The sequence below is a fragment of the Melozone crissalis genome, unplaced genomic scaffold (genome assembly GCF_028551555.1).
Source record: "Melozone crissalis strain CALT ecotype California unplaced genomic scaffold, PUWL_Pcris_2 ptg000035l_1, whole genome shotgun sequence".
NCBI classification, from domain to species: domain Eukaryota; kingdom Metazoa; phylum Chordata; class Aves; order Passeriformes; family Passerellidae; genus Melozone; species Melozone crissalis.
In genome coordinates, this window is record NW_026535813.1 from 2,733,861 (window position 1) to 2,805,949 (window position 72,089).

The window sequence follows — 72,089 nt, forward strand, 5'->3', positions numbered from 1 at the left end:
AAGGGGTGACTTCTGGCAATGAGGGCAGGTGGCTACCACATGTTTGGCGTCCGCCGTCGAGATTCTGCATCTCTTCGCCAGTGCTTTGACTCAGATGTGGAGCGACTCGTGCAGTTGACGGGCTCTTTGCAAGGTCCAAACGCCTTTCGCTGCGGCGTCCGCTTTGTCGTTGCCGATCTGGAAGTAACCTTTGACTGGGTCATGGCTGTTGATGTGGATGACTGACACGGTGCCCTGTCGCGAGGAGAGTGCTTCTTCCAGCATTAGGGCTGCTGCTGATGTTGACACTCCTGGTCCTGCCATGGCTAGGCTGAGCCTTGCCACGAATATGGAGTCCCTTACAATGTTGAGGTGTTCGTCTTGGAAGAGTCCGCACGCCAAAACCACTGCTGCTGCTTCCAGTTGTTGCACTGACAGTGTGGGGTCCCTTGCTTTGACGCAGTGCCATTGCTCTCCTGCCTGCCACACTGCTGCTGCGGTTGAAGTCGTGGAGGAAGCGTCTGTGAAGACCGTTGGTCCCGGCTGCGGTCTGTCCTTGACCTTCGGTGGCATGTCCATGTCGACTATGGTCAGCAGCTTAGTCCAGGGTGGCTTGGAAGAGTAGGAGATTTCTCCTCCGAAGCCGGAGAGAGCAAGGGCCAGGTACTCCGATATTGCGGCTGACTCTGTGGTTGGTTGCTTGCGAAACGGAAGGTGGATGCTTGTCGGCTCTGTCCCTAAGTGTTTCAAGGCAAGTCTCCTGCCTTTCATGATGAGGTTGGCAATGCACTCGATTCCTGGGGAAAATGCACGAGCGGGTCTTCCGAGGACCACCCATTGGATCGGTCGGGCCTTTTCTGCAAGTCCTTGGGCCAGTGCTCCCACTCCGCCCTTCGGTGTAAAGTGGACGTACAGGTCCAGTGGCATGGCTGGGTTCCACCTGGCAAGTGTGCCAGTGGCCATTTGGTTTTCGATGAAGTCGAGGGAGCTCGTTGCTTGCGGTGTCAGCTCCTTGGGATCCCAGGGGTTCTTTCCTTTCAGGAGGTCGTACAGAGGGTCCATGACCTCGGGAGAAATCAGGACGATGTTGCGAAGCCACTGCAGCGATCCCACCAGGCGTTGCACGTCGTGGAGCGTCTCGATGTCTCGGTTGATCTTTATCTCGGGGGGTGTTACGTAGGAGCTCGTGATGCCTACTCCCAGGAAGGTCACGCAGGGTCCTCTCTTGATCTTTGCGCTCGCGATCTCGAAGCCGTTGGCTTGAAGGGTTTCCGTGACTGTGGTCACCAGGTGATCCACTTGGCTTGTCGATGGTGCTGCGACCAGGATGTCGTCCATGTACTGGATGATGGTTGCGGTGGGGTAGGAGTGTTGGACTGGCATCAGTGCTTTGTCCACGGTGATTTGGAATATGGTGGGACTGTCGACCAGGCCTTGCGGAAGTACTCTCCATTGGAAGCGAAGGTTGGGCCGCTCGCCGTTCCGAAATGCCACGGAAAAGGCGAATCGCTCTCTGTCCTCAGGGTGCAGGGGTATTGAAAAGAAGCAGTCCTTGATGTCCAGTACTGCACACGGCTGCCCTGTGGGGATGGCTGAGTTTGCGGGAAGCAGTGTCTGGACTGGACCCATGGGTCTGATCGTCTTGTTCACTTCCCTCAGGTCGTGAACGAGACGATAGCCTTGTCCGGACCTTTTGGGGACCACGAATACCGGGGTGTTCCAAGGGCTGGTGGAGGGTTCTATGTGACCCTTTTGCAGTTCTCGATCGACCAGTTCCAGCAAGGCTGCCATTCGAGGCTCTGTCAGGGGCCACTGCTCAACCCATACAGGGTCTGATGATTTCCAAGTCAATTTTATTGGCAGCGGAGGTTGTACGGCAGTGGCCCTCAGGATAAATTTGTGATCCGAAATCCTAGCAAGGAGAGAACATCCCTTCCTAACAGGGGTGGAGAATTCTGCAAAATGTAGGGGTAGATTGCTACTGTCTGTTCTGGTCCCTTTTTTGTGTGAAGTGTTATAGCCACCAGCTGGGTGCTTTTCCATGCCCGGGACTGCCCCCCCACTCCGTTCACTGGGGGGACTTCTTTGAATTGCCAATGTCCGGGCCAATGCGTTTGGGGAATAATCGTGCAGTCTGATCCCGTGTCTGCCCAAAACTGAAGCCCTATGGTGTGAGCATCTTGGCTGCCGTAAAGGCGGCATGTCCCCCACACCATCAAGGGTTCCTTCCCTATTTTCATGACCAAGGCCACCCAGGGATCCCGCTCTGGGGTGTCCCCTGCTGGTCCTGTGACTCCGGCGCGGGTTGTGGTGTTGGGGGTTGCGAAGGTATTGAGGGTGCTGCGCAGCTCTGCCATTGTATTGCTGGGGGGGATGCAAAGGTGACTGCTCCCTGTGGGGGCATAGGGTATGAGAGTCCCCTGCCCCACTGGGGGTTGCTGTAGCTGGGCCACTGCATATTCCAGGTGGGAGGGGGCTGAACATGGCCCGGCCACCCCCTCCCTCTCCCGTTTCCCTGGGGCCTGGATCTGCATTCCTTAGCTAAGTGCCCCTTCCTTCCACACCCCCAGCACAGTCCCCTGCCTCCCGCTTGGCATGGTGGAGCAGCTGCTGATAGGCGCCTTAGCTGGGGGCAGTTTACTGCCAAGTGGCCTGCCTGGCCGCACTTAAGGCATGCCATCACGCTGGTTATTGCAGTTTGAACTGCTGCTTGGATGGGAGCTAGGTGTTCCTCCTTTGCAACGTGTCTGATCATGGCAGCTATATTAGACCCCTGTGGCAGTGATCTTAAAATGTCCTTAGTGGCTGAGTTGCATTGCTGGCGTAAGCACTCTGCCAGCACGGGACCCTTTGCCTCTGAAGGTAACGCAGAGGAATCTAATGCGGCCTGGAGTTTGTCCACGAATTGAGTGAAGCTCTCACTCTCACCCTGTTTTATGGAAGACCATGGAGAGGGTTTGGCTACCACTTTAGAAGCGTCACGGATGGCTTCTCGGGCAGCTCGGGTCGTTGTCATGACCTCATGGGCTCGCAGGCCCTCAGCCTGTTGCTGGGGGGTGATCATAGTGGGGTCTGTGCCCATAAGCCTCTGTATGCTGGAGCCGTGCAGTGGATGGTCTGCCCCTGTTACCAAGGCTAGCTGTTTCATGCAATTATCCTCCCATTCTTGTTTGAAAACGATCATCCCTGCACCATCGAATATCATTCTACATGTCTGCTTAATATCGAAGGGAAGCATATCGTCCCCACCAAAAAGGCCGTCAATAAGTGTGCAAACCATGGCAGAATTAATTCCCTTATCCGCAATCGCTTTAACAATTGCCTGCACATCTTTCGGATTGACTGGTGAATAAGTCCTTTGGTTTCCGCCTGCCCCCCCCACGCGGACCGGGAACACTAAAGTGGCAGACGGAGCCCATTCCCCGCAAGCCATTTTTATTTTCCGCCAGTTTGTGAGCGCGGTTTGGTTTTTCTCTGGTAACCCCTTCACCCAAGCGGGAGCACTGTGGCTAGTGACCTTACATGCCGCTGCTCCCTCTCTGTTAAAGCCGTAATCCAGATCAGAATCCTCCGATATTATCTCGGGCTCGGAGCTCGAGCCCGAGTCCGAGCTGGAAGTTGAATAAAGAGACGCTTCCGGGCTGCTCTGCCTTTTCCCTGGACTCCGACCCCGCCCCCTCCTGCCGGGGTCGGGCCGTTCCCTCTCCCTGGGGTCCCCCCGCCTCCTGCTGGGCGAGGTCCTTGCCCTATAAGGACCTAATTTGAACTGAGGGCTCTGATTGGTCTTCCGCGCCTCCGCGGGGGCCGCCCCGTCTCCCCGCCCGCCCGCGCATGCGTTGTTGAGCGGGCTGACCGCGCTTCCGCCCCCCGCCTCCTCCTTTCCGCCCGGACCACGCGGTTCGGCGCCATTTTCAAACGCATATGGTGGAGGGGCGTTTTTATCGGTCCCTACGGGGTCCTCCGATTCGGCCGCGTTCCGCGCCTCCTCCGCGAGCCCCCGCCAGAACGTCCGCGGGTGTTCCCCCCCCCTCTGATGGTGAATTCGCTCGCTGAGGGGGGTCTGGCGTTCGCGCCTCCGCGCGCCCGCCCGGGTCAGGCCCCTCCGCGGTTTGTGTCGCCGCGCCCACCCCCAACTGCGGCACGGCTAATAAACAAGTTCGCGCGGCTATCCAGGTTTCTTGCTCTTGTCGAGCCTTTTGCAGAGCCTGGACAACCCTGCCCCACGATTTTAGGGCTTTCCCTGAGCCCGAGGACATGGTGTCCTCCGCCAGGGCTTTTGTACAATTATCCCACAACTCCGAATGTAGGACGTCCACGGGGCTTTCAATAGCCCCAAGCTTAATCAGTCTCGGCAATGCGAGAGATAAATCCCTAAGTTTACATTCTATACCCCATTGTGCATGCATCTCTGTTACGACCTTCGCAATGGCTTCCATGGTCCACGCTGGTCTGGAGGCGTCCCTCCCACTGTGGTCAGACCTGCTGCCAGCAGCCGCTGATCTCTGGCCAGGAGAGTTCCCGAACCTCGGGGGCTGCAGCAGTCCCGGGTTCGGCACCAGTTTGTTGCCTTCTGGAGCAAGGCAGGCGACCTGGTTCAGACGAACAGCACGGCGGCCCACTCACCAGGGCCACTCGGGCCAATGACACACGCAGACATCAATGTGATGGACGGTCAAAAGGCATTTATTATCTCATCTCTTGGGTTTTTATAGTCTAAGGGGTCTCTACGTCAGCATGGGTCTGTCTTTACCATCTATGGTTAGTAAGAGGTGGACTGTTACTGGGTAGGGGATGGAAAGTTACTGGAATTTGGTTAAGGGAGGCTACCTTCCTATGTTAGTTTCTTATCTACGGGAAGCAGATGGTCTTATCTAAGGGGATCTGAGGGTCCTGGCTTTCCGTGACATCGCGAGATCTTCCGCAGTGCCTTTCCCTGTCTACCACACTTTTGTCACTGATTAACTGCTTATATGCTTAACATGGAATCAAACACCTCTTTACATTGTGCTTTTTTATGCAATTACATTTAATCTATGTATACTTAATGCAAGAAATTTGACTCCCATTACATTGCTGGCCATTCTGTTCTACCTCCAACAAATCCGTGGATGCCACTCCACCTCATTTAACAAAATGTCACTTGACACCCATCGCCAATATATGGCATTTGGAACAGACATCATGTGTCACAGACATGTTTTATGAAAAATCCTTTCCTTAGGATTTTTTCTGCTGAGAAGCCGAGAGGCCTCAGAAACAAAATGTAAACAATAATTATCTGCTGCTGTGGAATGCAACAGGGGGATCTGTGATTGGTCTCGTGGTTGTTTCTAATTAATGGCAAATCACAGTCCAGCTGTCTTGGACTGTCTTGGTCAGTCACAAGCCTTTGTTATCATTCTTTTTCTATTCTTAGCTAGCCTTCTGGTGAGATACTTTCTTCTATTCTTTTAGTATAGATTTAATAATATATATTTTATAAAATAATAAATTAAGTCTTCTGAAACATGGAGTCAGATCCTCGTCTCTTCTCTCGTCATGGGACCCCTGCGAACACCACCACAATCATGTATAGGACAATGGCCACAACAACAATTCTTACAGTATGGGAGGGTAATTGATTGGGACCACAGGGTATCTTTAAAGAAAGTGGGACCAATGCAACCATTCTTCCATCCCAAAAGGAAAAGTGCAGTATTGTTTGGCATGATGGTGGGATGGCCAGATCATTAATTCAATATCATTTAGGTAATAATCAATCCTGTGTGCACAAACAGTTTTGGAAAATGTTGTTACCTGCTTTTGGCAACAGGATATACCAAGTAAAACTGGATGAGAATGCTACAATTGCTAATTTAACACTGCAAGAGGAACAACTACTAATGACTTGTACTTCACACCCCCATGTTTTTGCTTTAGATAATGATTTTTCTATAGATTATAGAACTTCCTTGAATTTTTTATCCGCTGATTCTTTTGTTTTCAAATAATGTATAACCTATGAAGATATGCGTAACTATTCTGTCCTTCCATTTAAAAGAAGATCTGAAATTTGGGTACCTGTAAATCTGACTCAGACTTGGGAAGGACAAGATGGTCTCTAGCAATTGGCTCGACTAGTCCAAGAGGAAATACAAATTAGTAAGTTTGGGTTAATCTTTGTAGTTGTTTCTGCCATAATAATATTAACCACAGCCTCTGTGGCTGTCGCTGCCTTAACTCATTCCATTCAAACTGTCCATACTGTGGGACAGGCTTTAACTAATACCACAAAAGAATTGCAAACACAAGAAAACATTGATTGTTGCCTTCTCAAGGCTGGCGACCTGGTTCTTAGTCCAGCACGGTGGCCCTGACCCCAGGGTCACTCGGTCCATATGCTCCTGACACCAACGTGGTGGAGAGCAAATGGCGTTTATTGAGGGGTCTCAAGGGTTTTTATAGCTTGGGCAGTCAGTGTCATTTCCTTCTGCTCACGTCCGGCTGGGTGCGGCCAGATACGGAGCAAAGGTCTGACTGCAGGGGGGGGGGATGTCCTGACTGACCGTACAGCCCGATTTCTTCTGCACGCATATCCCTAACTCTCCACATTTCCCCCCTACCTCATGATTAGTAAGAATCGTATAAAATTATAAAATGTAGAGGTTACAAAATTTCATGGGTTAGTAAAATTAGTATAAAATTGTAAGTGTGTTAGTAACTGGCACGCCTTAAAGTAATTGTTGGCACTCGACAAGCATAATGTTAACCGTTTCTAAACACTTTTTAATGAATAGCACCAGTTTATTTAATATGCAAGGCCCGAAGATTAGCGTTAGTAAGATTATAGTGAGTGGGCCTATTAGGGTAGAAATCAGGGTGGTGAGCCATAGGGACCGGTTGAACCACGACTCGAACCAGCCCTGTTGAGCTTCTCTGTCCATTTTTCTTAGGTTTAGTCAGTTTCTCAGTTCGGCCATGGAGTCTCTAACGACTCCCGTGTGGTCCGCATAAAAGCAGCATTCCTCTTTCAAGGCGGCACACAGGCCTCCTTGCTGCATGAACAAAAGGTCCAGTCCTTGCCTGTTTTGGAGGACAACCTCTGAGAGTGAGGAAAGGTGTGGGATCTCAGTCTCTCAGAACTGGGGTGCAGGGTGAACCAGACTACCCCTGGGGGGCTTGGGAGTCCTGGAATGTTGCCAGAAATGTCTGGTGGCTGGACTTTGATCCCACATGGGAGATGACATCAGTATGAGGATGGGAGGATTTCACTGGGGTGAATGGTGAAGGGACAAGTTAATTGGAGTGTGAGATACAGGGTTTAAGATCCCTGTACAGGGGGGTCTAGAGAGGCAAGATGGAGGTACTGGGGCGTGCCCTTCTCCTTCTTCTTCTCCCTCTAGGCCTCCATCTTCTGTGGTGGAGTTGGCACTCCAGGATTGGACCTTACTAGGGGAACACTGGTTAATAAGGATAGAGGGTATTGGAGAAAAATGATAAATATTGTATACGTAACTCCGGGTATAAAGATAGGTGACCGCCCCAGGGGCTTTCAGTGTGTGCCCATGGCTGACTGCTGAGCAGAACTCTGTCAGGCCAAGAGAAAATCTTTTAGATAAGCAATTAATAAACACCGAGACCGAGAACAAATCTGAAGCTTCCTCTCGTCCTTTCGAACCCGGGGGCCCAAGGCCATCTTTGGGCTTTTTCCCAGACCATCTAAACAGCCCAAAAATCCAACAGAAAGGGATTTTTCTAGGGAAGAAATGGATTTCTCGATCCTCTGCAAGTCCTCGTCGACAGTCATCTGCAGTTGTGCCAGTCCTTGATGTTGTGTTGCAAGGGCCGAGATGCCTGTGGCAGCACCGGTAGCTCCTAAACTGAGGAGCATTGCGATGGTGATGCCTGTTATCACTTCTCGTTTGTGGAGCCAGCCGGGTTCCTCGAACAAGCGGTACACCTCTTCTTCCTGGCGATACAGGACTCTGGGGACAATTAAAACTTGGACACAAAAGTCAGTAGAATGATCGAATTTGTCAAGGAGTACACATGGGCTTACCCCGGATCGTTGACAGACCCACATTCCCAATGCAGCTGGGATCACCCACTGGAACTTCCATCCCTTCAGTTTGACGAATTCCCGGCAGACGTCGCCCATCTGCTTTGCCAAGGTTGCATTCCCAAAGCATTTGCCTTGGCCCGTAACCTGACTTAGGGTAATGCCTCTCCGGGGGGTGTCCCATCTGCATTGGCGTGGATTGTCTGACTTTGAGAAGATGAATGGGAAATCGAGGGCAACACCTTCGTAAAAAGGGGGTTGTGCATCATAGCATAACCAGCATGACTCTGTGAGGTTCAGGTTGGATTGGTTTAACGATAAGAAGGTAGCATTTAAGACGCTTAAGAATGGATTGGAGAGGGTTGGTTTGGCTAAGAGATCGGATGGGGAGGAGGTAAGTTTTAGCATCTGTGTTTTGTGGCTAGAACTACCATTAGCTGCGATCCCCTCCCTGGGTCTACTCATTGCAAGAATAGGATTGGGTCCGACTGATTGGGATATTGGAGGTGGGAATCTGATAATTTGTATGTTCGCCCAGATGTGGCGAGAGAGATAAACAAACGCTGTCCACACTTTGCCCGTGGCCCAGCCGTCATGGGTTGGCTGCAGGATTGTCATTATATAGCCTGTGCAGGTGTGCTGTTTCCTGCCTTGGGGCATAATCACATACCCATCCATATCAAATTTTGGTTCAAGACAGCCGTGGGGAGTATACTTAATTTGCAGGAACTTATCAGGCTGTTGTGGTTTCCATCTATTGCTTGTCACAATAGTTTCACACCCCCAATATCCACAATATCCATACCCTGGGTAATTACAGTAACTTTTTCCTGGGTTGGAAGCAGGGCACCCATAGGTCTGAAATAATGTTGTCTCCTCAAATTTGGGGTGCCCTGTATGCGAGGGAAAAATGTCTTTTAGCCTGAACTCGAAAGATGGGGTGTCGGCTGTAACAATTTCTTTGATGACCCCCTCACATGAGAGATGGCTTAGAACCCACCTGAATGGCTGGTGAGGGTAATGTTTTGTGTCTGCCTGTCCTCTGCCTGCTAATCCTAGAAACAAGATCACACAGAGATACCGTTGCTGCTTTGATTTTGATGGTGTGAGCTTCTCAGGTGATGTCGGGTTGCTCGGTGGTCTCTCTCTCTTTCCTGGTAGTGGGGAGTATGGGTTACGGGGGCGTCCGATGATCCAGTCCTGCAAACAAAGTCTCACAATTCTCATGAGTTTCACTCTGAAGGTCTGGTTTAATAGATTTGAGTGGACACCATTCAATGTCCCCATCTTTTTTAACGGCCGCATACCCCTGCCCCGTGAGCACTAGTCTCCAACCTTGTTCCCACTCCCCTAGTTCATTTTTGATCACAACCCGTGGGCCTTTCTCTAGTGCTCGAGTGGCCCAGTGTCTCTGGGCAGGACTGTTTGTTTCATCCCCCCTAGGGAATTGCTTTCATGCTAGCAGCGCAGTTGCTAGTATGCGCGCCTGGTGACTCGGGGGAATGGTATTGGTGAAGCCTTCTGTCTTTGCTAGTTCTTCCAGTTTAGTTTTCAGAGTCTGGTTTGCTCTTTCGACGATGGCTTGTGCGGTGCTGTTGTATGGGATGCCATGTACCAAGGCGATGTTCCATTTCGAGAGGAATGCTTGGACCGTCTTTGAGATGAAGTTTGTGCCGTTGTCTGTTTTGATTTGTTTTGGAACTCCAAGCCATGCCATGGCTGTTAGCCGATGTTGGATGGTCGCTTTGGAATCGGTCTTGAGATGCTGTGTGGCCACAATCATACCGCTGTACGTATCTACGGTAACTGCAAGCCATGCTCGGGGTCTCAACAGCTGGCATTGTGTAAAGTCTGTTTGCCGTATTTCTGAGGCTTTGAGGCCTCTGGGGTTGACGCCACTTGACCACAGCGGTGACTTCTGGCAGTGGGGGCACGTGGAGACTACGTGCTTTGCGTCCCCGGTAGAAATCCCGCACTTTTTTGCAAGTCCTTTAGCTCTGATGTGAAGGGATTCGTGCAACTGACGAGCTTCTTTCAGTGTCCATATGCCTTTTGTGGCGGCGTCAGCCTTGTCACTGCCAATTTGGTAGAATCCTTTGATCGGGTCATGGCTGTTGACGTGGATGACTGATATGGTGCCTTTCTGTGAATAGAGTGCTTCCTCCAGCATCGTTGCCACTGTGGACACTGACACACCTGGTCCGGACATGGCTAGGCAGAGCTTGGCCACAAATATGGAGTCAGTCACAATGTTAAGGCGTTCTTCTGGGAACAGTCCGCACGCTAGCACTACAGCTGCTGCTTCAAGCTGTTGGACTGAAAGCGTGGGGTTGGTTGTCTTGACACATTGCCACTGTTCTCCTGACTGCCATACTGCCGCTGCGGTGGAGGTCAGCGATGATGCGTCCGTGAAGATGGTTGGTCCTGCCTGCGGTTGGTCGATTATCTTTGGTGGGAGGTCGATGTCGATGACCATGAGCAGCCGAGTCAAGGGGGTTTTGCCGCGTAGCGAATCTCTCCTCCAAAGCCTGCAAGGGCCATGCCTAGATATCCAGATGTTATTGTTGATGAACTGCAAAGGCAGACTAGGCTCGTAGCGATGGGCTTTGCGTGAAGACAGGGCTTCCTGGACTTTGATGATGGCACCTCTGGCTTCCTCTGTGAGAGTGCAGGGAGAGTCCAGTTCCTTGGGTCCACGAAGAAGATTGAACAAGGGAGCAAGGTCCTCTGATGTAATTCCTAGCAGTGGACGCACCCAGTTGATGGATCCGCACAGGCTGTGTAAGTCCCTGAGGGTTTTTGGGTTGTTGTTGATGACGATCTGCTGAGGTAGGATAGTTCTTTCCCGGATCTGGACTCCATGGTAAGTCCATGGCTCGGTGTACTGAATTTTGTCCTCACGAATTTCCATTCCTGCCTTTTCAATGGCTTCAATAGTCTTTTTGACCGTTTTGTCCAAGTAAGCTTTGTCTGAAGCACACACCAGAATGTCATCCATATAGTGATAGATGATGGCGTCTGGAAATGATTTCCGAATGGGAGACAGGATGTGAGACACGTACCACTGGCAGATAGTCGGCGAGTTTTTTAATCCCTGAGGAAGATAACGCCAATGATATCTTTTGAGCGGAGCTTCCTTGTTAATAGAGGGAACGGAAAAAGCAAACCATGGAGCATCCTCAGGATGTAGTGGTATGCTGAAGAAACAGTCCTTAATGTCTATGATAGCAAGTGTCCAGTCTCTAGGCAGCACTGATGGGTAGGGCAGGCCAGGCTGAAGAGGGCCCATGTCCTTGATGACTTCGTTGATTCTGCGAAGGTCATGGAGAAGCCTCCACTTGTTTGTACCTGGCTTTGGTAGAACGAAGACTGGAGAGTTCCAAGGGCTGTCGGACTCCACTATGTGGCCTTTTTTGATCTGTTCTTCCACGAGGGCGTTTAGGGCGCGCAGCTTGGCTTTCTTTAGGGGCCACTGCTCAGTCCAGATAGGCTTGTGGCTTTTCCAGATGAGACGGGGTATTTCAGGCAGCGCGCTCAACTCAGTGGCCCCAGTCAGAAATCCTGAATGGGAATACGTAGAGAAGCACCCCACTGGGATAAAACGTCTCTGCCCCAAAGGGTGATGGGGGCCCTTACCACGAATGGATGGATGGTTGCCAGCTTGCCTTCTGGCCCTTCAACCAGGATGTTGTTCTTGCTCCTCATGGATACTGTAGTTCCACCAATCCCGGAAATCATGCCTGCAACAGGTTGTAGATCCCAGTGTGCTGGCCAATCTGAACGGGCGATGATGGTTGCATCTGCACCGGTGTCCAGCATCCCTGGCAGGTGGGTCTTCTCTCCTTTGTGGGAGAGGCCGCACTCGATGGTAGGCTTGGATGGTCCCATGACTTGTGCCCACATAGCTGTAGGGTTGAGAGGAATCTGTTCCCTGTGATCCTTTGGGAGTAAGAAGGCCTGAGCTATTGGAGTTCCCTTAGAAAGAAAAAATGGTAAGTCTATGCAGTATACCTGCACGAGGATCTCTTGTCCCGGCTGCACTGTCAGCACTTCCGGAACAACGAAGATTTCCTTCGGAGTATTAACAGAATCACCTGTATTAAAATGTCTGAAGGACTCCCTTTAGGTCCATATTTTCCTGTAGGAACACGGTGAACATTCTTATCATTAAAGTCAATGGACAAAGCAGTTACCAGTTGCCGGCGGGTACCTCTCTGGGTTGTCCCGTGGGTTGGGGCTTCTTCTTTGGGTCTGGAGCAGCCTGGGTTTGTGCGTGATTGGGTCTTGGTAGCCTTTGATTTGTATTCTGCGCCCGAAGGTCGAACGGGCGCCTCAAGGAGTTTAAAGGACGCGATTGATAGCGTTGCTGATGTTGGGGTCTTTGATAATAATTACGATGGTATCGGGGAGGTGTTCTCTCCGGGCAGTCCTTTATATAATGTCCTAGCTCTCCACAGTGATAGCATTTAGCTTGTTCCTTAGAGGTTATGACTGCATATGCACCCGAAACTCCTTCAGCAATACCCTTAGCAACTGTTTGGGCCACTGTATTTTCAGTGGACATGTGATGTGTACAGCATTCCAGCATTTGCTCTATAGTAGGGTCTGGATCCACGGGTAAAGACCTCAAAATGGCCTTACATTTCTCATTTGAGTTGCTGAAAGCAAGCTTACATAAGAGTTCCTTTCTTGCCTCAGTACTCTCTATTTGTTTCTCCAAAGCATCTCTAAGTCTGTCCACAAATTTTATAAAGCTTTCTTCAATGCCTTGTTTTATAGTAGAAAAATGCATTGTTGGCGTTGACTCATCCTGCATAAGAAGCAAGGAGGTTTTAGCTGCGATTGCTACATCTTGCAGCATTTCTTTATTCAGAGTTTCCATTTGTACTGCTGGCTTTTGAAAGTCTCCTTCACCGGCCAATTGTTCTACTGTGAAGTTGGTCTTAGTAGCATCGGCAGTATATGAATCTGATAATGTTTTTAAGTGTTTCTTCCAATGCCTATCCCATAACAAATATTCTGCCGGTGACAGAAAGCATTGTGAAATATTTTTTACATTGTGAGGAAGCAAGACATGCAGAGAACATGGCTTCTAGGAAATTTCTAAAGATATGTGAACTACGTCCATGTTCCTTGTCTATATTTCTCAATTGTACCAGTTCCTTATTAGAAATTGGTTTCCATGCCTTGATATTAGATTCCCCACCATTCCTTCCTTGCCTGTACTCGACCGGAAAGGCTGTGATTTTCTGTGCTAGGTCCCAGTTCCCAGACTTTGTAGCTTCTGTCTTAATAAGAGCCCATGGGTCTATATTAATTGCATCAAAATCAGATTCATCAGAAGAGCTCTCATTGTCTGAGGAACACTGTGAGGGATATGCTACCCGTGAATTCCTTTTTTTTTTGTTTAGAAACATTTTTCATGGTTTTCAGTGACTGGTTAGAAGTTAGCGCTATTGGATGAGGGGTAGCAAGACAGCAGGGACCGGATTGGGTTGGAGGGGGACACCACAGGTGGTCTCTGATCCGTTCGGGTGGCAGGAGGGTTGGGTCAGGGGTTGGAGGGACGGGTGGAGGCAGGGGGGGGTATGGGGGCTGTGGATGCACCCCTGGGGGGTTTGGGGGTACGCAAGCAATGCCGCTGGTTTGGGGTACTACAGGTATAGGGTGAGTTGGTGTTACTGCACATGTGTGCGGCTCGGCGCAGGAGGACAGGGTGTGGGCATGGCTCGGGAAAGTGGCGGGAGGGGCCGGGAGGGCCGAGGCGGTGGCGGGGGGGGCGGGAACGGGGGCAGTGACGGCGGGGAGGGCGGTCGCGGGGGTGGGGGATAGCAGCGCAGGGTTGGGTGGGGTGGCGGCGATAACGGGACCGGGGAACGCGACGGCCGCGGCGGGGGGAGCGGGGGGCAGGGCGGGTACAGCAGCGGGAGCGGGGGATACCGCGACGGAACAAGCAGGGGCGGGGAACGGCGGCGCCGGGGTAGGGGGGACCGGAATCGCGGCGACGGGAGGCGGCAACGGCAGCACGGGCGCGGGGGAAGGGAGGAGGGGGTAGAGCGGCGCACGGGGAGGGGTGGTCGCAGCGGAGGGTACGGCGGCAGGGACAGGGAACGGGGCCCCCGAGGCCGGACGCGGGAAGGAAGCGGAGCCGGGGAGATGGGGGGCTGCAGGAAGCGGGGAGTTGGGCAGCGAGGGTCCCGCGAGGGGGGGGAATGTGGGGGGGGGGGCTGCTTGGCCTCTTTCTGCGAGGTGGTATGGGCAGGAAGCACTGCAGCGCCCAGTGGCTCTCTAGCCTGCAAAGCACATTCCTCTGTTATCTTATCAGCACAATTAGCATATGAAGAGGAAAGATCTGTTCGTTTGGAACTTTTTCCAGAGTTCGATTTTTCAATCGTTTTTGTTATTATATGAAATAAAGGTAAGAAGTTAGTAACAGAAAAGTCCTGTTTTGTTTGAGACATATAAATGGTGTTTCCAACTGTATCCCAAAAGGAGTTTTCAGTGATTGTGGTCTTATCAGTTTCGGGGAAATTCAGCACAATCCAAGATACAAATTTTTTAAGAGTCTTTTTTGACAGACTACCTTTAGAAAAAGTGAAATTGTTAACAGATAAGGTTTCTACAATGGTTAAATATAACTCTCTCTCACGTGTTGTTAGTCTTAGGGTGCTTAAACAAGTACCCATGATTTTTCAAGCCCTTTCCACAGAAAAACGAGAAAAAAAGAAAAAAAAAACGAAAAAGGTTTTTAGAGCACCCAAAGGTATGCGCGCAATCTTAATACTTACTTCCTTTGGGGTCAGGGGTCTGTGGAAGTGTGTCTGCTCCTCAATTCTCCTCAGACTTTATCTCGTCCAGATGTATTGTTGAGGGTAGAATTGAGCCTTCCGCAGAGAGGATTTTCTAAAACGAAAAGTCCTTTCACAGAAGGAGAGGCTTCCCGAACAGGCAATAACAGGAGGCCCTGAAAGGCTCCGATGCTCCGGTGACGCTTCGCTCCTGGGGGCCAGGGTCCGACGCCACATTTGGGCCGCCACTTAAATGAGCCTTGCTTGGTCTTATCCTATGCAAGCTGTTACAGCTCCAGAGCTCAGTCCCCAAGGGGACTGGGTGCCAGAAGCCAGCTCGCTCTCAGACCAAGGCCGCGGGACAGCCCTAGCAAGCAGGGAATATTCAGCTCTTAGTGATTATGCAGCTCTTATGATTTCAAGCTCTTTGCTTGCTAGGTAGCTTTTCCCTTGGCCTAAGGCTCCAGCAGATGGTAGAGAGAGGAGAAGCAGAAGACGCTGGCTGTTCCACGAGTATGGCTTTATTGCAGGGTCCGTGAAGGGTCTCAGCTCTTCTTCTTCCGAGTTAGTAGGGGTACAGTATGCTACTTTTATACCCTTGGCCCGGATCCAATCCTGACCAATGGCAAAGGTGTTAGAGTGACCATAAGTGACCAATAGTAGGGTTAACACAATATTGCCTTACATGGCTATAGGGATAAGGTACAAGGCGGATGTCCCTGGAGACAGGAAACTGCTGCTGTGTCAGCATTCTATTCTCCAAGGGGCCCTGCCTAAACCTGAGGGGTTTACTACAGTAGAGGCCAGTGTATGTCTGGGATGACGGTGACATCTGATCCTGTGTCCACCCAAAAGGGAAGACAGATGGCCGAGTCGTCGGAGCTGTTGTGGAGACGACACACTGCCCACACGATCAGTGGGTGCTTGCCCACCTTTGCGGCGAAGGCCACCCATGGGTCTCGTTCCCATGCTTTCATGGCCAAAGCCACACAGGGGCCTCGCCCCCAGGGAGCTGTTCTTGATATTCCTGAGGTGCAGATGGGTTTGATTGAGCCATTGGTTGGGCGACGAAGTTGGTCATTTCTTGAGGGGATAGTGGGCATGGAAGCCCTGTGCCCCATTGAGGGTTGCTGTAGCTGGGCCGCTTCATGTTACAGGTTGGAGGAGGCTGGGTACGGCCCGGCTGCCCCCTCCCCTTCCCGTTTCCCTGAGGCTTGGATCTGCATTCCTTAGCTAAATGCCCCTTCTTTCCACATGGCCAGCATGGTCCCCTAAGTTTCCCCTGGCGTGATGGAGCAGCTGCTGGTGGGCGTCCTGACTGGGGGCAGTTTACTGCCACGTGGCCTGCCTGGCCACACTTAAAGCATGCCATCACACTGGTTTTTGCAGTGCGAACTGCTGCTTGGATGGGAGCTAGGTGTTCTTCCTTTGCAACATGTCTGATCATGGCAGCAACATTGGACCCAGGTGGCAGTGATCTTAAAATGTCCTTGGTGGCTGAGTTGCATTGCAGGCATAGGCAGTCTGCTAGCACAGGACCCTTTGCCTCTGAGGGTAATGCAGAGGAATCTAATGCTGCCTGAAGGCAGTCCACAAACTGAGTGAAGCTCTCACTCTCACTCTGCTTTATAGTGGACCATGGCGATGGTCTGGCTATTACTTTGGAAGCAACACGGATGGCTTCTCGGGCAGCACGGGTTGTTGTCATAACCTCATGGGCCCGCAGGCCCTCAGCCTGCGCCTGGGGGGTGATCATAGTGGGATCTGTGCCCATTAGCCTCTGTATGCTGGAGCTGTACAGTGGATGGTCTACCCCTGTTACTAAGGCTAGCTGCTTTACACAATTGTCCTCCCATTCCTGTTTAAAAACAATCATCCCCGCCCCATCGAAAATCAGCCTGCAAGTCTGTTTGATATCAAAGGGAAGCATATCATCACCTCCAAAAACGCTGTCAATGAATGTGGAAACCATGGACGAATTAATCCCCCTGTCTGCAACCGCTTTAACAATTGCCTGCACGTCTTTCGGATTTACCGGGGAGTAGGTTCTTTGATTTCCGCCTGCCCCCCCCCACATGGACTGGGAACACCAGCGTGGCAGACAGAGCCCGCTCTGCGCAAGCCATTTTTATTTTCCGCCAGTCTGTAAGCGGGGTTCGATCTTTCTCTGATATCCCCTTAACCCACGCAGGAGCGCTGCAGCTAGTGATCTTGTATGCCGCTGCTCCCTTTTTGTTAAAGCCCGAGTCGGTGTCGTAATTGTCCTCTGACCACCTTTCAAGCCCGTCCCAGCTCGAGTCAGAGTCCGAGCCAGAAGTCGACTGGCTGGACATTTCCGGGCTGCTCAGCCGTTTTCTGGGGCTCAGACCCTGCCCCTTCTTTTGGGGGTCGGGCCGTTCCCTCCCCCTGGGCTCCCCCCGCCTCCTGCTGGGGGAGGTTCTTGCCCTATAAGGACCTAATTTGAAATGAGCGCTTTGAATTGTCTTAAGTTCCTTCTCGAGGGCCGCCCCTCCTCCCCGCTAGCCCATGCTTGCGCTGTTAAGCGAGCCTTCTGCATTTCCACCCCCTGTGTCATCATTCCAGCCCTGGTCACGCGCTCCGGCGCCATTTTCAAATGCATATGGCGGGAGTGCCTTTTTATCAACTGCTTCGGGGTCCGATATTATAGCAGCATTCCGCACCTCCTCTGCTAGCCCCTGCCAAAATGTCCGCGCGCGCTACCCCCCCTCCGATGGTGAGTCCGGTCGCTGAGGGGGTTCCGGCGTTCGCACCTCCGCGCGCCTGACCAGGTCAAAGTCCTCCGCGGTTTGCATCACTGCCCCTACCCCCAACTGCAGCGTGGCTAATAAACAAGTTCACGTGGCTTTCCAGGTTTCTTGCTCTTGCTGAGCTTTTTGCAGAGCCTGGATAACTCTGCCCCACGATTTGAGGGTTTTCCCTGAGCCTGAGGACATGGTTTCCTCGGCCAGAGCCTTCGTGCAATTTACCCATATCTCCGGCTGGAGAATTTCTACCGGGCTTTCTATAGCCCCTAGCTTTATCAGTCACGGCACTGCGAGAATAAAATCTTTAAGCTTACACTCGATACCCCACTGCGTGTGGATCTGACTTACGACCTTCGCGATAGCGTCCATGCTCCTCACTGGTCCGGGAGCGTCCCCCCCGCTGCACTAGGCCAGCTGTGCAGCCGCCAGTCCCTTGTCCAGGCGATCCCCGAACCCCGGGCGGTGATCATGTCCCGGGTTTTTGGCACCAGACGTTGCCTTCTCAAGGCGTGCCGACCTGGATCTTAGTCCAGCACGGTGGCCCTAACCCCAGGGTCACTTGGTCCATATGCTCCTGACACCAACGTGGTGGACAGCAAATGGCGTTTATTGAGGGGTCACAAGGGTTTTTATAGCTTGGGCAGTCAGTGTCATTTCCTTCTGCTCACGTCTAGCTGGGTACGGCCAGGTACGGAGCAAAGGTCTGACTGCGGGGGGGGGGGAGGGGCATGTCCTGACTGACCGTACAGCCCGATTTTTTCTGCACGCATATCCCTAACTCTCCACAATTGATAGAAATAATGGCTAGATTAGATGCCTTGGAAAGTGCTCTTATATGGGCAGGCAGGAGAGTTGAGGCCCAAAAAGCTCATCTACCCCAGCACTGTGACTTGGAACATATCTATAATTCCTTATGTGTCACTCCTCTTCCATAGAATGACATGGAACAGAATTGGAAGACAGTTAAAAAACCCCTTCAAGGGGCCTTTGATAAATCCTTACAACAGAATATACAATCACTTCACACTGTGAGAAATGACTGCTCACTTTAAAAAAATTTAAAAGGTTAATGAAATCATAACAAAAATTTCAACAAAAGCACTAAATAAAGAAAACCAGGCCTGGGACACCCCCCCCCCCCCCCGCCCCCCCAGTGGCTGCCTGCCACATAGCTGGCTCATCTTCAAGGTGGATGCTTTGCCTTTTATACCCCTGGGGGTTGCATCAGCCAACCCTGGTCCTTCCCAAAGTCTGTCAGTCAACTCTTCTGTACCATTTATTGGTGGAAACTGCTTTCTTGCAACTTGATTGGAGGGTCAGGTGTTGTCATGCGACACCTCCCTAGCAACAAGCTTTTCCATTCCTAATTGCTCCACTCAAGGGGTATATGTACATGCCTTCTTTCTACCTGTCCTAGACAACTTAGGCTGTCTAGTGGCAACAATACAGAGGGGGAGAAAAGGGGACGATGGGGAGAACAGAGGACATCTAAACAACAAATCACAATAACATAACTATACATCAATAAAGCCTCTCTTAATATACACACAATATTCCTCCCTTAATTACGAGAGCAAATAATCTCATTACCTATCTATAACAAAACTCAATTAAAAGATTACAAGTTTGGGTTTTCATTGGACTGAGTTGTCTGGCAATTATATCCTTTTCTATCTTCTGTCTTGTCCTTTTTAATATAATCAGAACTGTTAAAAGCATGCAAAACCAAGTCATGGTTACCTTGGCCTTATCTGTAACCCCAATAAAAAGAAAAAAGGGGAAGATGTAAGGAAACAGCAATGCCTGACACTGCAGAAAATTCCTGGGAAGCAGGAAAGAAAGATTACATGCTATCTGAGAACAGGAAAGGCATCCTGTTTCTTCTAAAGCCTGCAAACTTTGAGGAAATTAACAAACTTTTGGGCCAACAGATTTATTACAGGCCTGCAACCGGGTTGCACATGTGAAAGAGTGAACAAAGATTCTCACACTAAGTATATAAGTACTATCTTAACTCTGCAATAAACAGATTAATTTTGTTCTCAGCTTGTGAGTCTCACATTCATATGCCAACAGCTTGGGAGTGGTACATGAAATGCATCAGAAACTTGGCAACTGTATCTGGAACTGCAGAGCGTCAGGGCAGGGCTGGAACAGTGGGCCACCCTGGCAGGGTGAGGGCTGCAGAGCTTCAATGTAGTGAAAAATCAGAACAGTGGCAAAAGAACTGGGGAGGCGGGGCTATGGTAGCCCAGCTCCCAAGTAGATGCTGAAAGTTTGGTTTTTAGTCATGAAAGGAATGAAAGGAATTTGTCTTTACAGACAAACTGTATGTACACTGGTAGGTAAAGCTAGATACTGAGAGATAAAAGTGGCAATGAGAAGGATTCCACTAATTGATGAAAGGAATGAGAGATTTGTCTTTACAAACTGTTGGTTTCCTGATAAATAAAGTTAGATTCTGAGAGATGAAAGAAACAATGGGAAGAGCCATAAATTCCATAAGAATTCTACTGATGGACACAAGGAAAAGAAAAGGGGGAAGTATGCAGTAGGAAGAGGTCTTAGGTATAAGGCGATTCAGGAAGTCTGTACCTCTCATGTACCTCAGCCAATGGGGAAAGAGAATAAAATGTGGCTGGTATATTAGGATAAAAAAGAGGCTGTGTCTTCTAAAAATTTGAAAGACCCCAGGGGAAATGTTGATGATCTCTTCTTTTATTCAAATAAAGTTACAGGACTCTGCCTCCTTTTTGGACATAAACCTCTGGTTTTTGTGGATTACTTTCAATTTTGTGGATTTAATATTTCCACTGTCCAGGGCTGGTGGGCAGCAAGCAGAGCTGAAGGTGCACTTCACCCAGTTTTGGGGATCACACCCCTTGTAGGCAGCCAACACCAGGCGATTGATTGGGTTTCCGAGACTGTCCAAGAGACAGATGAGCGGCAGATCAGGAGTGTTGCAGTGCATGTTTTTGATTGTAATTCGGTCCTAGTAGTCAGTTTTATAAACCTCCCCCCCATTTTGTATTGTTATAGCATATTTTATTATCAATGGATTGTTCCTTTCCCCCCGTGTTGTTGGTTTTTGCCCGAGTTGTCCATCTCCTCAATGACCTGCCCTTTTGTTCCCTGTTCCTCCTCCCACTGAATGTCAATCCCTCCCCAAGCCTGCCCCTTTCTCTAGAAACTTCCCTGTCAATTTTTCTATCCTTCAAAACCCCATTGGTCTGTTTAAATTATTCTCCTCCCCTGTAGTCCCGTATTGGTTTAAACATTGTATTCCCCGCCTTGTGGTCCACCCCCAGTTTCTCCCGGTTAGTTAAAGATTGTATCCTCCCCTGGGAACTCTCCCCATTTATAAGTTGATGTATGCCCTTGAGTCAGTGTCTTTCTGTCCCTGACCCTCCAGGGAACAAAACTCCTTTGGAAAACATACAGAAGACCTCTCCCTGTTCCTTGTCCCTGCCCTTGGCACAGTCCTATCCTCAACGCAGTCCACCTGTGCTGTAGAGCAGGTGTGCCCTACAGCAGCACCCCGGATTTGACAGCTTTCTGTGGGCAGCCCACTCTCACTGTTGGTGTCAGGACCTGGTCAGGCTGAAGAAATCCAGCACCGCAGTAAGACTCCAAGTCAGAAATACAATTTCTTAGGAAAAGGGGAAAAACCCAAATACATGCAATAATACAAAAGAAAAAACACTGACAGAATACAACTTGACACCCGGCTAGTTAGGGAGGTGGTAGCAGTATGGATGAAATGGTCTTGTTGAAGTCGTGATCCTGTAGAAACCATCTGGTAGCTCTTGTCCTCTGGAAAACCAGTGGGTAAGGGTGGTGGTTCCTCTGTGAATCCAGTGGAAAGACTGCTTGTGGTGTCCCAAACCCCAGATTATTTCCAGGTGGGGATGCTTAGCTCCTCCCCCCCGGGCAGAGCATCTCGCACTGGTGGTGTTGGGAGCTAGTCAGGCTGAAGAAATCCAGCACCGCAGCCCAGGAGGGTCCATGAAGAGTCCACAGGGAGCGACCACTGAAAATCTCATCAGTGAGTAAAAGGGGATCTTCATGGAGTAAACCTGAGAGGGCACCCATGGAGGCTAGCACAGGTAAAACAGGGCACCAATAATGCACGCCTCAGCCAGGTTTTGGGGTATCCCTGGCTGGCTGTCGCTGCTCTGGATAGTACAGTCTTGTTCAGCACAGCCTGCCTGGGCTCCCAGGCAGTTTCCAGCCGCAGGCTGCTTTAGCAAGCTCAGCTCTTAGGTGATATCAGCTCTTTAGTGATTATCAGCTCATTTGGGATTTCAGCTCTTTAGCTTTCCAAGTGCCTTAGGCAGATGCAGGGAGAGAGAGGAGAAGCACTGTGTGAGGTTCCACAGGGATGTCTCTATTGAAGTCTTCTGCAAAGGTCTCAGGGGCAGCTTTTCTGCCAAACTGGGCAAAAGTAGCTCTTTATATAGGGTACAGGAGTTTTAGAAATTGCCCAATGGTAAGGGTCGAGGTGAATGTGACCTATAGTCTTACAGAGAGACAAGCAAGGGTCCGAAGGCAGAAGAGGAGCTTCTTAGGTCCAGTCATCATGACTAGGCATTTCCTGTCTTAGGCTGATGACCACCAGGGAGGCCTTGCAGGCCCTGTGCCTGCTACACACCAATGGGGGGGAGCAAAGTTAAGGCCAGGAAGGGGCCCTGTCAAAAGGGATGATGATCCAAAAATATTTTTGAAGAATCCCTTGGAAGAATGTGGAGTTGGTTTACACATTCTCCCAGAAATAATTAAAGACATGAATGCTCAAAGGGGGCAATAAGGGAAAGTCAAGAAAGGGTCTCAACATTCTATGCCCGGGGAGGCAAAAAAGGGAGTCAAGAAGGAGTCCAAACAACAGGAGATGAACAGATAGTGTTGGTGTGTTGGAAAAGGATTGGTTGAAGGGGAGTATGGAGAGATATGGCTGAGACAAGGAGCAGCAGGACTGGGCGCAAAGGTGTGAGAATGGGAGCATGGGCTGGGGGCCTGTGGGGGCTATGGGGCAGCCAGGGCTCAGCACTGGTCAGTGCCTGACCCCATGACCCCCCAGGGCAGGGGCAGCAGTGGCCGCTGGTCCTCATGAGGCTGTGGGATGCCCTGGCCACCTGTGATGCTGCCAGCCGTGCCTGCTGGGAATGCCCTGTTTGGACACTGGAGAAGGACAGGGACCAGCTCTGGCATACAGTGTTTAGTGAGGCGAGTAAGCACAGGGAGGAGGAAGAAGGAATATTTGGAAAATGCAAATTATATGTGGAAGGATTAAGATTTTCTTTAAAATTATTTTTTTTTTTTTTTGTTAACTGGAAAAACAAATTGTTTTGAAATGTGGGAAAATTAGTACCTACAGGCAGTAGCTGGGGGGACTAGAGGAAGGACAGATTAAGTCTCTTGGATGAACTGGTCAGAAAGATACAGAAAGTGTATGTAAAAAGGGATGAGGAAAAGGCAAAGGCAAAGATGATGACAGAGTTTTACAACCCTGGAGGAATAAACCACAGGGTCCAAGGGGTCCCCTGGGACAGAGGGGATGGGGTCAGCCAAGAGGAAGTGGCAAAAGCATTGCCTCCTGTGAGAAATAACTGCTCACTTTTAAAATTTTAAAGATTTCTTAAACTTTAATTTAAAAAAACACAACAAAAAGACTAAACAAGGAAAAATTACAGTTCTGGGAGCCCCCATGACTACAGCCATATGCTCATCTACAAAATGGATGCTCTGCCTTTTATACCCTTAGCCCCTCCCAAAGTTTTGTCAGTCAACTTCTTCTCTGCCATCCATTTGATTTGTAGAAAAAAACTCAACAACTCATAAGAGTCATATAGTAGGTATGTAATTTGGTCCCAGGCGCATGTGGGATAGCTCCTCAAAGAACATGAGTGCTCCTTGAGAGTTCAGACATCCCCCCCCTTCTTCCCCCCCCCCCATAGCATATACATTAAGTTTCACAATAGATCCATGCATATTCATTTACTAGCCCCACTTCACATTAAAATTAGTCCTTATCAGTCCTTCTGATCCTGCTGCAGAGAGCTCTCTGGTCATCCCAGTCTGCTTCTAATTTCAAGGCCCTGCTTCTAATTTCAAGGCCCAAGGGGCCCCTCTTATCTTCCTCCAGCTTGGAAGTTCACATTCCTTCCACCTTGTTTGGGAAAACTGTTCTTATCAGAGTCTTTCATTCTTTTGTCGATCTTTGCAGACCTCTACCAGCACAGCAAGTTACAGACTAAACAAAACTGCACACTTCATCTAAATCAACAAATTTATTTCTACTCTAAGTTAGTTTTCTGAACTGCCCATGTCTCATTCCCTCCTTTTCTAGAAAATTAGTAAATTCTTTTACTTATCACAAATCTCTACGATAATATGTATTCCTTAATGCTTTACTCTGTGTATTTAACAAGGTTAATATTGCTACTCATTGTAGTATTCTCTAAATCTAAATAAGTACTACAAAAGATAACTCTAAACTTACACTGACTAATATAAATAAAATTATAATGGGATTATATCACCGTTGAGTCAGAGATGACATGAACTCCAAAGGCAATCAGAAGGTGTATCACAACTTTATTAAGAACCCATTCCTTTTTATACTCTAGTTTGTAACAGGTGGACCTGATTAGTCCGTTAATCAAAACACTGTCACCATTGGCTAATTAAGAAACCACCCTTTGTAAACAATCTTATGGTCAAAACAGCTTATTACAAACAACACCTGCAGCTTGTTTACAATTCTTGCTCTCTCAGGCCAATTCATGGGAAAGCTTATCTAGCTTTCTCTCTCTGACCAGACTGATACATCCACAGGGTGACATAGTGTATTAAAAATCTTAGTTGTAGTTGGTGACTATCTAAAGATTACATCTCATTAGTGATGATCTGCATCTTGTTTTATTCTTTGCAGAACCCTGCCTATTTCTTTTGTATCATGATGGACAGTAATTAGAGTTTTCTCTCGATTTTTTTGGGATTTTCTTTAAAATTTCAATTAGGTCTTGGTGCTTCAATAATTGTCTTACTAACGCAAGGTTTATTCTAATCTAGGAGTAGGTGATAACTTGTGGTACATTGTGTAATTGGATTTGATCAGCTGGTGAAATGTCACTGGTGTCAAATATGAAAAATCACACTTGATCTTAACAAAATTGCAAATACAAAAATGAGAATGATTTTTATTAGGTAAAGTTACATTTTCATTATCGATTTCTATAAAAGCATAAGTAGTTCTTAAGCATATACAGCTTCTACTAAGATATACAAGCACAGTTCTTTGATTAGTGACTGGATGAATCTCAAAGTGGCAAATACTTTGTTCAGTGTTAAGGCACACATCTTGAGCATCAATAGTATTACTTTTACAAATGAACTCTAGTTGTTCTCAGGTAACACAAGATTTTAAATTTACCGTTAGCTACTTCTTATTCACTACTCATGTTCACACTCTATGTTCTGAAGGATAGAGTACTGTTCTCTCATGGTTTAGTCCTAGTGGGATGATGGGGTGGATAACATAAACAGTGGCATTACAGACAGTAAGAATAAAGTCAGTGGCTACATTAGAAGCAGGATCATAGGTAAAATTTACTATAGTTCACTAAGATTGAAATTTTCTTTCAAAATTAATTGCACTGCCTCAAACAGCTTTTCAAATCTCAACTGGGAAATCACTTTCATCTCTTTCTCATACAATCAAAGCTGCTGTTGCTTGCATCTATAACTGTGCTTGTATACAGCTAAAAGCTAAAGACATTATCTTGATCCATACTAAGTACATCTATTATTAATTTGTGGTCTTGGTCTTCAGCCTTTTCTTATTTTGGTAACACTTTTTAAACTTGCTACTGGTTAGTTCTTAATGCCAATAGAGATGACTGTAAGGGTTGTTTTAGTTTTGTTAAATCACTTGTCGTAGCAACTACTTTTTTCATTAATACTTCTGAATCAATGCTATTTAAAACTCCTAATTTTGTCTTTAACATTCTAGTTAAATCTCTCCTCTTTTTGTCTCTAAGGTGGGTTTGTCTTTGTAGCTATTTTGTCTAGCCTTCGGAGGATGTCTTCAAGAAAGAGGAGCAAGCTGGTTGAATTTCTGAAGTGTTGATTTGCATTAGCAATTCAACACATTTGAGAGACTACTCTGGATTAAACAACAGTTGTTGGCTTGTATTTTTTACTACATATGAGCTTATTTAATAATTTTTTGTTTCAAGTTTAGGTGATATGGTTGGGGCTCAGGTGCTTGTGGCTAATTTGGTTGTGATTGTTGTTGTGGTAGGTATGGCATCTATTTTAAATTTGAATGGGAGTCTTATAATGCTCTGGCCCTAAATGCACACTACTGTAACATTTCACGTTAGTGTGAAATTAATCTAACACTCTAATTAATTTGGATAATTATTACATATTCTGCCTGCTGTAGCAGGTGAAACATAAATTTCCTTTGTTTTTTCCTGGATACTCTTACTGATAATTCGGAATCTTATTTTGATGACTTCTCTTATAACTTCTTGAAATGTCAATCTTACTACTTTGACCTTTCATGTTTTTCATGCTTTTCATATACTTGGTCTTCGTGCATAACTACAGTTGATAGATTCAGATGGTTTTTATAACAGAATAGTCTCTTATATAGCAAGTGACTTGATTAAAGACTTTGGACTAAGGTCATTTTCTGCTATCTTAGAGGTACTTTCTTGGATTATGATTGTAACTGTAAACAAAATTATTGTCTTGGCTAAACTTCTACAAGCTAAATTACTCAAAATTTTTGACCGCAATATACTCATTTTGCTTGAGTAAGTTTAAGTTTTAGTTTATTGTTACTTGGTGTTACTTTCTAGGAGGCTTCTGCTTCTGGGGCTTTCTTCACTCAAGAGTGGTGGATCTAAGCACTCTGCTCTTTGATCTTAATTGCGGTGAAAGTTGTGAGAAGTGCTTTGAATGGTCTTTCTCACTGTGTTTCTAAAGTCTTTTCTGTAAGACATTTAACATATACATAATCTCTAGGTTCACTATTATGTACTGGCCCATCTAACTCTTTGCTCCAAGTTCTAGCTACATGTTTTTCAATTTTCTTGAGTAGTTTACTTAAAGCTACCATGTATATGGCTAATGTCATGTGTCTAATGTGGGTAGACATTCCCTTTTGCACTCTATATGATCTCTCATAAAGCATTTCAAAGGGACTCAACTTTTCTTTGGCTCTAGGTTTAGTCCGAATCTGTAACGATGCTAGTAGAAGAGCTTGGGGTTAGGGTAAATTTGCTTCTTGCCTCAGCTTTACAATTCGCCGCTTCATCAAATTATTTATTTTCTCTACCTGGCTACTCAATTGGGGGTTGTATGGGGTATGAAGCTCCCAATCTATGCCTTGGTGGTTGCTAATCTGCTGCACTATTTTTGAAATAAAATGTGATCTTCTGTCTGAAGATATTGTGGCTGGAACTCTGAAGTGTGGTGCTATTTCTTGCAATAATACCTTGGTTACCTTCCAAGCTTTGGCAGTCTTGGTGATAAAGGCTGCTGGCCACTCTGAAAATGTATCTGTCAATATTAATAAATAGCAATAACCCCCTTTTCTTGGGATTTTTGTAAAATCAATTTGCTATTGTTGCTTGGGTCTAGGGCCCCTCCCAATTTGGCTAAGTTTTGGTTTGGGGATTGTCATGGTTTGACGCCGGCATAATGCCAGTGCCCCCATGAAAATATATTCTCCCCAGTGTCTGCTGTGAGGTGTGACCAGAAATAGAGCAAAGCAGGCTCCAGCTTAGGAATAAAGGAAAGAACTTTGTTAACCTACAATATGTAAAAAAGAACACACATAGAATGAAAGCTTTCCAAAACATTCCTCCTCCTCCCCCCAATTTCCCCCACAGCACGAAATAAAACCTTAGATTCTCAATCCAGTTACCACCCCTCAGATAATCAACTCCCAGTTCATCAAGGAGAGAGGAGTCCCTCTTGTACCATAGGCTTCCCCAGGAAACACAGTTGAAACCTCTTGTGTTTCCATGTCACATGTGGCACTGCCCGGAGAACATTTGCCCTTGTGACATCTTCCTTCCATGTACAGTGCTCTCACCACTGTTCATGGATCAAAACTGCTTATAGGGTTCCCTTTAAGGATGCTTTGCCAAGTACCAAAAAATAAGTTTCTTATTTTGGGACAACAGCTCCCCCCATTTTCACCTCCCCTGGGGCCAAGGGTCTTCAGAACAGAGAACTTCTTCCCTGAAGACAGAGGGCACCACCACACCCTCCTCATCTTCCTCTGCTCCCTTCACTCCTGCACTCGGTGTCACTGCAGCAGGTCACTCTCTTGGCTCAAGCCAGCACAAGATATCAAATTTCAAAGTGGCACAGGGGCACAGGCTCTCTCTCTATCTCTCTCTCCCGGAGGATGGGGGGGGGGGGGGGCTGCCCGGTGCCTCTCAGTGTTCCTCCACCCTTCCATCCTGCAGGGGCCTTCATCCCCCCTTCTCTGTCCAAGGCTCCGGCCTACCTCAACCCTGGCCACATGGCTTCCCTTCCCCTGCCCAGCCCGCAGCTGGGCAGGGGAAGCCTGACCTCTTTCACAGACCTGAACCAAGAGAGAGTTCCCCTGGGAGTTCTCTGCTTTTTAACCCCCTGTGTTCTCAGAGGCGTATCCATGTCTTCAGTGGCCACACCAGGTGCCAATATTCAAATCTGAGCACTGATTGGTTTGACCACAACTTCCCGAAAAACTCACTTCCTTATCAAACCAGAACAGGATATTCTTAGGGTTAGTCTTGAGGTAAAAGTCACACTGCCGGGTCACTTGGGTGATGGTGGCATATAAATTCTTGCTTACAATTCTTTTAGTTAAATAGGTTTTTAGGGCACCAATTCTTTCGTGGATTTTCTGGTGTTCCTCCCTCACTAATGACCACAACAAATGAGAAGGAATAACTAGCTTCTTATTAAGAGTAGCTCACCCTTCTTTGTCATATGTCCCTTCTTGATCTTGGATTACATTTCTGTCTTTCCTATTATATTCCAGCTTACCTTCAAAGGAAATTTGTCTATCTGGAATTAGAGCTTCTTCAATGATAATCTTACTTTTTGCTGCTTCTTTTGTCTCTGTCTGCCAGCTCATTTCTTTCTTGTAATTCTGAGCTCACTTTCTGGTGTGCCTTAATGTGTATAATTGTTACTTTTTCAGGCAGCCGAACTTCTTCTAATAGTCGGATTATCTCTTGTGCATGTTTAATGTTTTTCCCTCCTGAGGTTAGCAGTCCTCTCTCTAAATGGCTCTATGTGTATGCACAACCTCAAATGCATATCTCAAGTTTGTGCATATGCTTATTTTCTTCCTTTCTGTCATTTCTAAGGCATGAGTCAGGGCAATTATCTTGGCTTTTTGGGCAGAAGTCCCTGTTGGCAAGGGTCTAGATTCTATTACTTCTCTGCAGGTAGTGACCACATACCCAGCATGTAATTTTCTGCTGACAATGTAGCTGCTTCTATTAGTAAACTAGGTCTCTACATCGTCTAAAGGAGTGTCCTTTAAATCTGGGTGGCTGGAGTAAATAGCTTCAATAGTCTCTAGGCAGTCGCGGTGTACTGCTTCTCCCTGGTTTCTGCTGAGAAAAGAAGTCGGATTGATAATATTAGTTACTATCTTGATATCATCTTGTTCTATGATAGCCTGATAGTTTAAAAACCTCTGTGGTGACAGCTAGTGCTCACTCTTTACTTTTAGTACTGTGGACACTGTATGAGACACTAGCACAGTCATTTTCTGTCCCAGAGTGAATTTGTGTGCTTCTTGGATATTTAGCACAACTGCTGCCACAGCTCTGAGGTTACTTGGCTATCCTTTGGCCATTGTATGTAGTTGCTTGGAAAAGTAGGCAACTGCCCTTCCATATGGACTCAAATCCTGGGCTAATATTCTTAAGGCAATCCCCTGTTTCTCATGGGAAAATAAAAAGAATGGTTTACTCACGTTTGGAAGTCCTAAAGCTGGAGCTGACATGAGGGCACTCTTTAGCGGATGAAAGGCTTGCATGGCCTCCTTTGCCCACTGGAGATCTCTATTAGCAATAAGAGCATATAGGGGTTTTATGAGTAGCTCATAGTTATAAATTCATAGCTGGCACCACCTTGCTATTCTTAGAAAGACTCAGAGTTCTTTTATTGTCTGAGGTTTTGGGGTTTGGCATATCGCTTCCTTGTGATATTGCTTTAAAGTCTGTTGTCTAGCACAAATTTCATATCTTAGGTAGATTACTTTCTGTTTCACTATTTGTGCCTTTGTCTTGGTTTGGAAATACAGGTGTCTGTTAAGGAAGGCAGGAGTCTACCCTGAAATGGAAAAAATCAAAACCCTCTCCCTCCAAATTGTTATAAATTTGAAATTAAGGGGGGCTCTCAGGCAAAAATATGGGAACAGGAATAACAGTTCTTTATTAGGGAAGAAAATAAAAAGATAAAATAAACAATGCAGTAAACTAAAACAACACTGACAGAGTCAGAACACAACCTGACACCCTGTTGGCCAGGGTGTTGGTAGCAGTCCAATTGGAATTGTGGCTGCAGTCCTCTTGGAGTGTCAGGTGTGGTTCCGTTGGAGCAGCGATCCTGTAGAAAGGTGTAGCCTTCCTCTGAAGATCCAGTGGAAGAGGCAGCTGTTCTGTTGGAGAATTTTGCTCAGACATGGCTTATAGAGTTTTGTTCAGACATGCCGTAATCATATACAGCTGATTGAAAAGTAAAAGGCACATTCCTGTAAACAGCAAAGTTCTCAGGCTTGTTTTTTAATAACAAGTAAATGCCTTGTCCTTGGATAGTGATGGGAAAGCAGAGTGACAAACATGGAGGCCTTGAGAACCGTTCATAACAGGATGAGAAAAACAAGTCTTTGTCTCAATAACAAACCACAGGTATTGAAAACAAAAGGAGGGGTTGGTGTGTAATCTGTAGCCAATGATGAGCTCGGGTTTTGCAATATGTATGAACTTAATTAACATGGTTATAAAATGTGCATGTTGGATCAATAAATCGGAGTTCGATGCTGATCAAAGGATGGGTCGGCTCCCTTCGCTTCGTCACTGTTCCTCTGGAAAATCCAGTGGAGAAAGAAGTGCTGGTGTTCCAGAATCTCCAGATTATATCTGGGTAGGAATGCTTGGCTCCTCCCTCTGGGCGGAGCATCTCACAATGGGATGCTATAGTTCTTCAACACTTATCAGTCATGTAGTGACGTTCAATAGCCTGTTATCAGCAGATGTCTCCCTGGAAGGAGGAGTGGTTGTGGAAGAGATAAGGAAAACTGCCCACTTAACAGAAGACAACTGCCAGACAGATGGCAAATAGAATACAATTTGCTTGGCAATCCAGGACAGCCTTTTTCTTTGATATTCTGTGTCCTTGGAGTCCTAGGAAATTTAAAAGACTTACTGTCTAGGCCACACATGCCTCCTTTGTCTGAGTTAAAAGATCATCTGTGTACTGCAATAGTCTTCTTTCTTCTGGTGGAGCTTTCTAGGACTCTAGGTCTTTTGCAAGTTGTTCTCTGAACAGAGTGGGAGAATTTTTAAACTTTGAGATAATACGGTCTATGTGAGCTGAGTTTTGCGCCCACTTTTAGGGCTTTCTTATTCGAATGCAAAGATTTTCTGTCTAGTTTCATGGATGGGGAGGCAAAAGAAGGCATCTTTCAGATCTAAAATGGTAAACTAAGTTAGCTAAGGTGTTAAGTGGGTTAGCAAAATATATGGATTCGCTACCACAGGATATCAATTCTCTGTTATCTTGTTGACAGCCCTTAGATCTTGTACTATTCTATATGACTTACTAGGCTTCTGAACAGGTAAAATGGGAGTATTGAAATCAGATTGGCATTCCTTTAACAATATTAATTGCAAAAATTTCTCCATTATCGGGCTGATCCCTTCCCTGTCTTCTTTTTTCAGGGGGTACTGCTTGATCTTAACTGGTGGTTTCCTTTCCTAAATTTTGATTACTATAGAAGGGGCGTTTTTTGCCCTCCTTGGTACATTGGAGGCCCATACTATAGGAGACGCTTGGTTCAATGTTTCCTCACTAATTTCTTCTTCGGGTTCAATAGTTGACAGTATTAAACTTAGCACTTCTATCTACTTTTGATAATTTACTTCTAGAGTAGCCTCCCTATCTTTGAATGTGATGGTTGCTTGTAATTGTTCTAATAAGTTTGTCCCTAAAAGCACCTTTGGTGCATTGGGTATGTATCAATACTTGTGGATGCCATACTCTTTTCCCAGTCTATACTTTAGAGGTTTGTAAAAATATGCTTTTTTAGATTGGCTGGTTGCCCCCTTGCACTAGAACATAATCATTTCCTACAGGCACTAAAGCTTTACAGAATTCACAGAATTCACAGAATGACTAGGTTCGAAGAGACCTTCAAGATCATCAAGTCCAACCCATGCCCTAACACCTCAACTAAACCATGGCACTGAGTGCCACATCCATTCTTTTCTTAAATACATCCAGGGATGGCGACTCCACCACCTCCCAGGCAGACCATTCCAATACTTTATCACCCTTTCTGTAAAAGACTTCTTCCTTATATCCAACCTATATTTGCCTTGATGCAGCGTGAGACTGTGTCCTCTGGTTCTGTCAGTTGCTGTCTGGTGAACGAGACCAACCCCCACCTGACTACAACCACTTTTCAGGAAGTTGTCAAGAGTGATAAGGTCACCTCTGAGTCTCCTTTTCTCCAGGCTAAACAACCCCAGCTCCCTCAGTCATTCCTCATAGGGCTTGTGTTCCAAGCCCCTCACCAGCCTTGTTGCCCTCTTCTGGATGTGCTCAAGTGTCTCAACGTCCTTCCTAAACTGAGGGGCCCAGAACTGGACACAGTACTCAAGGTGCAGCCTCACCAGTGCCGAGTATAGGGGAAGGATAACCTCCCTGGTCCTGCTGGCCACACTATTCCTGATACAGGCCAGGATGCCATTGGCCTTCTTGGCTGCCAGAGCATACTGCTGGCTCATGTTCAGCCAGCTGTCAACCAGTACTCCCAGGTCCCTTTCTTCCTGGGCACTGTCCAGCCACACCATCCCCAGCCTATAATGTTGCAAGGAGTTATTGTGGCTAAAATGCAGGACTTGGCACTTGGATTTATTGAACTTCATCCTGTTAGACTCTGCCCATCCATTTAACCATTCCAAGTCTCTCTGCAGAGCCCTTCTACCCTTCCACAGATCAGCACACGATCCTAGCTTAGTGTCATCTGCAAACTTACTAATTAAAGACTCAATCCCCTCATCCATGTCATCAATAAAAATATTAAACAGAACTGGTCCCAGCACAGACCCCTGAGGGACACCACTGGTAACTGGCCACCAGCTGGATGCAGTACTGTTCACCACCACTCTCTTGGCCTGGCCATCCAGCCAGTTCTTAACCCAGCAAAGAGTGCTCCTGTCCAAGCTGTGGGCTGCCAGCTTTTCCAGGAGTGTGCTGTGGGAGACAGTGTCAAAGGCCTTGCTGAAGTCCAGGTATACAACAACAACAGCCTTTCCTGCATCCACCAGGTGGGTCACTTGGTCAGAAAAGGAGATCAGGTTGGTCAAACACAACCTACTCCTCCTAAACCCATACTGGCTGGGTCTGATACCCTGGCCATCCTGTAAGTTCTATGTGACGACACTCAATATTAACTGTTTCATAACCTTACCTGGTACAGAGGTCAGGCTAACCAGGCTATAATTGCCAGGATCTTCCCCTCCACCCTTTTTTGTGAATGGGCATCACATTGGCCAGTTTCCAGTCATCTGGAACCTCACCAGTGAGCCAGGACTACTGGTAAATGATGGAGAGTGGTTTTGCAAGCTCATCTGCCAGCTCCCTCATCACCCTGGGATAAATCCCATCTGGTCCTGTGGATTTATAAATATCCAAGCAGGTCAGCAGTTCTCTGACTGCCTCCTCTTGGATAATGGGGGGACCATTCTATTCCCTGATATCATCGAGCAACCCAAGAGGACAGTTATCCTGAAGGCAAGTCTTCCCAGTGAAAACTGAGATAAAAAAGCCGTTAAGCACCTCTACCTTCTCCTCATCTACAGTTACTAAGTTCCCTTCTGCATCTAATAAAGAACAAAGGTTAGTCTTACTCTTCTTTTTACCATTAATATATTTATAAAACCATTTTTATTATCCTGTGCTGGTTTGACCAGGAAGTGGGAATTCTGGGATGCTGTGGTCAAACAAATGGGTGCTCAGATTTTGATATTGGCACCTGATGTGGCCAGTGGGGTTTGGACACATCTCTGAGAACACACAGGGATTAAAAACCAGAGCTTCGTCCCTGGAAGTTTCTCTTGGGACTTCCGTCAGGAAAGGCTTCGGATCTCTCCCCCTGTCCCAGCTGCTGGCTGGGCGGGGGGAGGGGAAAAGCCATGCGGCCATGAGGTAGGCCCAGCCCAAGGATGGAAGGGTGGAAGAGACCAAGAGACATCAGGCAGCCCCGCCCAGAGAAGAGAGAGAGAGAGAGAGAGCGAGCCAGTGTCTGAATTCGATAGCAGCGCTGGCCCAGGAGGAGAAGGGGGGGGGAGTGCTGCGAGAAGGTGCCGAGGTCGGGGCAGTGTGGGAGTTCTGGAGCTCTGGGACAGGCAGAGACTGAAATTTTTAACCCTTTTCTTGCATGATTGAGGCCTTGCAAAATGCTGATCCTCCTGGAGCAGAATGAGAAGAGAGATAAGAGATAAGATAAGAGGGAATGGGCCATGAGGGAAGTGCAGAAGACTCTTGAGTGGGGGAGAGATGACGGAGTGGCCTTTTGGCTGGACTTTTCTTGTGTGGCCATAGACTGAGCCATTTTTTTTCCTGTGACACAGAGACTGCATTTAGGGGGAGGCAGTGCCTCAGAACCAGGAGGGTTCAGTGTGAGTACCCCTCGGCCCCAGGGGGTGAAAAATTGGGGGGGACAGATGTCCCAAAGGAGAGACTGTGCCTTTTTGGAGTGAGACAAGGCATCCTTGAAAGACAACCCTAAAAGCAGCTCTGGTCCATGCACAGTGGTGAGAGCACTGGGCATGGAAGCAAGATGTCACGATGGCAAAAGGACTTTCCGGGCAGTGCTGAGTGACATGGAAGTACATGAGGTTTCAATGTGTTTCCAGGGAAAGCCTACGGTGCAAGAAAGACTCCTCTCCTCTTCATGAACTGAAGACTGAGTATTCTAAAGGGTGGTGCTGGACTGAGAGTTGGTGATTTGGGGGAATGTATTGCATTGGGAAATTTTGGTGGGGGGGGAGGAGGAAAGTGCTTTTGTAAGGTTTTTTATTTTTTCCCTTATGTTTTTTTTTTCTCTTTCTTCTTTTCTTGTAGTTTAGTTAATGAAGTTTTCTTTATTTCTAAGCAGGAGCCTTCTTTGATTATTCCTGGTCACATCTCACAGCAGACACCAGGAAGAGGGTATTCTCATGGGGGCACTGGCTCTGTGCCAGGGCTAAACCATGACATATCCTTTATAAATGTCGCTCTTCTAAGTTCAAACTGAGCTTTAGCCTCCCTAATTTTTTTCCTACATACTCTAGCAGCCCTCTTAAATGCTACCTGAGAGATCTGACCCTCCTTCTGAAGATAATACATCCTTTTTTTTATTCCTGATTTCCTCCAAAACCTCCTTGCCCATCCAGGCTGGACATTTGCCTCGTTGACTTGTCTTTTGGCACACAGGGACAGTCTGTTCCTGTGCCCTCAGGATCTCCATTTTGACGCACACCCACTCTTCCTGAACTCCTTTCTTTTTAAGGACTGCTTCCCAAGGAACTCTCTGAATAAGTCTCCTGAATAGGCCAAAGTCTGCCCTCCAGAAGTCCAATGTAAAAGTCTTATTAATGTTCCTCCTGGCTTCACCAAATATATTATAATTTCACGATCACTGTGCCCCAAGCGGCCACCAACCACCACATCTCCCACTAACCCATCTCTATTTGCAAATAATAGATCGAACATAGTCCCTCCTCTGGTTTGCTCACCCACCAGCTGCTACAAAAAGTTGTTCTCCACAAACTCTAAAAATTTCCTGGACTGCCTTTTTTCAGCTGTATTAAGTTCCCAGCAAATATCCGGCATGTTGAAATTGCCAACAAGAACAAGGGCCAGAAACATTCTCTAGCTGCTTATAGAATGAGTTGTCCACTACTGCTTCCTGGTTGGGTGGACGATAACAGACTCCCAGTAGGATGTCAACCTTATTGGCCTTCCCCTAATTCTCACCCATAGGCATTCAACTTCGTCGTCATTAGTTTCAATACCTACAGCATCCAAAGTCTCCCTTATATAAAGGGCCACCCCTCCACCTCTTCTCCCTTTCCTATATCTCCTGAAGAGCTTGTAGCCATCCAGTGCAGCACTCCAGCCATGTGAGTCATCCCACCATGTTTCTGTGATGGCAATTACATCATGGCTCTGCTAATGCGCCATGGCCTCCAGCTCTTCTTGTTTGTTACCCATGCTGTGTGCATTAGTATACATGCACCTCAGCTGGGCTGCTGATTTTACCCCTAACTCAGGCCTACCACCCTTGGGCCTGCTTCCAGACAAGCCAACTGCATCCCGTTCCCCATTCAAACCTAGTTTAAAGCCCTCTCAACAAGTTCTGCCAGTTCACAAGCTAAAAACATTCTATCCTTAACAGAGAGATGTATTCCATCTGGTTCCAGTAGCCCAGGTGCCATAAAAGTTGCCCCATGATCAAAAAATCCAAAATTCTGCTGATGGCACCAACCCTTGAGCCACTGATTGATAATGTAAGCTCTCCTATTCCTTTCACCATTTTTCTCAGCCACAATAGGGACTGAGGAAAAGACAGCCTATACCCCTGTCCTATCAACTACCTGACCCAGTGCTTTAAAGTCCTTTTTAATTGCCCTGACACTCCTCTTTTCAATCTCATCACTACCAGCCTGGAGTATCAGCAGTAGGTAATAATCAGAGGGCTGAATCAGCCCAGAAAGTCTCTCAGTAATATCCCATACCCGGGCCCCAGGGAGGCAGCAGACCTCTCTGTGGAGTGGGTCTGGTCGACATATGGGGCCCTCTGTTCCCCTCAGAAGGGAATCACCCACCACAATTATCCTTCTTTTATTTTTGATGTTAGAGGTGGTAATCTCTGTCACAGATGTCATAATTGGGAGGTTCACTGGGCAGACAATTTTCTTCTACATCATCTGGTTGACTCTCTAGATCCAGAGGTTCATACCTATTCTGAAGTGGCACCTTGCTTGGAAGTGGGGGTTGGGAGGAATTTTTATTACTTCCTCCTCAAGTAGGTACCCATTTCCACTCCCCTTCATCTACCAGTGATACCGCACTCTGGTCATGGGAGGAAGGGGTGACGCTGGTCACCAGTGAGCTCCAACCCCCTTTCCGCTCAGCTCGCGTCAGGAGTAGCAACTCCCCGCCTCAGCCACTGGCAGGCAGAGGGTAGTGGTTTGGCCACAAGCTGAGGTCCTGTACTGACAGAAGCGGCCGATAAGTGTGGACCCATGTCGACAGATCGAGGTAAAGGAAAGAAGGAAGGACGAAGGACCCCTTGCTTGCATCTCCGAACTGTCTTTATTCTTCCCCATGACAGGAGTGCCACAGGTGCCGCAGCATCGCAGCTCAAAGGGGAGGCAGAGGCAAAAGGGTGCAAAACAGAGAAAACCGGTGGCTTTTTTGGGGGGGACTGTCTCCCGGGAGGAGACAGCCTAACAAATCAAGGACTAGATAGGAGGGGTATGGGGGGATATATGTAAACATAAAACCAATAGAGAAGGGGAAGGGAAGAGTGTATACCAATGAGTGAAGGGAAATAACTGACAACGAAGCTTCTAGATAAATAGGTGTAGCAAATTATGACAGACAAGCTGCAGAGGCAGGTTTTGGAGGATGGACAGGGAAGGATCTGGAAATACCAGAACTGATATGGGGAAAGGCAGGAAGACAGGTGGTAAACAACTTTAGGGAGAGACTATTAGGAAAGCTGAACAGGGGTGAATAGGAACAAACCATTACAACATTTTAAACAATTTCTTCAACAAATAAACTTCAAAACCCTACTGACACATACCAGGTGTCTTTCTATTGTTTGACAGTGAGAGGTATGGGAGTCCTCTGACACTTGGTCAGCCTCCCTCTAGGATGGAAGGACTGAAATCCACCAATCTATTTCCCTTTCACTTTTCCTGATACTCCTTAGTCTTTCAACTTCCTCTCTAAGCTCGGCCACCAGTGAAAGGAGATCATTCACCTGTTCAAACCGCAGGCAGGTTTCCTCCGCAACGCTCCCTGAAACCAATGATAAGCTCAAACAGTCCACACAGGAATGGGTCTGGACAGATGCATCCTTTTTGGAGGGTTCCATCTGGTTACATGCATTTGTACTAACTACAGGTTTTGATCGCGTACAATCCATTATTACCAGAAATTATAAAACCTACCAGCCAACAGAAACACCATGAACAACACACATTAAACCTTACTAGCAAGAAGCCCTGCAACCCTGCCTGCTTGCTCTGCCTGCACAAACTGCCTCGCAAACTGCCTCGCCACACCCTCAGAGAAGTGCCACGTCCCTGTTTGCCCACTCCTGTTCACTGCAGTCTGGGTCGCTGTGCTCCCTAGAGGCCTTTTTTAATCAGCCTGCTACTCAGCGACGGGGGAAGCCCCACTCCAGTCCTGTGTGGCCCTCAAGCACATGGCGCTCCCTCCTCTGGCACAGGGACTACCCACTGGGTGCCCCGTGGTATCCCCTGAAAAGTTAATAATAGCAGCGGGGGTGGGTACAAATTTTGTGGTTACCACCATCACTGCCTGATTCACCTCTGCCTAGTTGTGAAAAATGCGTATTTTATGATTGGATTTTTGCAAATATTAAAATGAATATTATATGTGTTGCGTTAGAAAGTAATGCTGTATTAATTCTCTTAAATAGTGTGTTAAATATAGTTAGGTTATAACAAAATGTTAAAATAGAAACTATGCTATGTAGGATACTTTTTTTAAAGAAAGGACTCGCAGCAAGATAGCAGCCACAGGACACCTAAATCTTTCAGAGAAAAAGAATTTATTGCTCTCTTATCAGAAGAAACTGACTTCTTCCTGCCTCGAAGGCACTGTTAGGATTCAGAGGAAGAAGTTGACGATGACCAGACAGAATCCTGTATTTGAATGGAATTTATGCATGATATATGAGGTGTACAAATATGCAACAAGCTATTGTTTTTAAGGGTTAATCCTTTGTTAACGAGTGTCCTTTTTCGGCTTGTGCTGCCCAGAAAAAGGTACCCGGACGTCCGTAACTCTTTGTTTCTATTGTCTCATATTGTCCTAATTCAAATTGTCCAAATTATTATTACTCTAATTGTATTACTATTTCTATAACCATTTTATTGCTATTAAACTTTTAAAATTTTAAAAAAAGTGATTGGCGTTTTTCACATAGTCATCGGGGCCGGTATTCAAATGCAGACCGCAGGTATTCAGATGCAAAAAGCTTGTGGGGCTTTGAGGAGGAATGCAGGTGTCAGGAGATAGAGTTAGTTGAACTCAGAAATTTGATAGATTGACAAATAAGGAAAAGAGAAAAGACCAAACTGTTGCTGATGGCAGAAGGAAGAAGGGGAGATGAATCGATTGATCGTGAGATCAGCTTTTCACATTATTGATCCTCTGGACCATAAGGGCAGTAAGGATCACCAAGCCCGGCTCTCCAGAGAAGGTAGCCCTGGTAGAAGGTCTGCTTGCCCTATGATTACTGATGATGAGTAGAAGAGAGTGCAGCGGGACCAAGAGGCAGGTAAGTGCTGGACGACTAGACACCGTTTGAGATGTGTCAGAACAAAGGGATGTTTATACTAAAGACTCTGATAAGATTCAATTCTTTATTCAGAGATTTACTACTCTGGGTAATTAAGAACTTCTCTGAACTCTGGGACTCTGTTGGCATTTGGTTTTTTGATCTTTCTGCTGAGAGAGGGTTGCAGCTGTTTTCCTTCGAATGCACTGTGTAATTAATAAGATATTGTTGAACTGCACAGCTATCAATTTTATCTCTGAAATTTCTCCTGTGCAGCAGCAGGTGCCATCTTTGACCCCCACTGCTGAGCTCACGCCACCTTTGGCCACTTGTAATATTACATCAGAGGAGAGAGGGGGAGCCCTGCCCTAAGGAGGGAGGAAGGCTAGCTCCATCATACTCGTAGCCAGTGATATGGAGCCCACAGATAACTCCCTTGGCCTTATGCGCGGATATAACAGGGTCGGGAATAACAATCCTGCAAAAGACAATAGTGCTACATAATTTTTAATTGAAAAATTAAAGGAGCCTTCCTTGAAATGAAAAATGTAAACCCCCTCCCTCCGAATTATTATAATTTTTAAATTAAGGGGCCCCCAGACAAAGATATGGGAATAGGAGTATCAGTTCTTTACTAGGAAAATGAAAAATAAAAATGCAATAGTACAAACAAAAAAATAAAAACCACTGACAGAGTCAGAATACTACCTGACACCCTGTGGGTCAGGGTTGTGGTGGCAGCTCTCTGGTCACAGAGAGAAACAGACAGCTTTCCCAGGCATCCTTCTGGGAAAGGATGTGAGAAGTTTAGAGAAAAGAATTATAAACAATTCTTATCTAACTTGCTGCACCTGGTGTTTGTGATAGTGTTAACATGTGCTATGTGATGTTTACAGTAAGGTTGTTTACCAAAGGGTGGCTTCTTAACTTGCCAATGGTGACGATGTTTTGATTTAAGGACCAATCAGGTCCACCTGTAGTGAACTAGAATATAAAATGAATGGGTTTCCTAATAAAGTGGAATTAACCTTTTGATCCGGCTACATCTCATCTCTGACTGAACGGTGGCACAGGGTTGCAATAATCCGTGGGTCTCTGAGAATAAACTATTTAGTGCAATACAACACAGGGTGTTGGTAGCAGTCCTATTAAATGGTGGCTGCAGTCCTCCTGCAGTGACAGCTGTGGTTCTGTTGAAGCAGTGATCCTGTAGAAGGGTGTAGTTTTCCTCTGAAGATCCAGTGGTGGTGTAGATGGGCCTGGCCTTCCTCTGGGAATCCAGTAGAAAACGCTGCTGTAGTGTTCCAAATCTCTGATTATATCCAGGTAGGAATGCTTGGCTCCTCCCTCTGGGCGGAGCATCCCACAATAGGATGATGTAATTTTATCAGTGAGACTCAATGGCCCATTAACAGAAGATATCTCCCTGGAGGGAGGATTGGTTGTTGAAGAGATAAACTGCCCAATTAACAGAAGATAACTGCCCTACCTCTAACAGATGATAATAGAATATACACCCGCACCCACATCTTGCAACCCAGGACACCCGACTTCAAAACATGGCAGCTGTGCCAAGATCTCTTATATCACTACTGATCATGCTCCCTTGGAACAAAATGGTGGTGCCTTACAGGGAGTTGCCGTACAACATAATGGTGGCCCCTGGTGCCGAGCATGCGCAGTGCCTCAGACACCATTTTGTAACCTTTAAGACTACTGACATCCTGCTACAGCACCACCTCTGGCCGCTTCTCTTATTGCAAGGAAAAGGGAAGAGAAAAAATAATTACAGTTCTACACAGAAACACAGGCAGAAGAAACAAATATACAAGCTGCAGCTCAACTATATCCAAAGAAAGAACCAAATTTATTTCCTCCAGAGACTTTTTGAATTTTCAATCAAGTGCTCATTCAGAAGTGTAGGAATGTGTTGCGGTTTTCCAGCCTTTTGTCTGGTGCAGGGTAAACTCGGGGCTCAATATGAATCATCAGCAAGTTCCGTTTATTGAAGAGAGCATCAGACACTTATATAGCAAGTAATAAGCTCATGAATATTCTGCAAGCCAAGCGATCTATTGGTTAAACTGTACCATCAACTCTTCCTCATTCTTTTGGGCCTACATTCTCTTTTCCCACGTCTCTCTGTCTACTTGTTATCATACCCAGCTAGGCCCAAGGACACGCTATCTTGCAGGTGCAATAGCTCAAATTAGCCTGAGTCCAGTACTTTTCCAGTCTCTAGTCAGCTAAAATCCCAACAGGAATGTGCCCCCTGTTGATGGAGTGGCCAAATTATCCTTTGTCTCCTTAAAAAGGCAAAAAGCCCAAAGTTTCTCTCCTCGATTTGGTAAAAAGACACCTCATCAGATCTTTGGGACTTCACCTCAAACCTGGAGCTACCCAATTGGACAGAGGCCAAAAGGTCCCACCTAGGTAATTCACTAGAAAAAGAAGAGAACAAAGGAAATAATCGCTTTTGTGGGGTGTTTTAGCAGGAGCAAGAAATCTCTTGCCCCTGGCTCAGTTTTTCTCTGTAGAGGTTTGTTATTTTGCCTTTTATTAAAACCTTTTCTGTTTCCAACACTACCTCAGAAGCCATCCTGCTAATCTTATGCCATTCAAGGTAGCTGAACTATCTCAGGTGTGGTAGCTTCTCTGAGAGCTCATAAAACCTGGCTCAAGGAGAAACCCATCAAAGAAGCAATCCTGCAAACCCAACCAGCAGGAAGCCCAGAGGGCCCTGATACAGAAATAAGAGATGTCTGAGCCATGCATTTAATCCATAGACCACCTCACACAAGCCATTGCCACAATGTGAACAGAAGCCATCAAAACATGCTTCAAATGTCGGAAGTCTGGACATATAAACAAATATTGCTCACAGCCCAGAAAAAAAATAAAGTAACCTAATAGATGTCCTAGATGTAAAAAGGGAAGACACTATGCAAATCAGTGCCATTCTAAATATGACATAGATGGAAATCTACTGGGAAAAGTGTTTCCCAGTGAGTAAAACCACTGTGTGAAGATAGAAGTAATAGTAGTAGCTCAACCATCCAAAATTTCTCCAAAGACAGAAAATTTGAGGAAATCCTATCAGATCCTATTCATAAAATCATCAGCTTTTTCCCTTTTCCGTAATGATTAATAGTTTTAGGGGTTACTAATAGTGAACTTGTAATTTCTGTTATTTCTGTTTTCTATAGGTAACATCGATGAATAGTGACTGTTATTAATATTAAATGAGTGTTTAAAAAATGTTGTCCTAACTTCTTCAAATACTTGCTGCTCATATATTGATTGTATAATGTGAATTCACTGATTTTTGTGATAAGCATTAGTTATAAGGTATTGTTATAGTATTTACAGCTGGCTTTCATATGCTTCACCAACTTTTTGTGTGATCACCTACAAGACACGGATCTCTTTAGGATTCTTTTTTGTTTGTTTGTTTTCTAGCTGCTTACACTTCTCCTTTATCCAGACTGCCTCTCTAGCCTATTGTTTCAACAGAGTTCTAAGAAAATATATTTGAGTTTCATTGAAAGCCTCCTCCAGATTGCTGGTCTTGTGGCTTTCTTCAGTTATTATTACAGAAGCACTCCAGCAGAGTCCACCTGCAACATTAACTTCTTTTTCTGGTTTTTGTACTGGGTAATCAGTCTCTCATTCAGCTGTATTTCCTCCTCCTTCACACTTTCAGTGTCCAGATACAGATTCGCAGTCCTATCTGTGATCACTTTCAGATCTTTGAAGAAGAGGTTTGCTGTGTTTGAAGCATCTCTATCCTGAAGGAAACTTCAGAGGGATGCAATTACTAGATGGTTTGATTAGTCTTTAACCCTAAGGTTTTTACTCATAACTGCTATTCTTCGGAGCTCTGTTTTAAAATGTATGAAGTGACATCCACCAATTAGAGTTTGGGCTGTGGCCAGGCCCTAGCACTACCTGGATGGGAAATTTGCCAACAAACCCAGATGCTTTCTGCATCAAAACTAGATTCAAGTTGTTTTGGCTTGGCAATTTGACTTTACTAATATGACAGCTGAACCTACTTTTAAAGTGAGCTTGGAGAATCGTTATCTGGACATGATTTTCCAATTCTCTACTGATCTGAGGTTTATAAGCTGTTGCAGACTCTGGGATGACAGTTCAGTGTTATAGTGCTTAGGAATTCTATAATTTCACATGTGTTATTGATTGTGTGTATTATCTGATTAATTCTTAATTGCTGTCAGTTTCTTCTTCACTACATGTATTGTTTTGCTTTAATGTTTCCTCATGCTAATAATCAAAGAATGTTAGCAATGAAAACTTATATTGGTATCTTACCTATCTCTATACACTTTTGCAAAACAAAACGAATCAATATTTTGTTTCTCATACCAGGGCCCATTTTTCACTTCTAGGTCTCATTAGCACTCATTTTCCCCCTCATAAGCTTTTCCCTTTGCATTAACAGGTGGAAGAACTACCTTGGCTATTGAGGCAACCTGTAGAAGGCATCACAGTTTCTACTGATGCCAGTCAAAAAACTTTTAAAGCAGGCCTTGCTTGGCAACACAAATGGCTCAGTGAAATCTTTGAGAGTCTAGGAGACTCTTTACAGGTTCTTGAGTTAATGTGCTGTTATCAGGGTGTTTGAAAAACAGCCCAATGATCCCGTTAATATTGTTTCTGATTCTCTCTACGTGGCAGGTGTTGTCAAGTGCATTGAGCGAGCATTACTGAAGGAAATTCAAAACCGGCAGTTGTGGCAACTCTTGTTGCAACTAGAGCAGTTACTTAATTCTCGCAAACAGGATTATTTTATTACCCATATGCGGAGTCACTCTGGATTGACGGGAGGCCTGGCCTTAGGAAACTAGAAGGCTGACCAATTGGGCCTCTGCTTCTCCTAACATCGATACATTTGGCCAGGCCGGAAGGGCTCGTGAGTTTTTTCACCAAAGTGCAAAAGTTTTACACAAACAATTTGGAATATCGCAGCAGGATGCTCAAGGAATTGTCACAACCTGTCCGCAATGCCAGGGTATGATTGGTGGATTGGGTCCTGGGGTCAACCCTTGCAGCCTGGGGCCATTGCAGTTACGGCAAATTGATGTGAGCATCTACGCCTCTTTTGGTTGCTTTAGACACATTCATGTAACCATAGATTCCTTTTCTGCCATGGTTTGGGCCACTCCTATGACAAAGCGTAGTGTCTTGCGAAGTGTCTCATTTTGTCATTCGACACTTGTAAGGCTGCTTTGCCATAATGGACTTGTCTCAGGAAATCAACACAGATAATGGGCCAGGATATATAGCCTGATGGAGTAAAGATTTCTTGGCTTGTTGGGGAGTGAAGCATAGCACAGGTGTTCCAGGGAACTCCATAGGACAAGCTATTATTGAAAGGACACATCAGGTACTGAAAGGACTGCTTGATTTAAAAAAAAATGGCAGAGGATGGGCTGAGCCCGAAGGACTGAGTGCTGAAAGCAGTTTATGTTATGAATCATCTATGGTTAGTAGGCAATCGCAGTGAACCACCAGCAACCAGCGCTACCTGAAAACATCAATTGCCCTCAGATCTGTGAATGCTTTTGCTGTACTTGGGTGAGATTAGAATGTGTGGGGTGTGGATTAGATAGATGGTGTCAGTGTAGAAGAAGGAGCTTCCCAAGGTGTACAGAGTGCAGACATTTGCACTCCCAAGAATTCAACACCTGGGTGGTGTTATCCCAAGTGACAGGAATAACGGTTAATTCCCCTGAAACCTGTCAAGAAATGCTGAATTTATTTGAGTCTCGGAAGCAATTGGGGCAGGCTATTCGGTGGTTTCATAACAAACACCAAAAGCTTGACCAAAAAGAGAGCTAAAATAAGATCAAGGCTATGGAATGGGGGAAAGGAATATTTATCCCTGGGACCTGGGGAGTTGGACCTGATCAGCAGGAACAAATGAAGAAGAGGTGGGAAGAGAAAAAACAGAGAAGACAATAGAAGAAGGGTGCAAAGAGCAAGAGGCACAGTCAGTTTGGATTTTATTCCAGATCTCATAGGGGAAGGGGTTTTTACCAATGATAAGGATGAAGAATAGTCTTAAATTAGATGTGCAGGTTTTTGGGAGTCTCCCTCTGTTACTTGTGATATGTGGCAACATCTGTAGTACAGAAGAAATTTCCCCCCAGGATGGCATCGACAGAATATGTGGCTTACTTGGGCCAATGCTACTGGGGTGGGTCTTTTTGTTTATCCTTAGCCATGCCATGTTTAATTGGTATGCCAATAAGTAATTTTACTGGTTTTACAAAATGGGTAGGAGCCAGAGGAAAGTCATATGTGGGAGCAAATAGATCAAGCGTGGAGAATTGCTGGTGTAACATAACCAGAGGTGGTACAAAATTGGACCTATGCAAAAGGTTGGGAAATAAGCCAAACAGCGAGGGCTTCCAAGCAGATATAATAACACAATCACTGAATGAAAGTGGACTAGAGCCTCAAGAACTAGACTTGTTAGGATCAGTACCTGGGAATTATTGCTTGTGTTTCAACTACTTTTTAAACCCAAAATCAATTGATATGAGCAATGTCCTAGTCCCACATCCCAAAAATAATAGTGTCATCCTTAATCCCAATTCTCCATGGTATAAGAACATGACTAAACATTGCCAAAATTTGACTTATCCTGGAAGTGCTGGTGCAAATGCGACTGTAAGAAAGCTTCCGCCAGGTGTCTTTTGAATCTGTGGGGATAGGGCATGGCCCACAATTCCAAGTAACCTGTTTGGTGGGCCTTGTTACTTAGGAAAACCAACCATGTTTGCCCCTAGCATGTGTGAAATGCTGAATCAGACTATTTGGAGAGTGGGGCATAGCAAGAGAACTAAAAGAGCAATCTCAAGCTTGGGACCTGATTGTGACAATCGCATAGAGTTCTGGGGCACTCCAGCATGAATAATAGTATCATTCCTTACTCCAGGCGTTGCTGCTGCTCAAGCTTTGGCTATGCTTAACAAGCTGGGATGCTGGACAGCCAAACAATTAAACATAACTTCAGCTATTTTAAATCAGATGTTCACTGGTGTAGATATGTGGTGGTGTTTGAAGGTCCCCAGGATGAGGGAAGAGATGAGAATCTTGACTCCAGATTTCAGAAGGCTGATTTATTATTTTATGATATATATTATATTATATTATATTATATTATATTATATTATATTATTATATGAAAAGAAACTGATATACTAAAGCTATACTAAAGAAAGAGAAAGGATACATCAGAAAGCTAGAAAGGAATGATAATAAAATCTCGTGACAGACTCAGAGAGTCCGACACAGCTGGCTGTAATTGGCCATTAAGTAAAAAAAATTTACATACTGGGAAAACATTTCTCCAAATCACATTCCAGAGTAGCAAAACATGGAGAAGCTGAAGCTTCCCAGATTCCCAGGAGAAGAAATCCTGGCAAAAGTATTTTTCAGAAAATTTGTCAGTGACATAGATAGTATTAGACATGGCACACTGCAAAATAGAGCTGCTACAGATTTTTTGTTGTTAGTACATGAGCATGGGTGTGAGGATTTTGAAGTAATGTGTTGTATTAACTTCTCTGACCATTCTGCATCCATTCACAGGAAACTCAACTACAAGATAACATGAAGAAACTGACTGTGAATGACTGGGGTTTGGAAGAATGGTTTGAGGGATGGGGAGTAACTGAATGGTTGAAAGATATAGTAAAGGGAGTTTTATTATTACTATTAGCCATTATCATATTGCTTTTTGTTATTCTATGCATAATAAAATTGGTGACCCGCTTGGTAGAAAATACAGTGAAAAGGGTCTGGCTGGTGCAAGAAGAAGGAGGAATTGTAGCAATGTATTTGCATGGTTTAGGCCACAGTGTGCACCAGCCTGGCTGTTTCTAGTTATTCTTATCAGCACCCTCTGGAATTTGTCAAGGTTACTAAGACATAAATTGTGCTAAATTAAGAAAGAAGAGGTTGAGAAACAGAATACCAAGACCACAAGAGCTAGACAACAGAGGGCAGTGAACCATCTGGACTGTAACCAATCATACTCTGAGAAGTGCATGCAGAATGCGGGGACAAGACAAAGGCACCAATAAGAAATGCGTGACTAGCGTGTGCAGTAGTTTTAAAATGTATAAATAAGTGCATAGGTAAACAATAAACGGCTTCTACTTAATCATATTGGTTAGTTGTACAGGAGTCCTAATTTCCTGTACCCTCGAAACGCGTAGGGCATTTCCCCGAAGTTGGATGCAACTCCAGAGTTACTTCACCAGAAATTGAGGGAAAAGACTTTATGTGTACTCCATCATCAATTTGGTAGTAAGTCACATTGAATTCTAATATATACTATTTCTTCGCTAGCTGTAAAATTGGTACCTTTTATCATGCACTGCACTTTTTAATCTACTAGTAGGTTTTTTTGTGTTATGCTGTGTAGTAAGTAATCTGCTTAAAGTCTTAAGTTTGGTAATTTTGTGTCTATTCAATAAATAATTAATTTTGTAATAGACTTAATCTGCCATTATTAAGGACTTGGGAGTGAGAACCATTTGGGGTGCAGGCCACCTAAACAGAGCTACTGACAGAAATCTGAGTCAAAGGCAGGATTTGTCTAAACTCTCACTCCATTTGTAACAATGCAGCAGTAACCTAACCTGAGTTGTCTTTGGCAAGCAATAACTCAACACTTCATCTCAGCTGTCCCGAACACTCACCATAGAGATGGAACCCAAGTAATGGACTAAATAAACTCAGTCAACATTTGTTGGAGGTGACCTATAAGTCATTCCTATAGGGAATGACATCTGTATATATTCAAAGACAGAAAGGGAATGGTTGGGTAATAAGGATGCATTGGATAGTGTAGGACATGACCATGATGTAAATGGTATGGAAGTGGTAGAGATTATACTGGGTGTGACTGGGATGGAGTTATTTTTCTTTATAGCAGCCCACATGGCACTCTATTTTGGATTTGCAACTAAAATAGTGTTGATACCACACCAGATTGTGGCTATTGCTGAACAGTGCTTGCCCCATCCATGCGATGATTCATGAACTGAAGAGCAAGGGAGTGGTCAGCAAGACTCGCTCACCTTTTAATAGTCCTATATGGCCTATGTGTAAATCCAGTGGAGAGTGGAGACTGACAGTAGACTATCGTGGCCTGAACAAAGTCACACCGGCACTGAGTGCTGCTGTACTGGACATACTGGAACTTCAGTATGAACTGGAGTCCAAAGTAGCAAAGTGGTGCCACAACTGACATTGCTAATGTGTTTTTCTCCATTCCTTTAGCAGCAGAGTGCAGGCCACAGTTTGCGTTTGCCTGGAGGGGAGTCCTGTAAACCTGGATTCAACTGCCCCAGGTGTGGAAACACAGCCTCACTATTTGCCATGGACTGATCCAGACTGCATTGGAAAGGTTGAGGATCCAGAACACTTGCAATAGGTTGCTCTGTGGATATGACAGTGTGGTTAGAGAGAGAGAAAGCTAGATAAACTTTCCCATGAATCAGTCAAGGAAGCTTTAGGGATCTGGAAAGAATGATAATCAAATGGTAACAATCGACAGGTGGTGTTTATAACAAGTTGTTTTTCTCATAAAGTTGTTTACCAATGGGTGTCTTCTTATTTAGCCAATCATGTGAAATACGTTTATTAAATGACCAATCAGGTCCACCTGTAGTGAACCAAGGTATAAAAAAAGAGGATTCAATAAACAGGCTGCTTTTTAGCCTTTCGATTTGAGTCCGTGTCATTTCTGACTCAACGGTGACATCTGGTGACCCCTCCTGGAATTGCATCTAGTAGCCCTTTGTGGATTGCGGGACGGCCGGAGACGTGGCGGACCCTTCGCCGGGATTTCGTGGCGCCCGCGCAGCCCGCTCATGACTGGACACACTCTGTTCCCCCGGAGAGGTAACAGTGACCTTTCCCCGCGTCTTCCTGGAGAAGACTCATCCCTTTGAAACCGCAGTTTTGGCCCTAATAGCTTAAAAGCTAGTGCAGGAATGAGTTCCCCAACAAAGCAGACAGTTGGTACCCGAAGGTAGTCTTGTTGGAGGTTGAGGAGGGTGCATTCAGGATGGGAAATCACCTTTCTACAGAAGAACATGCAATTATTTCTGTGTGGAGAGATATGATTCCTCTTATTGGAATTTCTGTGTCAGATGACTCACTCTGCTCTCTACTTGCCTGGGCTAAATCTCATGATTTTCCAGTAGATGTGGACGCCACTTTTAGTCCACAGACGTGGAACGCAGTAGGCTATGGTTGAAATAGAGATTTTTGGAGTTCACTTGAATTAGCAATATGAATTAAGCATTTAAAGTTTAGCCTGTAGAACTATGTGTTGAATTTTAACCTTTTTACTTAAGAAACCTCTGCCATGGTACAAAGGGCAAAGAAAAATGCAAATTTCTGAAGTTTCTTGCGTAAAGAACAATACCAGAGAAGACCAAGAGATACAAAAAGCCCAGATAAAGGGACTCCTCTGTCTCCAAGCTAATCAAGGCTGACAGACGTACTCAGATAAGCACCAAGGGACCAAAAGCGCATGCGCAAAGGAGAAAAGTTCAAAAGTTCAGTCATGAGGAAGACCACAATCTTCAGCCTCAGAGACCACCAGAGACCCCCGTGCGACCACCACAGCAAACAACACATGCCCAGAAGGGCATGGATCTGATTGCCATACGAGGAGAGAACAGGCGGGGCCAGGAGTTGAATATGCATGGCAAAGTTGTGCAATGCATTGCATGTGGGATACCTTTGTGAATAAAGATGTGGGCCAGACTGAAGCTCGGGGCACAAGTTTTCACGAGAGCTATCTCGCTTGTGCCGAGCGCTGACATACATACCCACTTCATAACTATATCTGGTTGTGGAGTTTATTTATTCTGCGTATTGCTTCATTTTGGCGACCATGAAGGGACAACTCCGCTCACCCACGGGTCCAGTTGGGGGGCAGACGCCCTCAGGCGCCGTGGGGCTTTTTCCCGAGAAGGGTCTCTTCGCCTCGGCTGTACACTTCAGGGAGCAGACCAGAGCCCGTTACGACTGCAGACAGAAGCGGTATGTATTAATTTCCTTTTTTTAAGGTTGGCATCTGGTAAGTCGCATTGAGACGTCTTTGTGTGCAGTTCTGCCCAGGGGGCTTGCAAGCAAACCGCCTGCCGGGGGTGAGGCCGGCGGCGGTGGGGATCCCCAGCTGATAGCGCAGCTCGGGGAGGGAGAAATCCCGATTTCGGTTTCGTGTGCCTCTTACGTCCAGACGTGTGTGCTTGTGTGTGTGTGCGGGTGTGAGTAAAACGGTGGAGTGTGCTGATCGTGATCGCTGCTCAGAGATCTCTGCTTTAAAGAAGAAAGCAGCAGAAGAGCGGCAGCGGCGTTGCTAAGGAGCGTAGACGCGGAGCGGCGTTGCTAGGAAGTGCGGACGTGGTGCGGCAGTGCTAGAGAGAGCAGGCGCGGCAGCAGCGCTAGAGAGTGGCCCCAGGCTGCGACACCGGGCGGCGGCACGAGCGCAGCACGGGGGATGCTTAAATCGCGGGTTAAAGGGCAGGAACCAGCTGGTAGCTGGTAGCACAAGCTGTAGTTTTCCGAAGTTGCTTTGAACTCTGCTAGTTGATAGCACAGCTAGCAGGAGTGTAGTAGAAGCTAGGATTTGCAAGCACCGGTAGTAAAGGACAGGAACCAGCTGGTAGCACAAGCTGCAGTTTTGCGAAGTTGCTTTGAACTCTGCTAGCTGATACCGCAGCTAGCAGGAGCGTAGTACAAGTTAGGATTTGCAAGCTCCGCATCGCTGGTTGGTAAGGGACAGGAACTGGCTAAAGGTAGCCAGTAAGCCCGGCTGCGCTAAGGGTTGTGTTTGTTGTGTGATAACACTGCCCTTCAGTGTTAAAAGTTGTTACTGGGAGATCCTTTGCATTACGGGGTTTGCTGCTTGGTTCTTGCTACAAGCGAGAAGTGATTTCCCACAGCGGCTGCAGAACTTCAAGCCCGGGCCGAGAGAGCCTGACCTCCCAGAGGGGCTTTACACAGATGGTTTCTGTAATGGGTTAAAACTTAAAGTTTGTTCATCAAAACTGACAAAGTTATTCCAGTAAGACTGCTGCATCACCTCAAGTTTGTTTAAGTAAATTTCCAGACTTTAAAGGATAAAGAAGGTGAAACCAAAAAGACAATCGGTTTCACAAACATTTGTTTATCTGTTTAGTAAACTGTTAATATGAGTGGGGGGTTTGCTATGATTGATAACACAGTATCAGCTTATCCGCTCAGTAAACCTAGAATTCCAGGAACTCAGCAAATTGAGCCTAAAAATTCCAGGAATCAGACAAAGGAAAATTACCAACCTTCATCTTCAGACCCCGGGAGGTGGACTATGACCACCTAAACACAAAAGAAGAATACGCAGAGTACTACACATGAACCCGGAAGCAGGACTGTATAAGAACTCCACGGAAAATCAGAAGAGTGTGACAGGGGCGGAGCGGAGACTCCCCTGTCGCCCAGCGCTGATTTGCTTATTGCCTTGCCCGCTGTAATCAATAAATTCTCAATTGGTTTTACTTGGCAAATTGTCGTCTCAATTTATAACAGTTTCAACTTGAACCAAGTCAGTCCATTCATCCAGCAGGGAACTGGGTAGTCATAGAGCAGGAGGACGGAGGGAGAGACAGTGTGTTCTTGGGAGGAATATACCGCAGTTCAGCAAGTTGCTATCTAGCCTTTGACTGGGAGCAACCACCAGTTGAACGGGCACTTAGGAACCCCTTGAGGTGGGGTCTGGAAGGGGTGATTCCCTGTTTCGTGTGCAGATTGACAACCTTTTGCTGGGAGCCAGGCTGGCACACAGCTTGCGTTCTCCTCCAATGTTTAAAGTGTCAGAGGAGGTGGTATTGCATTTCATATAGATGGAGATCCACGTGTCATGCATGCACTCCTGAATTACCAAGATACTATAACCCAGGGGTTGAACAAGCAAGGTGAGAAATAGTCAATTTGATCTGTGGAAAAAGCCACCTAGTCCCGGAAACCCAGGATGTTTTTGAAGAAGATTGGGAAAAGATAAAGGAGTGGCACAGCCTTAGTATTAAAAAGAAGAACTAAAGAATTTTTTTTTCTTTTCTCCCCAGTAGTTCAGATTGAACCCTTAGAAGTTTGTAAATTTGTGTGGGACTGGGCAGACAACAAATGAATAAAAGTTAATGGTTAATTATGATGTATTAATTAATACATTAATATTTTAATATGAAAAGTGATTAAAGTATTGTTGATTCTCAATTTGGCTATTAGTATTTTAATTTGAATATTTGATTGACTATTCAATCTTTTTGTTATTTGATTAACTATAAATTTTTATTAATATTTTATTTCCAATATTTGATTAATTATTAAAATTCTTTATCAAAAAAAGGGGTTTTCTTCTGTTTTAATCTGTGACTCATATTTGAAAACTCAGGACTGAATAGGCGAAGTTTGCCCTAAAAGACATAATGGGAGCGAGACAGAGTAAGGAAGTACCCAAGGCCAGCCCATTAGGGTGTGTCTTAGCACACTGGAAAGAAATAGCAGGCAAAGGGGGCACAGAAAATAAATAAAGTTTAATTAAATATTGCTCTCATTGGTGGCCATTACATTGCCTAGAGGAGGGGGCAAGATGGCCTCCTACAGGTACATTGGAATATAATACCCTGTTACAGCTAATGCTATTTCTACGGAGGGAAGAGAAATGAGAGGAGGCTTCTTATTGTGATATGTTCTTCTCCCTCCGAAATAACCCTGATTGGCAAAGGGACTGTGGTATCAGGGCCCCCTCTGACCCCCTCGTTCTGGCTCTTGAAAAAGAAAACAGAAGCAAAATGGGAGAACTTAAATGGTGCTGCCTGGCCTGTAGCATAAGTATGAGATGCACCAGGACAGATAAAGTTTATCATGCAGCACTAGAGGAACAAGAACAAGATCTAGGCAACCTATTTAGCCCTCACTTGGGACGGCAGGGGGAAAGGGGTGGAGACTTGGGAGGGGCATCAGCACCACCTACAACTCCTGTTCCATCTATTCCATAAATTCCACCTATCCCACCTACACCTCCTATTCCACCTATTCTACCTATCCCACCTATACCTCCTGTTCCATCTATTCCACCTATCCCACCTATTCCTCCTATTCCTCCTACTACTCCCACTCCTACCCCTTCTCCTCCTTTGGAGAAGACACCAGCTCCAACCCCTCCAAGCAGCCCAATTGCATCCTGAAACAGAGGACAAATACTGCAGGCCCCTTTACAGGAGACAGTGATACCAGGCAGAGGAAAGATATTGGTTAAGGTGCCCTTCTCCACCCTTGATTTGGAATCTTGGGAAAGGGTTGCGGGAGATTACTGAAATGACCCAGTAAACACTGCTGAACATCTACGATACATTATGAAGCAGCACAATCCAGACTGGGGTGATATTCAGTTGTTATTAGACGCATTCACTGAAACAGAAAAACAGTTGGTTCTAAAAACAGCAGGGGACCTGGTAGCAGAGCACTTTACACAACAACAAGTGGACCTAAAGGAACATTTTCCACTTCAAGACCCAGGCTGGAACCCAAACCAGCCAGCAGAAAGACAGAGGCTAAAGAACTATCAGGATTGGATTATACTGGGGGTGGAAAGAGCAATACCTAAAACTAGAAATTGGTCAGCTCTATATGCTATTAAGCAGGGACCCTCAGAATCCCCCACAGAGTTCCTGGACCGCCTGAGAAATGCAATGCGACGCTATACACCACTGGACCCTTCATCTGATGTGGGGATACAACAGCTAATTAATATATTTTTGGGACAGTCCATGGGGGATATTCGGTGTAAACTCCAGAAAATCCAAGAAGAAGATGCAGGGAATTTGGTAACTTTATTGGAGGAGGCTTGGAGGGTCTTTAGCAACAGGGAAGAGGGGTATAAATGAGGGATGAAAAACTTAATAGCAATAGCGCAGGAGGAACGAAGAGAAAAACGTGAAAGCGGGCAGAGACCACCCAGGCAAGGCCCTCCTTGATTAGGCAGAAATCAATGTGCAAACTGTAAGAAACAGGGCCATTGGAAGAGGGACTGTCCAGAATGGAAACAGAATGGTCAAGGGAATCAAAGGAGAGGGGTGGTTGCCCATGTGCAGGAGGATTAGGGGGGACTGGAGGAGACTACCCCAGCAGCCCCTCTGGCTGTAAATCTGAAGCTGGGGGAAACGGAAAAAGGAAGTAAAATTTCTAGTCAACACTGGGGCAAGGTACTCTGTTCTAAATACAGCCTTGATGCCCGTAGGGGATGATTATGCTATAGTTACGGGAGTGACTGGCCAAACTGAAAAGGCATTTTTCTTTAGGCCGCTAAAATACAAACTGGGAAAGCAGTGAGGGATCCACAAATTTCTATATATGGCCAACTCCCCTGAGCCACTTTTGGGCAGAGATTTGCTGGGACAATTACAGGCAACTATTACATTTAAAAATGGGGAGATGACTCTGGAGGTAAATTATCAAAAGTATGTAGAAATATTGAGTTTGACATTAACCACTAGTGAAGTCACGAAGGAAACTGAAATTGATGAAGAGATAACGAATCAGGTATTCCCTGAGGTATGGGCCTCTGATGTCCCAGGGAGAGCGAAAAATGCTCCCCCTATACAGATCAGGCTAAAAGAGGGAAAGCAACCTGTCGGGGTTAAACAGTATCCCTTGAGGAGAGAGGATAAGGAAGGAATTAGTCCAGTAATTGAGAACTTTTTACGTCTAGGATTATTGCCATGATTTGAGAGGAAGTGAGTTTTCTGGGATGCTGTGGTCAAACCAATAGGTGCTCAGATTTGAATATTGGCACCTGGTGTGGCCACTGGGGGCATGGATACGCCTCTGTAAACACGGGGGTTAAAAGCAGAGAACTCCCAGGAAAGCAGAGAACTCCCAGGAAATCTTTGTCTTGGGTTCCAGTGGGGAAACAGGTCAGACCTCCCCTGCCCAGCTGCTGTGGCTGGGTGGGGGAGGGGAAGCCATGCGGCCAGGTGAGGTAGGGCCTTGGACAGAGAGGGGAGGTGAAGAGGCCCTTGCAGGATGGAAGGGTAGAGGAACATTGGAGAGGCATCGGGCAGCCACCCGCCCCTCCCCCCAGGAGAGAGAGAGAGTGCAGGTGTCTGTGCTTCAGCCACCTTGAAATTTGATAGAAGGCCGGCTGAGAAGGAGAAGGGAGGGGGGGGTGCTGCGAGAAGGTGCCCGCAGGGCAGCCGTGGGAGTTCTGGACAGGCAGAGACTGAGATTTTTAACCCTTTTCTTGGATGATGGAAACCTTACAAATGCTGATCCTCCTGGAGCTGAATGAGAAGAGAGATAGAGATGAGATAAGGGGAAATGGGCCCCAAGAGAAGTGGAGAAGAATCTTAGGTGGGAGGAGATGATGGAGTGGCCTTTGGCTGGACTTTTCTTGTATAGCCATGGACAGAAAAGTTTTTTCCTGTGACACAGAGACTGCATTTAGGGGGAAGGTAATGGCTCGGAGCCAAGGGAGTGCAGTGATGTTATGTGAAGGAGTGCATGAACAGAGACGACGGATGAGGAGGGTGGTTGGTGTCCTCGATCTTCAGTGGAGGAGATCTTTGTTCTTGAGACCCCTCAGCCCCAGAGGGTGAAATTTGGGGGGGGGGGGGGACGGGGACACGGGGACAGGTGTCCCAAAAGTGAGAGATTGTGCTCTGGTTGGAACTGGACAAAGCACCCTTAAAAGGAAAACCCTAGAAGCAGCTCTGGTCCATGCGCAGTGATGAGAACACTGGGCATGGAAGGAAGATGTCAGGATGGCAAATGATCTCTGGGCGGTGCCACATGTGACAGGAAACAGAAGAGGTCTCAACTGTGTTTCCTGGGGAAGCCTATGGCACAAGAGGGACTCATCTCTCCTTGATGAACTGAGAATTGATTATCTAAAGGGTGATGATGGACTGAGAGTTGGTGATTTGAGGGATGGATGTATTGGAAATTTGGTGGGGGGGAGGAGGAAATGTTTTTGGAAGGTTTTCATTCTTTCTGTGTGTTTCTTTTTACATACAGTTGTAGGTTAATAAAGTTTTCTCTTCTTTATTTCTAAGTGGGAGCCTGTTTTGCTCTATTCCTGGTCGCATCTCACAGCAGACACCAGGGAGAATGTATTTTCATGGGGGCACTGGCATTGCGCCAGCATCAAACCATGACAGAATGTTAAAAAAAAAAAAAAACTAATCTGATTTTAATGCCCCTATCCTACCAGTCCACAAACCTGATAGGTCATACCGGTTATTACAGGATCTGTGAGCTGTGAACAAGATAACTGAAGATCTGTATCCTGTGGTGGCAAATCCCTCTTGGGTAGCTGTTGATAATTGCTGCCCCAAGATGCGTAGGATGTCTCTGCTTCGGCCCATGCAACTGAAGAACAAGTCTGGACTCTTCACTTTTCGGTCTTCAGGTTCTTTATTAATTCTTATCTATAAAATTTTCTTTCTGCCCAGTGGAGATCTGCTCTGCAGGGCAGCCACGAGCACTCTAACTGCCCCTGAGGCGGTGTTGTCCTTTTATACGACAAGCTACGTATATCATATTTACACTTAATTCCCAATACCTATCACCTATGTTAGACAGTGCACTTCTACTCTAGACCAATCCCAAAGTGCCAACATTACTGCAGAAAATGGAGAACCAGAAGAAGGAAGGCTAGACACGCCCAGATTCCTCCATCTTGTCCCCATAACCCCCATACCAGTTCCGACAAATCCCTACACATTATTTACTTGCTTAATACCTGAACTAACTTGGTTTACCATTTTAGATTTAAAAGATGCCTTCTTTTGCCTTCCTATCGATGAAGCCAGCCAGAAAATTTTTGCATTTGAATGGGAAAGTCCTAAAAGCAGGCGAAGAACACAACTTACATGGACCAGACTCCCACAAGGATTTAAAAACTCGCCCACTTTGTTTGGAGAACAACTTGCAAAGGAATTGGAGACCTGGGAAGCCCCTCCAGAGGAAGGAAAGCTGCTACAGTACGTAGATGAAATCCTGATAGCCACACGAACAAGGGAAGCATGTGTGGCCTGGACAGTAAGCCTCTTGAACTTTCTGGGGCTCCAAGGGTACCGGGTATCGAAGAAAAAAGCCCAAGTAGTAAAACAGAAAGTAACTTATCTGGGTTACGAAGTCGGTGCTGGACAGTGTACCCTGGGCCAAAGCCGGAAAGAGGCAATATGCCAGACCCCAAAACCTCGGACTACAAAAGAATTACGAACTTTCCTGGAGATGCTGGGGTGATGCAGGTTATGGATCTATAACTATGGACTGTTTGTTAAGCCCTTATATGAACTTATTGCAACTGAAAGCAGAGACATCCAATGGACAATGGAAGCTACACAGGCTTTCAACCAACTGAAAAAAGCCCTCATGTCAGCTCCAGCTCTGGGATTGACAGACGTGAGTAAGCCTTTCCTTTTGTTCTCCCATGAGAAGCAAAGAATCGCCTTGGGAATTGTTGCGGTGTGTTGTAATAACCTGTCTTAAACTTCCGGGTCCCTTCCCCAGGTGCGCCAATACCCCTCTTCCCCTTCCCCCCTCGCCCCCTGCTGGGCTGTCAATCAGTTTTAACATTCCAGCAAGGCGTGGTGTGGTTCGTCACTTTCAAAGGATGCCCCTCAGGCCTGGGGGTCATTGGCCTGTCTAGGTGTCATCCTCCCCTGAGACCCTCCCCCTCCCACCTGGTTGGTGGCTCACCTGCCCCTTCCCTCCCCCTCCCCCGGGAGCTTAAAAGGTGAATCAAGCCATGCGGTTGGGATTCTGTTGGAGCTGTTGCCAAGATTCAGTCCTCTGTGACCATGGAATAAAGCTCTGGATATCAACCCTCCGGCAGAATCCGTCTCCTTTCTCTTCACCTTCGCCTGAAGCCTTCCCTCCTGAGGTAAACGGAGTTCCTACCAAGCCTGGACTTGTTCAGCTGCCCAGCTGCAACCACCAGCAAGCTAAAGGTGTCTCTGGGGTGATACGCCACAGTTGCCGCCTTTGGCCCATCAGCAAGGGTCAGACTGGCCCAGGCACAATCTACCTGGTAATATTGGGATTCATATTCCAATAGGGAATATTAGCACAGGACCTTGGCCCGTACCGGAGAGCAGTTGCTTACTTCTCTAAGCAATTGGATGCAGCAGCTAAAGGGTGGCCTGCATGCCTCAGAGCAGTTGCAGCAGTTGTACTGAACATCCAAGAGGCACATAAATTCACCCTGGACCAGAAAATTACTGTGCGTGTGTCTCACACAGTGTCTGCAGTCTAGAAGTTAAAGGCGGGCATTGGCTTTCCCCACAATGGTTCCTGAGATACCAAGCTATTATGGTGGAGCAAGATGATGGGGAGATAGTGAGTGGTGACTAACATTGTCAATCCAGCCTCCTTCCTCAGTGGAAACCAAGGGGAACAAGTGGAACATGACTGCCTGGAGACCATCGAGGCCACCTATTTCAGCTGCCCTGACTTGAAGGACACCCCTCTCGAGAATGCAGAAATCTGGTTCACTGATGGAGCAGTTATGTCATCAGTGGAAAACGACACGCGGGGTACGCAATTACTACCTGCAAGAAGGTAATAGAATCTGGGCCCCTGTCAATGAATACCTCTGCACAAAAGGCCGAAATAATTGCTCTAACTTGGGCCTTAGAATTGGCAAAAGGGAAATAAATAAACATATATACGGACTCAAAGTATGCATTTGGAGTAGTGCATGCTCATGGAGCCATTTGGAAAGAGAGAGGACTGCTGAACTCTCAAGGGAAAAACATTAAACATGCATCAGAAATACTGCAATTTCTAGAAGCAGTCCAGTTGCCAAAGAAAGTAGCAATCATGCACATTAAGGCACATCAGAAGATAAACTCAGAATTGGAAGAAGGGAATGAGCTGGCGGATAGGGAAGAAAAAGAAGCAGCAAAAATTGAGGTAATAACTGAGGCGGCCCTGATTCCAGACAGGCAAATTTCCCTCAAAGATAAGCCAAAATACAACAAATTAGACAAAAAATCGATCCATGAGCAAAAAGGAAACTATAACCAGGAGGGATGGGCCACCATAGAGGGAAAAGTAGCTATACCCTCCTATTTATTATGGTTCCCTAATAAGGGAGGAACATCAGAAAACACATTGGGGAATTGATGCCCTATATAAATACCTAAATGGAAGGATCATAGCTAGACATTTACGAGCCACTATCACCCAAGTGACTCGACAGTGTGACCTTTGCCTCCAGACCAACCCCAAGAATATTCCCAAATCAAAACTTGGCCAGATTGGGAAGGATCATAGGCCTGGGCAGCAATGGCAGATTGATTTCACAGAATTGCCAAGAAAAGGGAGGTATAAGTTTTTACTGGTGCTAACAGATACCTTTTCAGGATGGCCAGAAGCATTCCCCACCAGGACTTCTAAAGCCTGGGAGGTAACTAAGGTCTTGGTACAGGAAATCATACCACGCTTTGGAGTCCCAGCCACAGTCTCCTCAGATAGAGGACCACATTTTATTGCAAAATTAGTGCAACAGATTAGCCAATACTTGGGCATAGACTGGGAACTTCACACCCCATATAACCCACAATCAAGGTGTCAGGTGGAGAAAATGAATCATTTGATCAAACAACAAATTGTACAATTGGGACAAGAGGCTAATTTGCCATGGCCTCAATCCCTCCCATTAGCACTACTGCGGATTCGAACCAAACCCAGGACTAAAGAAAAGCTGAGTCCCTTTGAAATGCTTTATGGGAGACCATATGGGGTACAGAAGGGAATGTCTACCCAGGATGTATCGCTAACCTCCTATATGATCGCTCTAAATAAACAACTTAGAGCAATTGAAAAATATGTGTCTGGAACTCGGGGTACGGTGCTCGGTTCACCAGTACATGATGTACAACCTGGAGACTATGTATATGTCAAGTCTCCTACAGAGAAGGCCCTGGAACCACAATGGGGGGGACCGTACCAAGTGTTCCTTACTACCTTCACTGCAATCAAGATTAAAGAACAAAGCGCTTGGATCCACCACAGCTGTGTTAAGAAAACTTCAGAAGCCCCTTGGAGAATAACACCGGGTGATGGTGAACTGAAACTGAAACTTACTCGGACAAAATGAATGTATCATGGTGCGTGGGGATTTTTGCTGAAGTATTGTTTACAATCATAGTTGTAATGCAAAAATTAGAAAGTACTCCTAGCCAGGGCAATGGTGAATGGCCTTGGTCCCAAGCCTTTACTCAATACACCAGTTCCATGGGGAAACCTCCTGATTTAAAAGGTTTAGACCTAACAACTCTGGTCATACACAGTAACCAAATATATAAAAAGCAGGAGTGGCAGAAACAGAGGTTGTGGTCACTTCAAGGGACCATAGGGGAGGCAATTAAGATAGGGTGTTGAATGATTAATGGAACTACCTATAGTAAAGCAACCCAAATCAGTGTGAATAAATGCCAGAAGGTTTGCAATTGTCCAAATGAATTAGACTGTTGGTACAACTTCACATTAAGACAAATTCTTGATGTGGTTTGCCTCTGGGCATGCAAAACTATTGGGCTATCTTTCAAATTTAAAATAAGCACTATAGCCAAGCCCTTACAACCCAACCCAGCACTCAAGCACAAACCCAAAATATGCCACTTAAGCTTGAACCTAAGGTTTATGAAGTCGGCCCATATGTAATAAGGAATATGGGTCAACAACAACTGTTATTTAACCCAGAATGGTCCCTTGAATGTGTTGAACTGTTAATGAAAGCCAATATCTTGATGGTTCAGCCAGCTTGCTCCCCCTTCCTAAGGTCATCCTTCAAGGGATGGACAAAATGGCTACAAAAACAAGTACACTTCAGAGACAGAACACGAAGGGATTTAACCAGGATATTAGGGACCGGGTTAGGGGTTTTGAATGGGATTGACTCCGAAATACTAATGAAAAAATTAGCTGCAGGAACCAGCAATTTGATAAAATTAAAACAGCCTTTAGTCGTCTCTATTGGCATTGGGAAATAGTCAGTGGCAAGTCTCAAGGGTGCTGCCAAGATGGAGAGAAATTGAAGATCAAGATCATAGCTTAATAGTAGACACATTAAAGGTGGCACCGGATAACATATCTTTAGCCCTTAGCTGTATACAAACACAATTATGGATACAGTCAACAGCTGCTTTAATCATAAGAGAAGGAAGTAAAGAGGTGTTTCTAACTGAGGTACGAAAGGTTGTCTGGGACATTGCTACAGACTTCGAGAGAAATTTCCAGTCTTGGTGGACCATGGTAAATTTACACATAATCCCACCACTAACACAGCTACTGCCTTTGTGCTCATTATACGTAATGCCACAGTCCACGCTATTCACCCCATTGTTGCCTTAGGGTTAAATCATGAGAAGTCAGTATTATACCCCTCAGAACATAGGGTATGGGCTTGGAAAATCCAGGAGAAATGGCAAACTGTGAACCTGGAACCTTGCATTGCTCAAGAATAACGGGGATTCATCTGTGAGAGTAATTTGATTAGTGCTCAGGACATATGCCTTGACACTGACCAAGGCATTTGTCACTTTGAGATCCATCCAGATACCAACCAACAAACTCTACTGGTGTATATAGGTGATGGCTGTGTGTACTTAAGGACTGTGTGTGATAGCATAGAAATTGATAAAAACAAGGTATCCTTATCCATTAAGAATCATTCCAATTTTTGTATTTGCAACTTTATTAAGATTACTGGGTGTGGCTTTGTATATTTGGCACCAATCATATCCCACCAGTTAATAAAATCAAACTACACAACATACAATGAGTTACCACCCACACCCATTGGAATGAATTTAACCCTAGTAAATCAATTAATGAAACATCAGGATCTAATCAAAATTGTAGAGGAGATTCAAAAGAATGGGCAGAGAACTCTGGTAACTGTCCATCACGACATAACTGAAATAAACAGAGTCCTGCAAAGAGTAAAACAAGACACAAGTCATAACTGGTGGGATGCACTATTTGGATGGTCACCAACCGCAACTGGGATCTTGAACACTTTATGTCACCCCATTATAGTTTTATTAATTTTAGTTAAAATAAATTTAATGATGTTTATTTTAACACTCATGTGGAATTGGAGAATGTTAAGACGTGTGGCCATTTTGACTTCACTCTCTAGGACTCATGGAATCCTGCTGAAAGGGAGCTGTCATGATAGTAGGTCAAAATTTGGATCAAGACCTCTATAGTAAAAGAATTTACCATATTTTAAGAAAAGGGGGGAATGAAATAGAGATTTTTGGAGTTCACTTGAATTAGCAATATGAATTAAGCATTTAAAGTTTAGCCTGTAGAACTATGTGTTGAATTTTAACCTTTTTACTTAAGAAACCTCTGCCATGGTACAAAGGGCAAAGAAAAATGCAAATTTCTGAAGTTGCTTGCTTAAAGAACAATACCAGAGAAGACCAAGAGATACAAAAAGCCCAGATAAAGGGACTCCTCTGTCTCCAAGCTAATCAAGGCCGACAGACGTACTCAGATAAGCACCAAGGGACCAAAAGCGCATGCGCAAAGGAGAAAAGTTCAAAAGTTCAGTCATGAGGAAGACCACAATCTTCAGCCTCAGAGACCACCAGAGACCCCCGTGCGACCACCACAGCAAACAACACATGCCCAGAAGGGCATGGATCTGATTACCATACGAGGAGAGAACAGGCGGGGCCAGGGGTTGAATATGCATGGCAAAGTTGTGCAATGCATTGCATGTGGGATACCTTTGTGAATAAAGATGTGGGCCAGACTGAAGCTCGGGGCACAAGTTTTCACGAGAGCTATCTTGCTTGTGCCGAGCGCTGACATACATACCCACTTCATAACTATATCTGGTTGTGGAGTTTATTTATTCTGCGTATCGCTTCACTGTCTGTGGGAGGAGGTCGCTAGGGGGGATACGACTATGCCCCAATTAATACCTGTATGGGGAGTCCTGTCCAGAGCCTTGCAAGGCCAAACCCCAAGCTAAAGCGAATTGGAAATGGGGACCTTGGAGGGCGAAGATGCTGTCTCTGTGTCGGATGGGCGGGCCGGGCGGTTGCCGGCTTTTGCCTGCCTCAGCACAGACCTGCGGGAGACATGTGTGCTGTAATACGTTTGTTCATTAATAGCTAGGTAATTTAAATTATAAAACAATAGCTAAACAGCTCTTGTTTAGCAGGATATAATGTATACCTATGTGTAGTCATATATGGTAAAACCTTTAACTTCGTGAGAATTGCTTTGTTTACAAACCCCCCTGTAACTAGATACAGCCACATATGGTAAAACCTTTAACTTCGTGTGAATTGCTTTGTTTACAAACCCCCCCTCATAGGTATAGGAGACCCTCTGTAACTAGATACAGCTACATCTGGTAACAATTATTAACTTTGCTAGAATTGCTTGGTTTGCAAATGCCACCCCATAGGTATAGGAGACCCTCTGTAACTAGATACCATCACATATGGTAACAATTATTAACCTTACAAGAATTGCTTAGCTTGTAGAATTTAGACTTATAGATATGCCTTATAAGGAAAGCGGCCAAAGAGGAAGACTTGGGGCCTTCATCCCACGACCACCAGAAGGCAGAAAAAGACACCCTAGCAACCGGAGGAGCAAGCGCAGAAGACAGACCACGTCATCCAGGAATCCGGAAGAAAGAGACAATAAAAAGCGAACTTTAAAGGGGGAAAGGCACGCGCCTAAGAGGAGCGGGGACTCTTGGCCGCCCAGCGCTGAACCTTGCTTATTCTTGCTTGCATAATAATAAAGATAATTATACGATTCTTAAATTTGGTGAATTCGTTTATTACAGGCCCCTCGTGGAATCTATCTCTTGCCTCGAGATTATGTTCTGCCAAAATATCCTCATCCCTATGATTACGTGAAGCTGACATATCCTTTTCCTGCAAGGCTGCCACCGCAGAATGTGGTAGCCGCCTTCCGGCCGCACCTGGAGGACAGCTCTTCCCCATTCGTGCCGCTTTCGGCCCATCCAGCGCTGCAGGGCAGGCGGCACCGGGAGTGTCGCCACCCCAATCAGCATAATGGGCTTTCCCTGCTTCGCAAAGAGCAGCTAGCAAGCCTCTGTGACAGTTGGCCCTGCTCCAGCCACCGATGAGACCCATCACTGCTCCGTGGGAGCAGCGGACATGTCTTTGTTTCGGCCAGCCTCGCCCCGCCCGTCGAGGCAGCCTTTCGCTGCTCCACAAGCCGCTTGGCCCCGCCTGCCGGCCTCGCTTTCAGCCCCTCTGCGGCGAGCCGGGGACTGACTCTTTCACGGCCAGCAGGAGCCCTTGCCCCCGCCGCTGATCTCCCGCCCCGCACCGTGGGTGAGGGTGGAACCGCCCCCGTCATCAGCAGGTTAGCCAGCTGAACTGATTGCCCTGTCAGGTCCCTTGTCATCAGCTATTGGTCCTGCACAAATGTACTGGCCGCACCCTCCGCCATCGTCAGCGCATTTGTTCCAGCTAATGTCGCATCCCCCGCCGGTTTTTCCCCCCTCTTCTATGGTGCCTGCGCAGATGTCAGCGGCACCGACACCACAGGGGCACAACACGCACACAAGAGGGGCTGTGATCCCTTTCGCCCCCCCCCACATTTAGCTGCGGAACACCTGCCTCCTCCTCCTCTTTCCTGTGCAGCGGGTCACTCAGCTGACTTAATGTTTTTTGCAGTTCTACCACTATGGGCGGGGCTGTGCCGCAGAGGCAGCGGCTGTGCCAACAGTCGCTGCCCTGACGGCGGCTGCACCGCAGCTTGTCACCGCTCCCGTAGCCGCGGCCCTCGTGGCTGGGCCCCCAGCCGCAGCACCGCCAGTGGCCGGATCCCCTGCTCCGGAGCTTGAAACCAACCCCTCTGCTCCACAGATGGCAGCCGGTTCCTTGGCAGCGGCGCCCGCAGCACCTGCCGGGGCTGCTTTCCTGCCTGCTCTGGTTCCTCCAGCCGGCCCGCCTCCCATCCGGGACGTGAACTGTGACACTGAAGAAGATCCCCAGCCCACCTAGCCACTCCCAGCTGGCTCGCCTCCCGCTGCTTCTTCCAGGTTGCTACGGGACACGGACAGGGGCAGCAGTGAACACCAACAGCCTGTCCCTCTGTAGGGGCGTGCCCTCGCAGCTGAGTGCTGGCACAACCGTGCTGCAAAATCTGACGATCAGTGCTTTTCTGGGGACCAACATTCCCTTGGGACCAGCACCTTCCCTGGGACGAGACCCCCCCCTTGCTCTGTGGGGTCCCCGTCGTGCCTCGGAGCGCTCCGTGTGTCCCGCTCACATTCCCGGGGCGGGAGGAGCAGGGTCTGGAAAGGCTGCGGCTAGTCCAATTTCCGGGAGGGGCGGGGGATGGGCGGAACGCCGGGGAGATGGCCGAGACATCGGCGGCGTGGTGGGGGTGGGCGGTGAAGAAGAAAGCGGGACTGACTCGTTCATCCTGGAGCGGGTGCAGGCTGTGCCAGGGACCCCAAATCCTGGGCGAAATTCCATATTCCCTAGAAAGCCCCTCCTTCCCATTTGCCAACACGGAACAGGACCGACCATCTTCACTGACGGCTCAGAGTGCTGGAAGGCCACAAGTCAGGCTCGGGCCAATTTGTTGAATTAAAGGCTGTTGCCATGGCCTTCCAGCGATTTTCTCAGATCCCTCTGAATTTGGTCACAGTTTTACACAGAAACACAGGCAGAAAAGGTAATCCTGCAAACCCAACCAGCAGGGAGCCCAGAGGGCACATATACAGAAATAAGATAAAGGATATCTGAACCATTCATTCACTCATAACTGTTATTCTTAAGAGCCTTGTTTTGAAGTGTGTCAAGTCACACCCACCAATTAGAGCTTGGGCTGTGGCCAGGCCCTGACTCTTCCTGGATGGGATGACTGACAATAAACCCAGATGTTTTCTGCATCAAAAAAGTATTCATGTTGGCTTGGCAATTTGACCCTTTATATATATGACAGCTGAGCCTACTTTCAAAGCGAGTTTGAAGAACTGTTGTGGTGGATGGTTGGGGGTCTGATTGCTCGACATGGATGCTGCAATCTTCCCAGAGAGAGGTCCCCAAGGAGACAACTTTCTAGGGGTCTTGGGCAGTCCTTCAGCCGCTGGGTAGCCTCAGCAAGGGGCAGGCAGCCCGTGGCTGTAAGCAGTCAGCTCTTAGCAGTGATTTCAGCTCTTAGTGATTTCAGCTCTGCCCTGGGAGGTATCCCCAGGCCAACACAGGGACAAAAAGACAGCAGCACCATGTAGCAGTTCCACAGAGGTAGCCTTTATTCCAGCAACCCTGCAAAGGAGTGTGATGTTGGTCACAAGGGTCTTGAGGGTGAGAGAGAGACGAGAATGTTGATCTCATGTTCAGAAGGCTTGATTTATTATTTTATGATATATATACTACATTATAACTATACTAAAAAGAAATAGAAGGAAAAGTTCTCAGAAGGCTAGCTAAGCTAAGAATAGAAAAGAATGAATAACAAAGGTCTGTGTCCTGGCAGAGCGAGAGCAGCTCTGCCGTGAGTGGTCAGTAAATCCAAACATCCACAGGAGACCAATCACGAATCCACCTGTTGCATTCCACAGCAGCAGATAACCACTGTTTACATTTTATTGCTGAGGCCACAGCTTCTCAGAAGGGAGAAAAATCCCAAGAAAGGATTTTTCACAAAAGATGTCTGTGACATGTCACCCTTTTTTTTATTTAATTAAATTAAAAAGAAAAGTGTTTGTAATTTTCTCTGCTGGGCACATGCAGAGGAAAGAACAAACACCTGACAGGTTATCTTTTGCCAATCAAAACCTCACTCAAGTGCTGGTGTGGAATGAACAGAGAATTTCTTCACCTGTAAAACATACAATTCTATCAAATCATTAAAACAATCTTACAATATAAGAAAATGTAAAAACAATGCAAAGAAAGTCCAAGTCCAATCAGCTGAGTTTCAGGAAAAATCCATGGACTGAAGATGTTCCTCTTTGCCATCTCTGTAACTCCTTTTTGGTCCTGAAACAGGCTTGCTGCAGCAAAGTCCATCAATAGTTATCAAAAGCCATTGACAGTCATCAAACAATTTCAAACAATTTGAGACAACTTCTGGAATGTCCTGGCCACAGCCCTTTATTGAACAGCTTGGGCTGAAGCTAATTTTTGGCCCTTCAATGCTTCAGAGATGCTGCCAGCTATTTCAACACTTTTTATTTAATTTAATTATTTTTTTTTCCGATCGAAAAGAGCAGTAGCAGCAGAGCAGCCAAAGAGAGGCCCTGGGGGCCCTGGCCAATGTGAAACGAGGCCCAGGACCGGAAGGGGGAAGCAAAACCCCCAAACCCATCAGGAGGCCAGGAGGTGGCCCTGGCCCAGGGACCAGAGCCCAACAGCGCAGGCCCAACCCTCCAGGCGGGCTCTGCATTCCCACAGCCTGGCACCACACTGCCAGTACAATGGCAGAACGGGTGACCAAACGCTTCTTTTCCCCAAAATCACCAAGGCATGCCAGCAGCAGGGGAATAGAAGACATCCCAAGAACCCTCATCTCGGGTCTAGGAATGTTCGTTCCCCACAGCAAGCAAGCCATGATCGCTTCCCGCTGTGCCCTCTGCCTCTGCAATGCAAATGCAACAGGTGTGTCTCCCATCTGCCTCACGGCACCACCCCCTCTGGGCTGGGGACCAAAGGCAGAATTCTCAGGACCCACCTACCCCTCGCCGCTGGGCTGCACGAGGGGCGGCAGAGATGGCAACCTCCAAGGGGCAATCCCTGACCAAACACCCCCCAACCCGCCGAGAATGCTGATTTTGAACGCAGGCAGCAGGGCTGCACTCAGAGCCAGCTGGCGAGCCACGCCTCCTCCACAGAAGGAGAGGCTGACACCCTTCTCCCCTGTCCCAGCTCCCCCCACAGGGGCAGCCCCAGGACAACCCGAAAAACTTGGGGGGGAAGTCACGCTGGGTGCAGGAGCCGCCGCGGGCTGCTCTGAGGGTCCTGTGGGTTTTCAGCATCATCCTGAACAGGGACTGGCTCGGCAGAAGGCGGCGGGGGTGTGCGGGAACACGCTGCTGCTGTGTCGCTTGGCTCTGGGAGAGGCAGCACAGACACACGCTCTGCCTCTACAGGAGAGGCTGGCGGGCCTGGCATGGGGTCGGCAGCAGCGTCTTCTGCCCCTGGCTCTGGGGTCGGCTCGATGGAAGGCGCAGTCGCAGAATCTGGCAGAGTCCGCATGGGCAGCAGCGGAACACCCGGGGGGGCGGCGGCAGAGGATCGCTGCTGCCTAGCAACATCGGTGCAGCCGCGGGGCACGGCGGAAGTGACGCCAGATCTGTTGTATAGCAACAGCGGTGCAGCCGCAGGGAGCGGTGTTTCTGAACTCTCAGGCGCAGGCGTGGAAGCCGGCGGAGGCGCGGGCAGGACCGCCCGGGGAGGTGGCCGTGGGGCGGGTCCGGGAGGCGGCCCCACCGGCCCGGCAGGGGGGGCCTCAAAGGCCAGTGCCGCCCCCATCTCTGAGTGGGGCGGGGTCTGCAGGGCTGCCAGGGACAGTGCTCGTGGCGCCGGCCGGGGTGGCACCGCCCACTCTTCATCCCCCAAAGAGAGAGAAGGCGGGGAAAAAGACATGCTCTGAAAACGCAGAGAAAAAAACTTTTTCGGCTCTGAGAAAAATCTCTCCCCCCCCCCCCCGGTGAGGTTCAGGGGCGCTGGGAAGCAGCGGATCGTCCCCCTCCAAAGGGTCTTCTCCCGCTGGAGTCGGGGGAAATGGGGTGAGCCCGTTGCAATCCAGGGAAAAACAGCTGCTCTCCGGTTCAAGACTGGTAAGAGCATCCTAAATGCTGGATAAATCTGGAGGTATCCAAACCCACGGTCCAAAACGAATTGGAAAATGGAGTCCATGCACTCCCATACGAACGCATCAAGTGCATACAGCACATTCGTAAAGAACCCAAAGAGCTTTGCCCATCGAAAAAACTCATAGAAATCTGTCTCCAACAGGAGAATTCCATCCTCTTCACCCCAGTTTTGCCAGAGGGCAATAAGGTTCTCCTCTGAAGGGGAGAATGGAACCTCCTCCTCTATGGGAGAAGTCCTCCACATTAGCAGCCACAAACTGCGAATGGCCGCATTTTCAGGAAGGGAAAAGCCAACAGTACCTTGAACGAGGGTCCAGCATGCTCTGGCCATCTGCATGGTGCTGCTAGGTTCTCCGAACATCTTCCTGGAGGCTTTTCAGAAGGTTATCTTTGTGGTCAGCCTTGCTGTGAACTCTGTCCAAATCAGGATCTTCAGTTCTTCAGCTCCTGGCTAGAATCCACTTCTGTGGTCACTTGTGAAGCAACCATCAATGCCACACATTTGGGGTTTACCCAGTGCAGCACATGGTCCTCTGGGGTCTCACCAAGTGATGATTTCCTCTTCAGTCACTTGGGTCAACAATTGATGATTTGTCCTCCTCAGTCACTTGGGGTTCACCACTTTTGACGGTGGTCACAAGGGTCTTGAGGGTGACAGAGAGACGAGAATGTTGACCTCATGTTCAGAAGGCATGATTTATTATTTTATGATATATATACTACATTATAACTATATGTGAGATTCTGTCCTAATTTTCCCTCATCTGCCTCACGATCGTCCTTGGGAGCCCACTGAAGAGAAGACCCCCCCCGTCTATATCTGGCTCTGAAGGAGAAAAGTCACACGCCATGGGCCCTGAGACTTGAAAGCTCAGTGTTGTGTTTGCTGTATGCTAAGAAGAGGGCACCATGCCCCGTTTGCAACAATAGCAGCTTTGGAAGCTGTCCCACCTCTCGGCCTGGCTGGACTTCTCCTGAGTTCCAGGTGGTCTCCCACAGAAGACCCTCATCTGTTTTACAACCACCGTGACAGACAGACGGAGATGTGAGAAGCTTTTCCATCAAGGACTGAGACATGAAACTCCTAACAGGCCCCTCTGCTCCTTCCAAGGACTGGGACTGAAACCCCCAGCCCGGGGGAGGTGTGTGGGGGAGGCAAGCTGACCAAAGCGAGATGTTTGCCTGCAGATTGTGACCACTGGAGCAAGAAAACAATGGCTCTCATTTACTGCTAAGAACACAGACTACCTGTTACATCTATCAAGCTCATTTACTGCTGGGAACATACACTACCTGTTACATCTGTTCCCTATTGTATCTGTTTCCCCCCCCTCACAATTTTCAGTAATAAAAACCTCTGAGTTAGCTAGAGCCTTTGAGATCTCCCCAGCGTAGCAGGCGGACCCTCGGCTGGACTGCACCAAAGGACTTCGTCTCTGCGTTGGTAGCTATATCCCCTCTCTCTCTCTCTCTCTCTTTCTCTCTCTTTTTCTCTTTTCTCTCCCTTAATCCCTCTATCGCATTTTTGCTGTAGTTATTTCAATAAAACTGCATTTGTTTTGATTATCACTGCAAACCCCCTTGTACCGTGTTGGTGTTTTGCACTCTGAGATCATTCCTACGAACCATCAGGTCATCTGTCCACTAGGACAGACCCTGACACTATACTAAAAAGAAATAGAAGGAAAAGTTCTCAGAAGGCTAGCTAAGCTAAGAATAGAAAAGAATGAGTAACAAAGGTCTGTGTCCCGGCAGAGACCAAGAGCAGCTCTGCCGTGAGCGGTCAGTAAATTCAAACATCCACAGGAGACCAATCACGGATCCACCTGTTGCATTCCACAGCAGCAACAAACCACTGTTTACATTTTGTTGCTGAGGCCACAGCTTCTCAGAAGGGAGAAAAATCCCAAGAAAGGATTTTTCACAAAAGACGTCTGTGACAAAGGAGGCCAGGATCGACGGCTCCCTCCAAACAGGGCAGAAACTGGGTTTTTTATGGGGAAAAGCAAGGATGGTGCAAAGGGGGAAAAACCAATGGGTTACAAAGAATCTACATGGGATCCCAAAGCATGCTGGGAACTTGCCATGACCAAGGAGGATTTCTCAATCTAGGCAGGTTGAGATGATCTTATCATGGTCCATTCAAGGGACTTCTCTCCAAGGGAGAGGTTTGGCATGCTTGTCTGTCTCCACAACTCCTCCTTCTGTATTTAATAAAAAGTCATCCCCAACAGCTCTTTTAAAGCAATGTAAAAGGCATGAGAACATAAGTAACACAATAAGAATCACAATAAAAATCCATAAAATACCCTTAACTAAAGATGAAACCCATCCAGTTAATAATCCCCATTGTCCAAAAAGTTCATTGACCCAGTTGATGGCCTGTCACATGCACTGAAAAATGCATGGCAAAATGAGCAGAAGAATTACAAGCCCTACTCAAATGTAAAAAGCTACCTTTAAAAGTTCCCTCCACAATGGTGAAAGGTCAAAAAACTCAAACATACCATCCATCCAGGATCTGGTAACTTCTCCAAGCTTAGCTAAACCTTCTTGCAACTGTTTTATGTTCTCGTGAATTGATTGTGAATGACCTGACAAGTTTATGCAACACATTCTTCCAAATTCTTCACACCTGTGCCCATGTGTCAGCAATAGATGATCAATTGCTGCCCTGTTTTGAAGAGATCCTCATCTTACACTGTTGACATCTGTTAACGTCACTCAGTGCAAGAGAGGTGGCACGAGC